Raw genomic sequence first — 72,089 nt, 5'->3', positions numbered from 1 at the left:
TTGCTTTTGTTGGTAGCAGTGGATTTCCAGCCCCTTGGTGTAAATTGTTGTTGTGTTCTTGTTTTGTTGTTGGTGTTCACTGGTAGTAACCCGTGCTTAAGTGATCAGGGAGCCCGTCGACTCCCTAAATCCATCTTAGACGGTTGCTAAGCCCTTTGGCCTATTCCTGAAGGTAACTCGCTCGAGACGGTTGTAGAGCCTGGTGGCTTGTTCCCGAAGGTAAGCTGCTCGAGACGGATGTAGAGCTTGGTAGCTCGTTCCCAAACGTAAACCACTCGAGACAGTTGTAGAGCCTGGTGGCTTATTCCTGAAGGTAACCCGCTCCAGGCAATTGTAGAGCTTGGTGGCTCATTCCTAAAGGTAACCCACTCAAGGCGGTTGTAGAGCATGGTGGCTCGTTCTCGAAGGTAACCCACTTGAGACGGTTGTAGAGCTTGGTGTCTCATTCCTAAAGGTAACCTGCTCGAGGCGGTTGTAGAGCTTAGTGGCTCGTTCCCGAAGGTAACCCGCTCCAGGCGGTTGTAGAGCATGGTGGCTCGTTCCTAAAGGTAACCCGCTCGATGCGGTTGTAGAGCCTGGTGGCTCGTTCCAGAAGGTAACCCGCTCGAGGCAGTTGTAGAACTTGGTGGTTCGTTCTCGAAGGTAACCTGCTCAAGGCGGTTGTAGAGTTTGGTGGCTCGTTCCCAAAGGTGGGTCCCACTTGAGGCAGTTGTAGAGCATGGTGGCTTCTTGCCGAAGGTAACTTGCTCGTTGGAGAGGGTCGTGTGGTCTTCTGACCTCCACGCTCGTTCGATGGTGAACTCTGGAGGGGGTCGTGTGGTTTTCTAACCTCCATGCTCGTTCGATTGCACTGCAAGTGTGTGACTCGACTTTTAGTTGCACCACGTCCTAAGAAGTTCTCACAAAAAACAAAATAGTAAGTGTAGTATAAATTACAACTTTGAGATTTGTGAACCTGAGCCACTCTGCTAAAGCATGGTGATACATGGGTGATGCCCGCAGGTAGCCATGCCTTGGCAAAACCACATATGCTTTCCATGGAGACCTTGGTCCTGGTTGGATGGTGGAGATGTCGGTTTTGTTGCTTGCCGAGAGGCGTTGGTCGTGTTGCTTGCCGAGGGGCGTGGGTCTTCTTCTGGTTACTGAGTGGGTTGTAGGGTTCTTTGACCTCCACGCCCTTCTTGATTGCTGAGTGGGTCGTGGGATCCTTTGACCTCCACGCCCTTCTTGGTTGCTGAGTGGGTCGTCGGGTTCTTTGACCTCCACGCCTTTCTTGATTGCACCCGCACCCTGAGGGAGTTTCACTAACACAAAATAGGTAAGCATAATACAAATTACAAGTTTGGAATTTGCAAACCTAAGCCATCCCGCTAATGTGTGGTGAAGGCTGGGTGATACATGGGTGATGCCCATGGGTAGCCATGCCTTAGCATGGGTAATGGCAAAACCGTAAATGCTTTCCACGGAGACCTTGGTCTGGTTGCATGGTGGCAGTGTCGATTTTGTTGCTTGCCAAGAGGCATTGGTCTGTTTACTCTCCCAAAGCGTTGGTCTTGTCTGCTCGCCAAGAGGCACGGGTCTTGTTACCTGTCGAGGGGCACTACCCGTCTCTAGCAACCGGGAGATATTATTTACACTTGTGCGACTCTAGCGAAGTGTTGCTCACCATGAGGGTGGCGAGATGCACTACAGTTGTGTTGGTTGCGGTGTTACAGTGGAGTTATGGTTTCGATCTATTAGGTACAATGGATCTTTCGAAAGTCAGTGGGTACACGGCTCCGGTATGCAATAGTTGCCACCATTGTGCGTCCCATGCACATTGCAGGTTTTACGCGGGACATGCATGTACCTAAACTTTCGTTGATGATCTAGTGAGTCGGAGAATATTTTTCTCCCCATTCTGGTGTATCGATCTGTTGTGTGAGGTTTCCATGCATATTTGTGGTGAGGAGCACTGACAAACTCCATGGCGAATAAACTCAGTAGGCGGCTACTTTGTTCTAAGTAGTTGAGTGAGTTGCCTCTAGTGCACACGACGACGACATAAATATCCGGTGAAGCAGGTGGTGGTTGAGCTGGTTCCCTTAGGTTGCTCGCTGTCATGCTCTTGGTGTTCGTGCGGTGCACAGCCTTCATGGTGTGTTGCAGCGACAACGACAAGTTGAAAGGAAAGTCCTTGACATGCACTGTGCATGCCATGCACAACATGGGTAACAGGTGCAAGACGACGAGGTGCATGGTGAGTGACAGTTGGCACCGAGTGGTCTCCTTTGGTGCGCACGGATGAGAATGGCGAGGCAAGGAGCAGTTGGCGCCGAGTGGTCTCCTTTGATGCACACGAGAGAGAACAGCGAGGTGCATGGTGAGGAGCAGTTGGTGCCGAGTGGTCTCCCTTGGTCTCACGGGCGAGAATGACGAGGTGCAAGGTGAGGAGCAGTTGGTGCCAGTGGTCTCCCTTGGTGTACATGGGTGAGTACAAAGAGGTGTATGGTGAGGAGCAGTTGGCGCCAAGTGGTCTCCCTTCGTGCGCATGAGTGAGAACAGTGAGGTGCATGGCGAAGAGCTCCAAGGGTCGGGAACCACTGCGCCGATGGTAGACAATGCCGGCGAGCAAGGTGGTGGTCAGTGATGGGCTGGTTGGCTCATGAACACTTGGTTTGGTGGTCCTTTGAAGGCGTGCATCCTCTGCCCGTGCTATGCCAGATGCAACTATTTACCAGTGTTGGGAAACCACCCCACCAGCTACAAAAACTGCCGGCGGTGCAGCTAATGGGTGGTGGTCGTCCTGCAAGCTCACAGACGCCGGTGTGTGGGCCTCTAGTAGCTTGTTGCCCTCTGCCCACACTGTGCAAGGCATGAACAACACTTCGATCCGGTGAGTTTCAGGAGAAAGCCTCTGTTGTCTTTGTATCACCAGTGGGTCACCAGTGGCTGCGGCTTCCGCATGGTAGAGGAAGTGGGTGCACGACGTGTACCCCTTCCTACGTATGCAGTGCATGGTGCATGTGTGTAGTGCATCCGTTTCTTGTGTTCTTTCTCCACGTATAATATATATATATATATATATATTATTCGCTGCAACGTTAGTTTGTAAACAAAAAGAAAAGTAACAAGGTTAAGGAGATCTTATCTGATTTTTTGGAGACATTCTCGTGAGTCGTGGAATTCCCCTACTATCTCCTTTCCGGTATTAAGAAATTGCAGTTTGTGTACGATTGCATGGTGGCTGGTGTGTGAAAATCACGTTGAAGTCTGTACAGATCCCACAGACAGTGCCACTATTAAGGACGTGTTTCACACCACCAATCGCACGGATGACACTTGTTGCAATGAAGGGACGACACTGGTCGTCCTGTGTAAACTCCAATGTTTAAGTCAGTAACAAAATGAGAGTAAGTATATAAAAGATGAAGATAAATCAAGTTTAGTATTTGTTGCCTCTTGTAGGCTATTTATAGAGGTTATTTTCTTGGAGTGATAGACTCCAATTTGCCTTGTGAAACCTTTTCCTTTTAGGAGTCTAAGTCTATCTCCTATTAAGAGTCTGAATCATCTCTCTCTTAGGAGTCTGAGTCCTTTCTTGACTTTATCTCTTAGCTAAAATTATGGGGGCTCAAATATCCCTTCCACCACTGAAACCCTAATACTTCAATCCCCTTCCTTTCTTCTTCACACTTCAACTTTCATCTGTTCTGTCGCCCCTTTCATAACTCCAAGTTCCTTCCTTTAGCCTTCATTGATCCCCACTTGTAAGCCTCCTAACAACCTCCCCTTCTTACAAAACCTTGTCCACAACGTGTGGATACAAAGCCTTCAACTTCCAATGGTTCTCCCAGCTATTTTCCTCCTCGGGGGCCCCCACCCATCGGACTAGAACCTCAGTCACTGCCCAAGTACCTTGCTACTTCATGCAACAGTCGATCACGGCCTTAGGCTCTGGTAGAATTGCGTCGTCGTCACTGGTTGGTGGGAGAGAGGGTAGTGCCTAGATTTGGGCCCCAAGTTTCTTCTTTAAGTAAGAAACATGGAACACGGGGTGGATCCAGGATGAGGAAGGTAGCTCGAGGTGGCATGCCACTGTACCCAGCTATTGGGCCACCTTGAAGGGCCCATAGAAGTGCGGAGCTAGATTCATGTTGTGCCATGTAACAACTATTTTTTGGAGGTACGGTTGGAGCCGTAGGTACACCCAGTCCCCTTCTTTAAACTCTCTCTCAGTTTTTCCTTTATCTGCACGGATTTTCATATTGTTTTTGGCTGCTGTGAGATTGTTCTTAAGTAGATTTAGGATCTATGATTTGTTTCTGAGTTGTTGATCTACTTCCATGTTGTTGGAAGTTCCCGGTATGTGGTCAACTAGTCTCGGTGGAGGGTACCCATAGAAGGCCTCAAAAGGGGTAAACTTTGTGGCACTGTGGTAGGTACTGTTGTACCACCACTCGGACAAGGGTAGCCACTGACTCCAACACTTGGGTTTCTGACCCACATAGCACCTTAGGTACCCCTCCATCACCTTGTTCACTACTTCTATTTGCCCATCACATTGGGGAAGGTAAGCAAAGCTGAAATTGAGAGAGGTCCTCTGGAGAACAAAAAACTCCTTCCAAAATGAGGTAAAAAACAGGGAATCCCTGTCTTAGACTATGGATTTAGGAAATTCATGTAATTTGAACACAGATCCTACAAAGGCCTGAGCCACTTCTTGAGTTGTGTAAGGGTGAGCTAAGGGCATAAAATGCCCATATTTAGTGAAACGATCCACCACAACAAAAATTACCGAGTAACCCTTGGACCTTGGTAGCCCTTTAATGAAGTCCATGGATATATCTGTCCATGCCTGTTGGGGTGTCGGGAGTGGCTGTAGTAGACCTGCAGGGGTAGGGTTTCATACTTGGTAGTTTGGCAAGTGTCGCATTCCCTCACCTATTTTTTTTATATTTTTTCATACCAGCCCAATAAAATTCCCTCTTAGCCCTTTGATAGGTCTTGCGATACCCCGAGTGACCTGCCATTCGATTTGTGTGAATATAATGAAAGACCTTGAACTAAAATGGAGAATCTAGCACTACCACAATCCTCCCCTTCTAAAGGGTCAAGCCTTGTTGTAGTGACACCCCTTTCGGGGCGGGGTCTCTTAGTTGTTCTGAAACTTCTCCAACAACTCCTTAAATTCTTGGGACTGCTGGTAGCTTAGTTTTAGTTCTACTACCCAATCTAGTGAAGGACAAGTAATTTGAGCCAACAACCTTCTATCCTTACCCTCTTCTTCCCCTTTTCTTGATAGTGCATCAACCACCTTATTCTACTTGCCTCTTTTCTATTCAATTTTGAACTTGTAACCCATTAGTTTACTGAACCATTTGTGTTGTGTCTCGGTCCCGACCCTCTATTCCAGCAAATACTTCAACGCTTGCTGATCTGTCCTTATAATAAAGGACTGCCCTAATTGATATGGGCGCCACTTCTGAACAACAGTGACGACAACCAAGAGTTATCTTTCTTAAGTCAATAGGAGTAGTGTCCAACCCTTCAACATGTTACTTAGGTAAGCTATAGGTTGGCCAAATTGCATGAGGACAACCCTAATCCCTCTGCCACATGCATCACACTCCAGGATGAAGGATAGTGTAAAATCAAGAATTTTAAGAACTGATGGTGTTGTAATAGCCTGTTTTAACTTAATAAAGGCATGATCTGCTTCTACCCATGCAAAAGCATTTTTCTTGAGGAGTCCCATGAGTGGGGCTACTAACAGCCCATAACTACGGATAAATTTCTTATAGTAACTCGTTAGGCCTGAAAATCTCCTAAAGCTTTAGGGTTTTTGGGAGTAAGCCACTCCAACATAGCTCTGATTTTAGAAGGATCCATCTTAACCCCTTGTTCTGAAATGATGACGTGCCCCAAATACTCCACTTCCTTCACCCCAAATCTGCACTTGGACAACTTTGCAAATAGTTGGTGACCTTGCCATAGCCTTAGGACCTGTGTAAGGTGTTCCAAATGTTCTTCCTAGCTCTTGCTGTACACTAGGATATTGTAAAAAAAAAAAACACCAATACAAATCTGCATAACAAGGGCCTGAGCACATCGTTCATCAGTTCTTGAAATGTTGAAGGGGCATTTGTGAGGCTAAAAGGCATCACCAAGAACTCATAATGGCCTTCATGAGTTTGAAAGGCTGTTTTAGCAATGTCCTCGGGCACCACCCTGATTTGGTGATACCCCAAGCTGAGATCCAATTTTGAAAACACTGTGGCCCCTCCCAACTCATCTAGCAGTTAATCTATTATGGGAATGGAAAATTTATCTTTCATCATCTCTTGGTTTAGTGCCATATAGTCAACACAAAGTCTCCAACCCCCATTCGCCTTACATGCCAACAATATTGGAGATGAAAATGGGTTGGAGCCGGGTCTCACTACCCCATTTTTTAGTAGTTCAACTACTATTTTCTCTATCTCAAATTTCTGATAGTAAGGGTACCTATAGGGTCTTATAGAAATGGGTAGTGTACCCATACCCTCCTTCAGGATTACTAGTGGTCACATGCTCTTTGGGGTGGTAGCCCTTGAGGCTCCTCAAACCATTGAAAGCCGTCAATAGCTTTGCAATGTTGGGGTTTATTTCCTCTTCCTGCTGGCTCTTACTACTAGGCTCTATTTGCAATAGCAGCCCTTTATTTTTTGATAAGAAAGCTAACATGGTTTTATTGCTACCCTCTAAGCTTAGAGGTTGACATTGAAGCCTTGAAAGACTTATCTCCCTTCCTTTTTTAATAAACCTCATAGATAGTTTGGCAAAGTCCCAAACTATAAGGCCTAAGGTGGACAACCAATTTACCCCAAGAACCAAGTCACACCCACCCAATTTCAGAATGTAAAGAGAAGGGGTAAACTTATTACCTTGAATCTTGACATCCACTGCCTAACAATACCATTCACTTTGCGCTATTTCTCTATTAGCCACTCTTACAGTGCACTGAGTGGAGGGATCCAATTTTAGTCTTGTTTTCCTTGCCACTATCGGATCTAGAAACCTGTGAGTGCTGCTAGAGTCAACTAAAATCACCACATTCTCCCTTGAAACTTGTACCACAAGCCGCATGATGGTTAAGCTGGGAGTTCTAGCCAACGCATTCAAGGAAATTTATGGATCTACTGCACTAGGCTCCAGTGTCTTACTCTCCACTTTTGGGCTAATTTCCTCACTGTTGTCCATCAGTTCCCCCTTCACAGGCTTGTAATAAGTATAGTTTAGGTGTATTGCAACTATGGGTTGGACTCCACTTTTCATCACAATGGTAGCAAAGACCCTTCCTCCTCTTCTCATCCATTTGAGTTGACTAGACCTTCCTGGCAGGAACCATGGGCTTAATCCATCGACTATGCCCTTCATGTGCTCCCTGAACCCCACTGGCCAAGGTAGGTGAGGTACCTTTCTCACCAATAGGTTTGCTGGATTTCTTAGTGCTTATTAAATATTCTTCTTGTATTTATGCTAATGCAAATACAGCATTTAAACTCACTGAGTTGAACATTCGTATTGGCAGGCATATCTCATCTTTAAGCCCACTGATGAAGTAGCTGAGCTTGTGTTCTCGGGCAACCCTTTTAATCTATTGGAGAGACTCTAGAACTGGGCTTTGTATGCCGCTAGTGTGGAAGTCTGTTTCAAGCATGTCAAAGCCTCCATCGGATTGTTGTAAGCTGTAGGGCCAAATCGAAGTTGGAGGGCATAGGTGAATGTCTCCCATGTGTCGAAATGGCTGTTGTCCCATGCATCTTGGTACTAGATAAGTGCTTCACCTAACATATGATATGAGGCCATGAGTAAACGATGTCTTGGTTGGGTTTGATGATAGCTGAAACATTGATTAACTTTGAATACCCACCTAGCTAGTTTATCTCCATCAAAATGTGGAAATTCTAATCTTACTTCTAGGGTCCAGGATCTCCCCCTCCTTTTCAACTTGTTGCTCCCTGTTGTCTACTTGCTGGTGATGCTCAAAGAATGTGTAGACCAGATCTATGATTGGAGCCATCTGGCCCTTCTGATCCTGGATCTCCTCTTGCAATTCTGGTTGGCATTGATTTTCTTCTTGTTTTGATCTGGTGCCTTCAACCATGGTGTTTAGGAATGTGTTTGGGTATTGTGGTTAGGTATAGTGTTTGGGTATTGTGATTGGATCGGTAGCTTTGGGATACCACTTGTTAAGGTTCTGATATGGTTGGATTGTAAGCTTGTGAGGATCTGCAAGTGAAGAATTAATGAAGAAGATGAATCTAAGTGCAGGATGACAATAGGCTAACATTCATACGTATGGGTGTATTTGAGGTCACCCAATTCCTCCATTGAAAGATAACAAACAAGTTAGAAAAATGTTCCAGAATGATCCTCTCACCATTCAGGTGTGGGTTATATAGGAATTTACTAGAATACCCTGTGCTATAATAGATTGAATGTAAGAACTTGTAACAACCCAATCCTAAGTTTAGGCCATAATATAAATTTTATGTTTTTTTTTTCATATAGCTATAAATATATTGTTGTTGTTGTTCTTTTATTATTATTATTATTATTATTATTATTATTAGATTTTAAATTATTCATTTTGATAAGATTATTATCATTTTAGTATTGGTATTTTTATTATGACCCGATTTTTTAGAATAACCACTAGAGTTTTGCTTTGAAACCTTTGTATTAAATATAACACAAAACATGAACAGGCCTTCCCCATGCAAGTCTCAGCCCTAACTTTGCCATAAACCACAGTGGAGACACCATCAAACACAAGCAAACAAATTGAAACCATGGAGACCACCGTAAACAGTCAACACAAATCCCCTGTTTCCTCTTCGACAAAACAGAGCACCGTTGCGTTCAAGAGAAATCAACGAGTCTCTACCACGCCGAAGCAGCCACGGACAGCCCAGAAATTGCCGCTGGTCATCGTCGAAATACACCCACCAACCATCTCGCTAGAAACCACCCAGACAGCCACGGAAACCACCGCCCGAGCACACTCCTTAGGCCTAGATCCGCCGCACGCTGCTCTCTGCTGCTGCACTCACCACCATCAGCCATGGCAACAACCATGTCTCATTTCTCTTCTCTCGACGCCACCACACGCACAGAGGAAGCCGACTAGCAACCACCGTGATTCTCAGCCCAGCCACCGTTCCGTCGGTCTCTATTTCTCTTGCTTGGTAATCCTCCATTTCACTACTCTTTTCCTCTCAAGGGAGTGTCGGCTGAAAAGAAGAAAAATGATGCTTTGAGTTATTCCTCGTGTACTGCTAGGGTAGAATTTTAAGTGACATTGCAATTTTATCCTATCAACTTTTTACTTTTTACTAGTTAGCCTTTTCAAAAAGCATGCGTAGATTGTTTCAGTTTTTGGAAATATATGCCCTTTTTAATCCCTTCTCGTCTGGTATTCTGTGAAGTATGAAGGATTGTTTCAAGTATAATTACATTGATAACCTTACGCTTAAGTATGTATTAAGTTTGTCTCATTTATATGGATTGGACTTAATGTTTTACATTGGGCTTGACTTTATTTTAATTATGGAGACTATTACGTCATTTTTAAGTTGGGTTGTGCTTAACATTTGAAGTTGAGTTTAATTTTATTAAATAAATATATTAGTCACAAGCTCATTTTTATTAGAAAATGTTTAAAGAATTTGAAATGTATTTTAAAGTGTACTATTGAGCCTATTATTTTAGTTAATATTCTCCTTTGTCTATTTAGCCAGATTTTAATAAAATTATTAAGTTATATTTTAAATAGAAATAAAGAAATATGTATAGAATATTTAAATGATATTATTATTTATTTGATTTATTGTTTAATTATGTTAATTATAAGAAAGGAAACCTAGTTTAAGAATTGAGGTTTTTATTACTTATTTTAATAGAATTGATTATATCTCAAAGTATTATACTAAGTTATATTTTGAAAGTAAGAATATGCTATTAGTATTGTAAATAATTTAAGATATCAGTATTCATTGATTTTTGTGATAAACAGAATATTTATTTGATTATGTTCTACGATATGAATTTAATTAAGTAGGATATTAGTACATGTTATTCCTAGATAGATTTAGTGATAGTTAATATTGCGTATAGGTGTCGAGTTACGAAGTGATATTCAAGAAGAAGCGCAGCGAGATAAGTAATTTTGATAAGAAATTAGGATCATCATAGTTCAGCTTATATATAAGTATTATTCAAGCTAGTTCATTGATAGCCATTATTTATGCACCACTCATGTCATATGCAAACATGTTATCCAGCATAGCATACAATCATGTTATTCCGCATCATGTTCAAATAGACCTTTTTTCTACAAAAATAAATTTCTAATTACATTTATGAAATATGAGATCTCTTGCCTGGTTTATTTTATGAAAAATACGTGACACTCCTAGCCTACGGGAATGGGGTGTTACAGAACTACATCGTTTTAATGTTTTAAAAACACTACATTACTATTTATTAAAACTGTATCATTTAGTGGAAATAAGTTGATAAGTATTATTTTTATGTGATTTTTATTACTCTTTTATTTGTGAAAAATGTCATTTTTCCTTCAATATTATTGATTTTATTTTATTTATACATATTTTTATTTGTTTTCTTGTATTTGAAGGAATGAGAAGATTTAGTGCAAAATGAGATAATTTTGGTACAAAAGAAGAGACTACAGATCTAGACCACCGAGAGGCACCGAGATTTGCATAGAGCCGATGAGATTTGGGTGAGGAGCCTTGTCCCGTGGACAGTAAAGAGATTTCTCTTCTTCAAAGGTGAGAAGACTTACCTCTCGGTAGGCGAGGAAACTCGTGACCAAAAGGCGCGACTAGAAGGCATGAAGATTTGGTCACAAGGCTCTAGGTGGTTAGATTGGATAACTAGTCTAAATGACCAACTTAAAAGACCAACCTAAATACCATCTTGGGCAAGAACTAGAAAATGAGAGAGGAGTCTTTTATCCCGGTTGGGAGTCTTTCCACTCGGTAGGCGAGGAGAGGGTCGTGTGATCCTTTTGACCTCCACGCGCGTTCTTTTGTGACCTCCACTCCAGTTATATTCATTGCACACGGCATCTACTCGGTGGGATAATACCTCCCGAATGGGATCAATCGGTTGCTTACCACCACATTCTCCTGAACTTCGCAATTCAAGCCACATATCATTGAATCTTCGATTTTAGATAATCCCGTTATTCTTGGGATAATTTCTTTTATGTTAACATTTATCTTTCAAAACTATTTTCCAGCTATTTAGGTTAGATTGTAGCCGCAATTATCTTGTTTCCAGATTTAAATTTCCAAATCTAATTACTCTCGACTTGTGGGATGAATAGAGGAAGTTATGAATTAGAGTCGAGAGTTTTTATGTTTTAGAGTCTGAGTCTGGGTTTAGAGTTCCAAAATTTATTCTTGAAGTGTTCTTTCGAGAAGGCGGAACTAGAGCGCAGAGGCGGAAAGCCACATGCCTCATCAACCGATTTCAACAAATAACACTAGTTTTATTCTTTATCTTTTTAATTTCATTATAAACTAATTCTATTTTCTAGAGCTTTGATGTAGCTTAGCATTGAACACATAATTTATATTCCAAGTTATTTTTATTTTCAATATTTTCATGATTGAGTGTTTATTCATTATTCTTAATGCTTACAATTTTCTAGCTAACTATTGTTCGATCTTTTGGATTACAATGAGACCAAGAGGTGATTTTTTATTAAAGTTGTAGGATTAAACACCATTAGTTGAGCCAAAGCAAAGATGCTTTACCGGGACTAGTGTGATTTTCAAGAAAAATCCAAAAAGTTTAATGTATCTCCAATTAGTTAAATTCACATAGAGATATGGAGTTATTAGTTGGAGATATTTTTTTATATTGTTTGAAAGAATATATTGAATAGTTAAGGGATTTTTATCATCAATTTGGGATAATTGGTATTCTATAACAAGGAAGAATAAACTGTATGAGATTTGCTAGGTGAAGTCAAACGCTCTAGATCTATTCTTATTATTTTTAAAATCTTAATTTTAATGTTCTTTTCTTTAGTTTAATAAACTATTCTTCAAATTTTGGTTTTCAAATAGTAATTAATTTAGTCAATTTCAATACTCAATAGCATAATTATTGTCTATGAGCTGGATATCCATTTTCTTTAAAATACTTTATTACTTGTTACGATTTTGTGCACTTGCAGATATATTTTTATGCAAACATAAGCCAAACGCATCATTTGCCTCTTAAAGTCCATGACACCGTTTCCCTGCTGTTGGCTACCCATTGAAGCTCTAATAATTCGATCCCTTTCCTTTCTTCTTCACACTTCCACTTTCATTTGTTCTGTCACCCTTTCATAGCTCCAAGTTCCTTCATTTAGCCTTCATTGATCCCCACTTGTAAGGCTCCTAACACCGTTGATCCCCACTTGTAACAGTATCATTTGGGTGTTGAACGAGTCCTGGGCCACTAGGAGACGTGGGTTAGTGTTAAGGTCCATGTTTGGGTCCACTTACTTTGTGTTGCTTTATTTTGGGCAATTTGTTATTATTTCCACTATTTATAGAACCAGATGTTAATGAAATGGACATCTTTCATCCAGAAAATTATTGAGTAATTTGGAGGTCAGTGGTGCTCGAATTTTCCATTGTTTAGTTACTATTGTTATTGTGTTCCTTATAGGTGGTCTCAGAGCCGCGTTCTTGCCACACGACAGAAGGAACTCGTAATGCTCAAGTATCAGAGGTGGTAGCCAACCTAAGAGGGGAAACTTCCTCTCTAAGGGAAGAACAAAGTAGACAACAAGCATTAATGGAGAATGTGTTAGAACAAGTTAGAAATCTAGCAGCTAGTTATGATAGCTTGGTACATCTTTTAGCTAAGTTTGATTCGGGGGGAAGGATCATTAGGAGCAAATCACTTGAAGATGAATCCTAACCCCCTCTTTGAATGACAAGGTGGAACTCAAGCAAGAACACTTCACTTGGATTTCTTGTATTTTGATGGGGGCAATCCCAACGAGTGGATCTTGAAAGCAAACCTGTTCTTCACATATCGTCAAACACCAGATCATCACAAGCTACAAATTGCCTTGTTTCACATGGAGGGGAAGGCACTATCCTGGTATAGTTGGTTGATGGAGTCCAGTCCATTGACAAGCAGGGAGGATTTTGTAGTAGCCATGCGAACTCAGTTTAGACCTTTGACATATGAAGATCCGGTGGGAGCATTCACTAAGCTACGACAACCAGGTAGTATGGAAGAGTATCATACTAATTTTGAGATCTTGTCCAACAAAATTTCAGGTGTTAGTGAAGAAGAATTTTGAATTAGCACTTTTCTGAGTGGACTAAGAGATGAGCTATGAATTATAGTTACCATGATCAAGCCCATGACACTTTTAGCAGCTTTTGGATTGGCAAGACTGCAAGAGTAAGAAGTGTGGAGAAGGAATCATGGTTACCGCCCCACTAATTCACAACTCACTCCTTACATTGCAGCTCCCAAAACACTAGCACCTTGACTCCCTGCCCCTAACCCCAAACTAAGATTACCAGCCCCACCTCAGCCACCCAAACCTAAGAATCAACTACCTAGAAAACTAGCATACCCCTATCAAACGTATTACAGCCAACCAGAGGCAAGAAATGAGAGAGAGGATTATGTTATTATTGTGATGAGAAGTACCAACCTGGGCATAGATGTTGTGACGACCAAGACTTTCTAGGCTTTTGTGTAATTTATATATATATATAAGCCCATGAGAGTTTCTGCCCTTGTAGGAAATTAGGGTTTTGAAGCCCAATGGAATTAGGGCTCACGCCCAACTTAAGGTTTATGTTTGCTATTTGTCATCCAATGAAGTTATGTATAGGACTTGTTGAATCTAGATGGAAATAAGGGAAGAGATGTGAGAAGGAGCTAGGGTTTGGCTTACACGCCTACAATAGGAAGATCTATCACTTTTTGCCATGTATCACGCATGCGTTCTTTGCTTGTGGAAGAAAGCTTTTTGACACATGTCACTATGAGAAAGAGATTCTAGAAAGAAATGATTAGGTTGTGGAAAAGTAGAACCTAGGGAAGGCCAAGAGGCCATGGACGACAACAAGGAGAAAGGAAGGTTGCTTTTTGCCATGTGTCATACATGCATAGAGGTAGGTAAAAAGTTGTCTTGGAAAGGGCAAGATCAAGGTGGAAGAAAGGCCTTACATGCCTAGGGTTCTAGAAGGAGAATCATGTGTAAGACAACTTGACGTGGACGGCTAGGGCATGGTTCTTTGTGTGAAAAGGGACCAATCACATGCTTGTCCAAAAGTATGGTGAAAAGAAGATCTCCTAGGGAAGAGAAGGGTTCAGCAGCCCATGCACTTACACACACACTCCTCACATGCGACTTGGCACTCATGCACAAATGTAACAGATTGAGGAGGATTTGAGTTGATAAAAGACCTTATAGCCACTAGATACATTGAACCAAGACATGAAATGGAGGACAAAAAGGGGAAGTGAGTTCGGTTTTGGAAGAGGGAGGTGCTACATGTAGGAAAGGATGTTTTTGGTTCCCAACACAATCAAATGATGAGCTATGGGAAGAGGTCATAGGGCTACACGCCACTTGGCATCCATGCATGAGCTTGTTTCATGCAAAAAGCTTTGTGAATGTCTATAAAAGGGAAGGAACCGAAAACCCTAGGACCTTTTGCCATTTTATGCATTCTCTTGAGGGTTTCGGTCACCACACATTTCCTCCCAAGTTTCCATCATTTTCTCACCAGCCAAACACTCACCTCAATATTCTCTTCTCACCCAAACATTCTTTTGAGGATAGGCAAAGTGAGGATACTTTCAAGAAGAGAAACTAAGGAGGTAAGAAGCTAACTTTTCTTTTGTTCTACACACACACACACGCACGGCTTCAAGAAAGAAGAGAAGTTCAGTTTGAGACAAGTCCATCTAGAACTTATGCTAACTTATGCACTTTTGAGCTAGAGGAGATAGCTTGTATCTTTGGAAGATTTTCACATGAATCCACAACCCCACATACACGGCTAGGTTAGGGTTTTTTTCAAAGAAAGATAAATGTAACCTTACTTGTTTTAAGCCTTTAAGTATGGCGTTTTGAGGTAAGAACGGCACTAGTGATTTGTAGCTATGGGTTTTGTTGAAGATACGTTTTGGATTCAAGGGGAAGGGTTTGAAAACTTGGAGCTTTTTCTTGGAAAGAAAAAGATGTAAGGAGCACCACACTTGAACACATGGGTTAGGATTTTTCTTGAGCAATGATCCTAACTAGTATTACATGTGATTTTTCAGATTGCTTGCTATAGATACATATTTCGGATTTTTATAAGTACACCTCTAACTTGTACTTGAATATTTTATGCATATGGCTTGTGAACTTGTTGGTTGTTTCGATTTTGTATGGTCATTCATGATATTATTGTTCTTCCATGTGCCATGAACATCTCTTGATATGATTATTTTTAAGCATGATTAAAATGGTTTGTGGAAGATGTGTATGATGTGGAAAGAAATGGAGTAAGAAGTCATGCTAGGGTTTCGGGTTGTTCTATGTTGTTTGAACATGAATGTTGTGATTTCACCATTTTGGTATGGGACTAAGTTCATGAAAATATCACCCATAATCATAAGAAAATGTTTCGGCACTCATGAGGTTTCGGCCAACCTTATAGGTGAAGTGAGATTATTGGTGCTTTAAGATTTATGTGATAAGAATGATTTTTGGTTATATTAGGGTTTGTATGTTTCGGCTCTTACATGATTATTATTAGAATGTATGCCTTTGATTGATATGAATGCCTTCGAATAATTATAAAGGAACATGTTCGCATGTTCTAATATTTTCAAGCCGTAATATGATATGTATTGCATGCATGAATGTTTTACGGTTATGATGATGAAGCATTTCGGCATTTCATGGTTATGATGAAGCATTTCGGCATTTCATATGTCTCATGAAAATTCTAAGATTTATTGTCATGTCACATGCATTGGGATTGTGAAAACCCTTTCTGAAAGAAAAATAGTCTTTTTAAAAATAAAGTTTTTATCACGAGCCCAAATGCTGGGACAGGGGAATGTCCTAGTGGAACCCCTTTGTCCTCTCAGGAGTGTTTAAAATGGACAGATACCCCTGGGTTGACAAAATACTGTCGACGGATCCAGAATGGTTCCTAAGAGAAAAGGACATTGGAGCAGGATCACACCTAAAGCTAGTGGGTGCACCTACGGTGAAGGGAAAATGCGAGCTGCCGTGTATGAATGTCAAGACATAGTCACCTTGGTCAAAGTGGCCAATGGTTGATGCGGTAATTAGAGGGGAACACATGGTGCATAAGGGAGTCGTGAGGTATCCAATGTTATGTTTTAAGTCAAGAAATGTCATGTTTTTACACGATGTCTTTGAAAAGTCAAGTGCATAAATATAAGTTCATGTCAATGCATTCATTGTTAAGTTGCTTCATATGCTTATAATATCTGTTGCACGTTATTTCTTTGCTTACTGAGATTTCTCAAAATCTCACTATTGTATTTAGCCACTATCATTCCTCATCTGGGATGATAGAAGCTATGACAGGTTTAGTCAACACAAATGACGAAGGGCAAGAGGATAGTACCTCCTCCAGAGAGGCTAGGTTAGCCGAAAGATGGTTATCGATTCAAAGGGTTTGGCTTGAAAGGCTCAAACGTTAATCTTAAATTGACCTTCCTTATATCCCAAGTATACCACAAACCATACAACGATATTCTCAAAAGAAGTACCCAATTCAAAAAAAAATCAAAGAACGCTTATCACAATTTCCAGCATTTGTTAGCTCCCAATTCTTTCCAAAACTCACAAATAAAGACTTAAGCTAAAGAGTTCTCTAGATACATGTGTCAAACCACCATCTTATCACAAAACTTGGATAGGTGCATTAGGAGTTTTGTGAATGCTTCAGCAAAAAATGATTATGGTAGGTTTGGTGAATTCATGAAGATGGCTATGAATGAGAATGAGTACACAAGTGAAAAGGATGCACGTGTGATGCAAACTAAAAAAATTTGACATGTGAAAATATGCCACAGAGTTCCAACAAGCATTTTAAATACTGAATTTGGACCACCACCCCCAACTTAAATGAAACATTGTCCTCAATGTTTAAGAATCAAATTCAAATGGAGAGTAACTAAAAAGGGTAGAATACACCTGATGAGTGACATGGGTAGCTCGCTAAGCATCCAAGATGGCAACCTGAAATGATAAAATGAAACTAACCTGCAAACAAAAACAAAGAAAACAACAACAAACAAAAAGTAAAAGAAAGAAAATAAAACAAAACAAAAGTAAAACAAAACAAATAAAGAAAAACATACCTGCATGGTGTGGTCAAGGGTAGAATACACAAGTGGAATGTCTTCCACTTCTGAAACTTGCCTATTAGTTAATACTTTAAGGCGTTGACCATTTACTTTAAGAATCCAACCATTCCTAGGATTCTCTATTTTTACTGCCCTATTAACAAAAACATTCTTCACTACAAAAGGGTCGGTCCACCTAAATCGAAATTTTCTTGGGTGCTTATGGAGTCTAGAATCATATAAGAACACTCGATCATTAGTCTTAAACGTTTTTCTCAAAATATTTTTATCATGAAACGCTTTCATTTTATCCTTATAGATTCTAGAGTTCTCATAAGCATAATTTCTCAACTCCTCTAACTCAGTCAACTGAAATTTTCTAAACTTACCTGCTTCACCCATGTCAAAATTGAAATGTTTGATGGCCTAATAAGCTCAATGCTCGAGCTCCACAGGTAAGTGGCAAGGCTTTCCAAAAACAAGACTATAAGGTGACATGTCTAAGGGAGTTTTGAAAGTTATACAGTACACCCAAAACGCATTTACTAGTCTCAAAGTCCAATCTTTGCGATCCAGGTTGACCCTTTTTTCTATAATTTCCTTAATTTTCCTATTTGCAAGTTCTACCTGTCCACCTGTCTGGGGTAGTAGGCAATAGAGATCTTATGTATCACCCCATATTTTTTTTTATCAAAGCTTCAAAAGAACTATTGCAAAAATGTGTACCCCGATCACTAATGATAGCACGTGGTGTACCAAACCGAGATGACACATTCTCTTTGAGAAATTTAATCACCATCATATTATCATTGCTCCTGCAAGCTATTGCCTCTACCCATTTTGACACATAATCTACTGCCACAATAATATATTGATATCCAAAAGAATGAGAAAATGGACCCATAAAATCAATGCCCCAACAATAAAAAATTTCAATCACTAAAATTGGATTTAAGGGCATCATATTACGATGGGACATAACCCCCAACTTTTGACACCTTTCACATGAGCGACAATAGATGTTTGTATCCTTAAACAAGGTGGGCCAATAAAATCCACATTGCAGAATTTTTGTATCAGTTTTCTTCATTGAAAAGTGGCCCCCACAAGCTTGGGAGTGACAAAATTTCAAGACGCTAGCAATCTCTTCATCAAGGATGCAACGCCTTCAAATTTGGTCAGGGCAGTATTTGAAAAGAAAAAGGGTCATCCTAATAGAAATTACATACCTCAGTCATGAACTTCCTCTTGTCCTGAGCGCTCCAATACACCGGTATCTCTCCTGCAGCCAAATAATTCACAATATAGGCAAACTATGGTAGAGAAGTAATAGAAAGTAAATGCTCATCAGGAAAATCATCCCTGATTGGCAGGTGGTCAGAGGTGTTCTCAAATATGAGCCTCGAGAGATGGTCAGCCACTACGTCATTTCTTGTCTTTGATGGTGATGTCAAATTCCTGCAAAAATAAAATCCACCTTATTAGTTGCACTTTAGCATCCTTTTTTGTAAGAAGGTACTTAAGGGCTGTATGATTTGTGAAAATAATAATAGGAGAACCAATCAAGTAAGCATGAAACTTATCCAAAGTAAACACTACAGCTAGCAACTCTTTTTCAGTAGTGGAGTAATTCATCTGAGCACTATTTAGAGTTATACTAGCATAGTAAATGACAAAAGGCTTCCCCTCCATTCGCTGTCCAAGAACAATACTAACAGCAAAATCACTAGCATCACACATGATCTCAAAAGGTAAAGTGCAATCAGGTGGTTGCATTATGGGTGTTGAGGTAAGCTTGCCAATTAGCGTTTTAAAGGTCTCTTGACAAGCTTGTGTCCACTCAAATGGGACATCTTTAGCTAGGAGGTCACATAGTGGTCTAGATATGGTGGAAAGATTCTATATGAACCTCCTATAAAAGCCCACATGACCAAGAAAGGATCTCACATGCTTTACTATCCTAGGTGTAGGCAACTTAGAGATTAATTCAATCTTAGATTGATCAACCTCTATCCCTCTAGAAGAAATAATATGCCCTAAGACAATATCTGAAGGTACCATAAAGTGGCATTTCTCACAATTCAAAACCAATTCATTCTCCTCACAACGAGTCAACACTCTTTCCCAATTCAATAAGCATGCATAAAAAGAAGATCCAAAAACAGTCAAGTCATTCATAAAAACTTCCTTGCAATTTTCAACCATGTTACTAAAAATGCTCATCATGCAACGTTGAAATGTAGCAGGTGCATTACACAATCCAAATGGCATTCTACGAAAAGCATAAGTACCAAAAGGACAAGTGAAAGTGGTTTTATCCTGGTCTTCTAATGCAATTTCAATTTGATAATAACCAGAATAACCATCTATAAAATAATAGAAAGGATGACCAACCACATGCTCAAGAATTTGATCAATAAAAGGGATGTGAAAATGGTCTTTCCAAGTGGCAACATTCAATTTTTTGTAATCAATGTACATCCTCTACCCAGTCACAAGTTTTGTATGGACTACCTCTCCCAGGTCACTCTTCACCACAGTAACACCTGACTTTTTAGGAACAGCCTGTGTAGGACTTACCCATTTACTATCAGCAATAGGATATATGATTCTAGCATCTAATAGTTTCAACACTTCATTCTTCACCACTTCTTTCATAGTAGGATTAAACCTACGCTGGGGGTCTCTACGAGGGCTAGTTCCATCCTCCAAATTAATTTTATGAGAACAAACCAAGGGACTAACACCTTTTATATCAGCAATGCTCCAATCTAAGGCTGACTTATGCTCACTTAGGGTCCGAATTAATTTTTCACCTTGAGACTCAGACAATTCAGAATAGATAATAACAGGAAAAGTATCACCTGGACCAAGGAAAACATGCTTTAAACCCTGCTTCAATTCAACTTTGGGTGCTTCCACACGTGAAGGAATTTGTTTTTCACTTCTCTCATGCAACTCCTCAAACTTCGGATGCCATGCCCGAGTGCCATAATCCTGAGTTCTATAAAAAATAGTACAAATATCAACTACATCAGATGGATCACTGATAGAATCAAACTCAGTATTAGCAAGAAAATACTCAAGGGGATCAAAATCATGAGCTGTAGAAACTCTCATATCCATGAGTGAGTCAATCATGTATGTTGTCTAGTGGCTCTCGTCATCATCTTCTGGCTGTTTTGCAATATGTAAGATATTCACCACGAGAGTCATGTTTCCAAAAGACAGTTTCATGAGCCCATTCCTACAATTAATAAAAGCATTAGCAGTGTCAAGAAAAGGCCTACCTAAAATCAAAGGAATTTTAGAATTAGTATCAACAACAAAGCTAATGTCAAGGATTAGGAAATCAACAGGATAATAAAATTTGTCAATTTGAATTAGAACATCCTCTACCACACCCTGAGGTACATTGACTGAACGGTTAGCCAATTACAATACCGCAGTGGTTGGTTTGATTTCTCGCAACCCCAACTGCAAATAATTAGAATATGGCATTAGATTCATGCTAGCTCCTAAATCTATCAAAACTTGCCCAAACTCATGATTTTCAATGCTACATGCAATGGTTGGACAACCAGGATCATTCTACTTGGGAGGAATCCGTTGCTCAATTAGAGCACTAACTTGCTTTGTCAGGAACATTGTCTTCTTCACATGGTACTTCCTCTTAACTGTACCCAAATCCTTGTGAACTTTTGTATAAGTAGGAATTTGTTTAATCACATGCAAAAGAGGAAGATTGATTTTTATCTACCTTAGATTCTCTAGGATTTCATTGTTAGGATCCAGAGTTCACTTACTTGATTTTAAAGCTTGAGGGAATGGTACCTTAACAGGACTCTTTGTCACCTCAGGTTCCTTGGGCAGCTCGGCATCACTACTATATTGATCCTTTTCCACATCCTCTGATTTGTTCGTTGTTTGGATGTGTAATGACTTACCACTTTGTGTCACAATGACATTCACATCCCTCAAATTCTCTTGCACCATGTGTTGACCATGGGGTGCGGACTGAGCTTGAGAAGGGAATTTACCTCGCTCATTCACACTCAAGGAGCTCATCAATTTGGACACTTGGCTCTTTATCTCATTGTTTTCTTCAACAACCTACGTAATCAAAGATTCAAACTTTTGGTTAGTCTTACCATGTACCTCAATAAAAGCATGCAAAGTGTCTTCTTAAAGACTCCTAAAAGATGAAGGTGCATGATATGATGCAGGATATGATCTAGGGGGTTGTGCAGGTGGCTGATTTTCAGACTTCTAGCTAAAATTCAGGTGATTGCACCACCCCGGATTATAGGTATTAGAGAAACGTGTAGACGGCTTCTTGTACATACCTAAGGCATTAGATTGTTCCTCATACATCTCTCTCATCTTAGCAAATGTGAGAGACACTCTTGGGTGAGGTGATCTACCCCGCCACACACAAAACATGGTCTAAAAGACTCTGCATGATTAGCCACGTGTGTTGGCTTTAAGTCCTTAGTCTTTAACACATTTAGCTCCCTAGTGAGCATCTCAACCTTAGTCTTTAGGTTATCCTCTCCCTGAGATGGTAAATTCCACCACCATTTGAGTTTCTTGCAGGTCGTGACCTATTTGTGCTCTCAGTAGCCCTAGATCCAATCCAAGTGTGAGCTTTTTTAGCAAGCCCATTGAGGTATGCTATGGCCTCAACAGGATCTTTCTGTAAGAACTCACTATTACACATCATCTCCATAAATCGGCACTCTTTAGGTATAAGTTGCTCATAAAAATAGCTTACTAATCGTCAATTCTCATACCCATGTTGAGGACACACCAATTCTCATACCCATGGGTGAGGACACATACTCAACAACTCCTTAAATCTCTCCCAAGACTGATACAAAGTCTCACTGTCCTTTTGTGCAAAGGTGGAGATTTACCTTTTTAAAGCGTTGGTCTTATGTTGACGAAAATATTTATTGAAGAAGACCTAAGTCATCTCATTCCATGACGCAATAAATCGTGGTCTCAGTGAGTATAGCCAACTCTTAGCTCTATCCTTCAAAGAGAAAGGAAAGAACTTAAGTCTCGTAACATCATCAGTTGCATTTTGACTATGAAAAGTCGCAATTACTTCCTCAAACTCCCTAATGTGCACATATAGATTTTCATTTTCCAAGCCACGAAAAGTAGGGAGTAACTGTATCATCCCTATTTTAAAATCCAGTTGGCGAGTATTAGCTGGAAACATGATGCATGATGGTGTGGTTGTGCGTGTAGGGTGGAGGTAATCCTGAAGAGTTCTCGTGAGTTGATTTTCGTGTTCACTTATTTCTTCGAGACTAGATGGATTGTCAAATAAAAGATTTAAAAATTTTGATTCTAAATCTTGCACAGGCCTACAAGCAAATTTAACCAAGGCGTCTCTGTATTTGTGTATGCAAGGTAAAAAAGAACGCAACACTAAAAAAAAACTACAAAAAGAAAAAGAAAATAAAATAAAGATGTAGCAAGCTAAATGTGATGCACCCAATCCCCGCTTGGGATGGAACGGAGACTTAAAGCATCAGGACATGCAACACAAGGTTACGTACCCCCGTTCATGACAGTTAATATGCAATGTATGCTAGTATGTAAGTAGCAATATGCAATAATCGCAGCGAAAATAAAAGGTTAAGGTGAAAAATATGCCATAATAACTAAAACATCCTAACTTCATTAGATAATTATCATGATCAAAATACTAAAGTAGCATAGACTTATATACAAAGTCATATCATCTCTTCATGCAATCTAAGGCATAAAGGACTTAGGCTATGAACATCAAAATTAAGTCCAGCTTCCTCTCCAGATCTAGCTCCTCCTCAATCATGCACATCTAGTGTTCCATCAATCTCTTCCTGGTCGATCCCTGACACAACTTCTATCATTCCAAGTGGAATGATAGTGATCCCATAAAAGTGTGAGATTTACTCGAAATATCAGTAACTTAAACAACTAATTGACACAAAGATAAATCAATCATAAAAAATGATAAACATGTAATGCATGAGATGCAAAAAATCAGTATGTATGTCTCCAATCCAGATTCCTCAACATCATTTAAAATATGGAGACACGGGTTTTTACTCAGTAAGTAATTTCGTCATCATTTTTTAAAAGACATAACGTCTTTATAATAATTTCATCATAAACTTCTATCATCATAGAATTACATCATTATCATAATTAATAACATAACGTGTGGTAATGTCACAATTCCCCATATGCACTGTGTGTACCTGTCGATGACCGTAGTATAACTTACGTTGAAATTACATTGTCTATAGACTCATTCTCAATGCATTCGTAAATATAACATAACATCATAAAATTCATAACGTGTACACCCACCAGCATTAGGTGTCATAACATGTTGACTTCGCTTCGGTGTTCTTTAAAAAGAACCCAAACGAAGCCTCTTGACTGTTCTTCGTCAACCTAGGGGTTACCACTCCATTTTTTAACACTCCAGAGTGGATAGAGGAGTTCATCCAGGATAATTCTCCATCCTGGCCTTTGGGGTCATGACGAAATGATTTTCATGCTATGCTTTGAAAAATATTTTTCGTGACATGTGCATATGTAACAAGTTTCAAGAAAAATGACATTTATATGCAATATATTAAAAATGATGAAAATATCACATGTCCTGTAAGTATGCACTCAATGTATCAAACATGATATTTTATGCTCAAAATGATAATTGAAATATGAATGAACATTTATCAATAATTCATAAATAATTTATCAAGGTGTAAGCTAAAGGCCAACTTGCAAACTTCCTGGGAAATTTGAAATTAGCATTGTAGCTGCGTAAATCATGTGTATACTAAGTTAGAGTTAATACTCTTATGGATAGGTTCAAAATCAAAGGCTTCAAAAATTAAGTATTTACAAAAATATCTCTAGACTTTCAAAATTTGTCATTTAGGCCCTAAATTTTCACTAATTGTAAACGGACTTCAAATTTAACCAAATTTCTGGACTTCACAATTGTTGGCTTTCTAAAGCCATCTATGCCCTTGTATTTTTAAAATTCAAAGTGGAACTTTTCCAATTAGTCTCAACCAGTGGCATGCATCTTAGTTGATGCCTATGTGTATTTTCAACTATTGATCCCTATGAATGCATGTATATGAGATTTTCTTTAACAACTAATGATCACTAACATCTTTAGGGATATTATGAAGTCTAATTCTTGAGTAATCAAGTTGATCCCAACACTTAATCAAAGCTAAGAAATCCTTAATCACCAATATGCTTAAAACGGATTCATGCTTGATAATCAAAACAAGATAGATTTAAGACATATCATGGCATTCTTCTAACCACAAATTTAACCTTTCATAATCATGTTAGGATAATGATAAATCATATCAAATCATGCTTAGAACATGCCATAGTTAAATTTCTAATTAAAAACATTCAATCATTCAAACCTTCCTTTAATTGATCCGGTTTTGCATTAAGCATCATAACCTTCCCAAAACTCAGCCAAATTTCGTACCACTTGGAAAGAAAGCTTGATATGCTAGCTAAGATCAAAAGAAATAAAACTTACAAATTTTGTGGCCTTCCAAGCACACTAGACTGCCTTACACAAGAACACTCAAGAACTCACCAAAACTCATTTGGTTTGCACTATTTTGATATCTAAGAGGGGGAAATGCTCTCAAGGCTCAAGAGGATGCTTGGAGCTATGGTGTGGGTGAAATGAGAAGGTAAGGGAAGTATTTATAGGTGGCCAAGGGGTGAGGGGCGTTGGCTTGGGTGCTTGGTGATTGGGTGAAGTGGGAGGTGCTCAAATCTGGAAAATTTCCAGATTTGCTTGCATGAGCTTAGGTCACTTGTGCAGAATGAAATGGTACCCTAAACCACCATCATTTACTCTCCACATTAGCTACAAGGGTCCTATAGATGACTCCAGGTCGTGGGGCATCATTTGGGTGGCAAAAGATCCCTCAATTCACCCTTGAAAACCGGTGGATGGAGGGGGTTTTGTGGTGGCAAAAAATCAGTTCTGTTTTTTATGTTTTTTGGGCAGCAAAAATGAGTCAAAATCCTTCATGATGGTCATGTGACTTCTTGGTAATTGGGTGGAGAAGAAGGTGGTGTGGGGTGGTGGTGCAAACCATGGCAAGAGGCTGGTTCAAATTCAATCCAAACAGTTCCTACACAAACTAGACCAAGGTGCACCTGGTTTGGTTCTTTGAGTTGGTTGATGCAACCAATTTCGTCCAAGGCTCAAACTGAGTTTGGGAGGGTCTCATGAGGTGTTTGAGGACCATATTACCCTTGAGGGAAAACACAAAAATGTTGGATCCAAGGGCAAAACAGTCAAAGCATTACAAAGGGCAATGCACAAAACCGATTGAAGTATGGTTTGGGCTTGTTATGTTATTTTTCTTAATGACATGTGGGATGGTTTAGCTAGGGTATTACAATTTTCTACTCATGGTTTAAGGGAGTGTTAATTCAAGAAAATTTGAATTAAAAATTTTAAGAAAAGATTAAGTATGATTAAGCTTCGAAGCATGGCTTAAAGTGCACTAACCTCAAGCATGATGGTTAATGGCCTTAGCCAATTTTCAAAAATTAATTTGGGTACTTTGAGTATGATTCAGGCATAAAGAAACCAATGATATGATGTATTGGGCCTTTGGTCTTTCAATGGTGAAATGAGTCCAAACATGGCTTTGGGCCATACGGGCTTGAAAATGACCAAGGGTCCAATCTACACCAAAGGCCTTATGCCTTCCTATACTTAGGCTAAAACTAACCTTGATTTCTTAAAGGCTTGGTTCAAAGTTTTTCTTGGGCTAGGCCCACAAATGCACATGGGTCCTAAAAGGCCTCACGAAAATTACTAATGGGTTTGTCTCTCTAATCCTTAGCTCATTAGCACTAAGTACCAACATTAATGCTAATCCCACTATCAACCTTAATGAAAGTGATTAACCCATAATTAAAAGCCTAATCTAGAGTACTTAAGGGTTAATTAAGCGGGGTGTTACACTAAAAGAGGGAACAAAGTTACTGCCTTTACAAACTGCTGAAAAGATAAACTATCTAGCAATTCTTTTATCGTCTCCCTGGTAACGGTGCCAAAATTTGATTACGCCCAAAGAATAACTCGGTAGTTGTAGCACAGCTTTGGGGCGTCGATTCCATAAAGAGACAAATTAAAAGAATAGTAAAAGGAACAAAGAAACTAAAGAAAAATATTAAATGATTAATGGATGACAAAGATTAATTTTAAGTGCAAATTAAGGTGAAGCAAAGTGACTAACGGAAAAAGTACTCAAATTTGACGAACAGTAATGTGAAATCCCTTGCACAAATGCGGTATTTTAATTATTCTTAATTCATTGAATAACTCATTGGGAACTGAATTCCCAAAACTCCCAATCGGAATATATAGATTTATAAACCAAAATTAAACCAAATGTAACCCTTTGAAAAATCATTCACCACTTTTAAAATACGTAAATTATTATCACTATTGAGAAAATTCAACGACGGTAATATACTCAGGGTGCAATATTGCAGCAAAGAATTAAATCAATATTGATAAATAATTGATCTAAACATAATCAAAGAACTAATCCATTCAATAGAAAAAGCATGACTGAATCCATAAACAGAATAAATTCTATGATTATTCGGAGAAGAAAACATCAACAATGAATTGAGAATGATAAAACAAAAGAGTTTTAGTAATTGAAAACCAAATACATAAATTAAAAATACCATCTAATGTGCAAGTTCATCACTAGCCCTACTTGAGAATTTAGCTACCCATAAATATAATAGACAACAAAAATCTTAAGAGAAAAATAAAGCAAACGGTGGCCATAGAGGAAATTCTCTTCGTTCTTCAGTCCATCACCCCAACCACGACGCTCCTGGTTCTTCATTTTTGAATATATATGAGGTGCCGTGCGTCTTGAGTCTCCCCCCAACGTCCAAAACTCCCAAATGGACCATTTTTGTGTTGCGTCTTCAAATCAAAGAATTAATTTCCTGTAGGTCCTGCACCTCAATTGAAAACCAAGCCTTCTTCATGTCTCGTCCAAAAAAAAAAACCAAAACAAAAGAAATGGGCCCGTATGCGTAAAACTCTCTTGGCCAAAATGTGTGTTGCATCCATTACTTTCCAAACCAAAAGTTGGGTCTCACGTGTAGATGTGATTTTTTTTTTTCCTTTTTTTTTATGCTTTTCATTTCTTGACCCTAAAATCCAACAGAAAATAACATGGGTTAGAGCATAAATTGAAAACTTCCAAAAATGTTAAGTGTAAAGTTCAATTGCAAATTATCTCTCACCAACCAATAATGCAATATTTTAGATTTAAATTATTATAAAATCATGCTCAAATATATCTTAGTGTGAATAGATATTAAATTCAATAATATAAATTATATCTGATTATTTCTATTCACATTTTAGTATTTTAATCCAATAATAAGGTATTTAGAGTGCACTTTCATGCATTCATCAGGCATACATACCATAAGGCCATGGAAGTACCATAGGAAGCCCGCGAGCGAAAACCTCAAACCTCATAACTTTGTCACTTTGCACTCAATTGGTTTTCTATTAAGAAAACGTAGAAAGGTAAAATGTGACGTGCTCCAATTTGCCCGGGCATGGGGCATCCAGACCATAAGGTCATGGAAGTACCATGTGAAGCTTGCGAGCAAAAAACTCCAACCTCATAACTTTGCCACTTTGGACTCAATTGGTTCTCTTTTAAGCAAGGACAAAGTGGTAAAAATATGACGTGCTCCGATTTGCCGGGGGATGGGGCATACATAGCATAAGATCATGGAAGTACCATGAGAAGCCTGCAATCGAAAAAGTCCAACCCCATAACTTTTTCACTTTTCTCTCAATTTATTTTCTACAAAGCAAGGGCAATGTGGTAAAACTGTGACGTGCTTTGATTGGCTTGAGGATGCAGCATACATATCATATGGTCATGGTAGTACCATAGGTAGCCCGCGAGCGAAAAACTCTAACCTCATAACTTTGCCACTTTACACTCAATTGGTTTTCTACTAAGCAATGAAAAAGTGGTAAAAATAATATGTGCTCCAATTGGCCCGTTGATGTGGCATACACTCCAGATGGTCATGCTAGCACCATTGGAGATCTGTGAGCAAAAAACTCTGAACTCATAACTTTGCCACTTTACCTAAATTTGTTTCCTACTAAGCAAGGCAAAGTGGTAAAAATAAGGCATGCCTCGATTGGCTTAGGGATGGCGCATACATGGCTCAAAGTGGTAAAACTGTGACGTGCTCCAATTGGGCCCGTGATGTGGCATATGTACCATATGGTATTGGTTGTACCATAGGTAATCCATGGGCGAATAACTCCAACCTCATAACTTTGTCACTTTACACTCAATTGGTTTTCTTCTAAGTAATGGCAAACTGGTAAAAATAAGTCATGCTCCGATTGGCCTGTGGATGGCGCATACATGCCATAAGGTTATGGTGGTACCATTCAAAGCCTGCGAGCGAAAAGCTCCAACCTCATAACTTTTCCACTTTACACTCAATTGATTTTCTATTAAGCAAGGGCAAAGAGGTAAAAATAAGACATGCTCCAATTCGCCTGGGGATGGGGCATACATATCATAAGGTCATGGAAGTACCATGGAAAGAACGCGAGCGAAAAACTCTAACCTCATAACTTTTCTACTTTTCCCTCAATTGGTTTTCTACGAAGTAAGGGCAAAGTGGTCAAACTGTGACGTGCTCCGATTGGCCTGATGATGCGTCATACGTACCATATGGTCATGGTAGTACCATAGGTACCCTACGAGCGAAAAACTCCAACCTCATAACTTTGCCTCTTTACACTAAATTGGTTTTCTACTAAGCAACAACAAAGTAGTAAAAATAAGATGTGCTCCTCCAATTGGCCCGGTGGTGAGGCATACACTCCATAAGGTCATGCTAGTACCATTGGAGGCCCGCGAGAGAAGAACTCCAACCTCATAACTTTGCCACTTTGCCTAAATTTATTTCCAACTAAGCATGGCAAAGTAGTAAAAATAAGACATGCCCCAATTGGCCCAGTGACGGTGCATACATGGGCAGAGTGGTAAAATTGTGACGTGCTCCAATTGGCCTTGTGATGCGGCATATGTACTGTGACACCCCCAAACCTCCGCTTGGGATGTAACAGAGACTTGGAGCGTCTTGATATAATAGAGACTTTGAGCGTCAGGATATGCAACACAAGATTACATACCCCCGTTCATGACAATTAATATGCAATACATCCTTGTAGTATGCAATAATCGCAGCGGAATAAGGGTGATTAGTTATAACTCATGCCAGAATAAACTAAAACATCCCAATAGCATTAATAACCATCATAAGTTCAAACTTAAGGATATAATTTCCTTAATACAAAATACTTAATCCAAGTTCCATGGTTAGATCAACTATTTCATACTCTCTGAAGTATGAAGAGACAATGCTTATGAGCATCAAAATTATATCTAGTCTTTGCTCATGGTCCGGCTCCTCTTCAACCATCTGTATCCAACGGTCCTTCCTATTCTTCCTTTACTGGTCCTGACACAACTTATATCATTTCGGGGGGAATGATAGTGGTTCCATAAGGGTGAGATTTACTTGAAATCTCAGTAAGTTAAACAACCAACTTGCACAGAGATAAGATATGCATGATTAATGATAAGCATGAGATGCATGCAATGATATGCAGAAAAAACTATATTTGTCTCCCATCTAGGTTCCTCAACATTTTCAGAAAAACTTTGATACCCTTTCTCTTTTAGAGAACATTTTTCACTTTCTCATTTAAAAAACATGACATTTCAAAAGTGAACATTTCATACTACATTGCTTTCAGAAATCATAACATTTCATTGTTATTAAAACCATCATTAACATACGTATGGTAGCAACACGGTTCCCCATATGCATCGTGAGCACCTGCCAGTGACCATAGCACAACTCATGTTAACACTACGTCTTTGTCTGCAAACATCGTTCTCAATGCATTGGTAATATAACATAACATCATCATAATATCATAACATATACACTCACCAGCATTAGGTGTCATAACATTTGACTTCACTCTGGCGTTCTTTAAAAAGAACCCATTCAAAGTCTATTAACTGTTCTTCGTCAATCCAGGAGTTACAACTCCATTTTTACTCACTCCAGAGTGGACAGAGGAGTTCCACTAGGATATTCCCCTTTGGGGTAGTGACAAAAATTATTTTCATGCAATGCTTTGAAAAATATATTTCATGACATGTGCATAGTAAGCTTTATGAAAAATGATATTTATATATGCAATATGCTAAAATGGTGAGAATTTCACATGTCATGTAAACAAGTAATCAAATACTCAATGATGTTTCATATGATGTTTCATGCACAAAATGACACTTAATATAAATGTGGCATTTATACAAGAATCATAAATAAATTATCTAAGAGTAAGCTAGAAACTAACTTACAAACTTCCTGAGTTTGGAAATATCATAGTGGCTGAAATCAAATTCGTACTAAGCTATGATTTGTATTACTACGAAAGACATTCATAATGAAAAGGTTGCAAAAATGAGTATTTACAAAATCCCCTAAACTCTTAAAAATTGCCACTAAGGCCTTAATTTTTCCCTATTTGCAAACAAATCTCAAATTTAACTAAAATTCATGGACCTCATATTTTTCATATTCTAAAACCATCTATCCTTAGAATTGTAAAATTCAAAGTAAAACTAGCTCAAACATACCCAACCCGTGACATACACTCTAGTTGACGCCTAAGTGTACTTTCAACTATCGATCCCTATGAGTGCATGCATATACAATTTTCTTAAATCACAAATAATCACTATAGTCCTTAATGACATGATAAAGGCTAAATCTTAGATGAGCAAGTTCATCCCAACACTTAATCATGGCTAAAAACCTTAATCTTCATTAATTATCGATTAATCAAGCATGAGGCTCTTAGCCTAAATCACCAAGGCATGCTTTCAAAATTCACCCAAAAGATGTATTTTCTTTCTTATCCCAATCACAAGATCTTCTAAATGCTCATTGATCAAGGCTAGGTGAACTAAATCAAAACTTCATAAAATAAGCATGATTTAATCAAAATCGTGCATGCTTGATGATCAACACAAGGTAGAATTAAAACCTACATGGCATGCTTCTAATCTCAAAATCAAACCTTCAATGATCATTCAAAGACATTAAAAAATCATATCAAATATGCTAAGACATGCCCTAGCTAAAATTTTCACTTAAAACAATTTAAACACTTAATGCATCCTTAATGAACCCAGTTTTGAATTAAGCATGGTAACCTTTTCTAAACTCAACCAAAATTCACTCCAACACTTGAAAACAAGACTTGAAATGTAAACTAAGATCTATGACAAGAAAACTTACAATTTTCGTGGCCCTTAAAGCTCCCAAAACAACTTCACTCAAGAGCTCTCAAGAACTTCACTTGGTTTCACTCTATTGCTCACTAAAGGCGAGAAATGCTCCCAAGACTCAAGAGAAGGCTTGGAGGAGAGGTGTGGAGAAATGAGAAAGTGAGTGAGGTATTTATAGGCTTCAAGAGGGGAGGGAGACGTTGTCCTTAGATGAAGATGAAGCTTTGGATTAGTGGAGGTGGGACGTGGTGTAAGGTGCTGAAATTTCAGATTGCTTTCATCAGCTTGTGTCATCTTGTGCAGGGGGAATAGTGGCCTAAAATCACCATGACCTCATCAATTCAGGTGCTACATTGAGTCTAAAGAATCTAGTCTGGTCGTGGTGCTGAAAAAAAAAAAGAAAGAAAAACAAACAAACATCATACATGGGCAGATGGGTTCAATGGGTGGTTTTCCTTGGGCAGATTTCAGTTTGTGTTTTCTTTGGCTGGGAAAAATGAGTCAAAATCTCATGATGGTCATGAGGACCTCTTGTGGATTGGGTTGTGATGGAGGTGGCGTCGAGTGGTGGCTTAGCCAATGGCAAATGGGAGGTTGAAACTCAACCAACTTGGTTTCCATCCAACTAGCACCCAAGGTGCAATCGGTTTGGTGTTTTGGTTTGGTTCTTGAAACCAAAATTGTCCAAGGCTTGGTCTAGGTTTAAAGAGATCTCATGAGGTGTTTAAGGACCATAGTGACCTCGAGAAAAAGGTACAAAATGATTGGGTTTAAGGGCAAAACAGTCCATGCACACAAAGGGCACACGTGTGTTGATTGGTGTAGTTTGGGGTTTGATATGTCATTTCCTCTAATGACATGTGTGGAGGTTTATCTAGGGTCTTAACATGATCTAAGAGTGATGTAATTGAGTAATAAAATAAGAAAATTTCAGATAAAAAATGCTAAAAAGATTAAGAAAGAAAATTAAACTCTAAAACATAGTTTAAAGATCACTAATCATGGGTAAGTTGATTAATGGTCTTAACCCAATTTCAAAACTTAATTTGAGTACTTAGGGTATGACATGGGCTTGAGAAAACCCATGGTATGGTGTATTGAGTTTTCAAATTGAAGAGTGAAATAGAACAAAACAAGGCTTTGGACCTTGTGGGCTTAAAAGGGCCACGAGTATGGGTTAATGGTTCAAGGGCTTTTGGGTTTGAGTAGATGGGGACCTAGTTTCCAGATTTTGAGAGATTAAAAGAAATCTCAAAATTCACAAAGATAGGGCTTGAAAGGCTTACCTCGACATAATTGGGTCATGGGTTAAATCTATACCAAGCTTGACCTAAAGGCCTTATGCCTTCCTCAGACTTGGGCCAAGGCTATCCTACCAAGTCTTGCACTCCTATGAGGCTTGGAGGTGGACTTGGTTGTGGGTTATTGAATGGACGTTATGTCCAGATTTGAGGGCTCATCTAAGGCTTCAAAGGCCTACCAAGTTTTGGTCCAAAAGATAAGTCTTTCTAAGGTTGGGCCAAAGGCCTTCACTCTCTCCAAGTTAGACCCAGAGGCTTCAAGCCTTCTATACACTAGGCTTAACTTCTAAGGTTCTACAAGAAATACCTATATTTTTATAACTCCCAAATTGGTCTAGGGCTTATGGTACCTATTCTTAACCCATCACATCCTTAGTGAATTAGAGGCCTAAAGTCTTATGTCCATTAAGTAGGGCCTAAAGTCTTATGTCCATCAAGTTGGGCCTAAGGCCTTAGTGTCTCTCATAAGCCTTTATACCCAAAAAGCTTGGGCCCTTAATAAACCAATCTTTGGGCCTTCTCCAATTCCATCAAATATTTAACTCAAATTACTTAGCTCATTATTGTGACAACCATCCAATATGCCATGTGTCATTCCCTTATGGACCTCTCGACTTCTTATCCTCTAAATTAATAAAGCATTAAAAATTCTCCAAAATAATATTACTAACCAATCAAGCTCCAAAAATTTTCTTTTTCCTCAAAATTAAATATTGCACTAGAATCTTCTAATAATTCTACAAAGTATGTGGCCTTTTTACCAACTCAAGTATCCAAAATTGATCTTATTCTCAAATTGCCCAACCCCTAATTAACTAGGATTAGGGCTACTAAGGTCAAGGCCTAAGCAACTTTTTAGGCAGGGTGTTACATGTACCATATGGTATTGGTAGTACCATAGGTAGCCCGTGAGCAAATAACTCCAACCTCATAACTTTGTCACTTTACACTCAATTGGTTTTCTACTAAGCAATGACAAAGTGGTAAAAATAAGACATGCCCTGATTGGCCTGTGGATGGCGCCATACATGCCATAAGGTTATGGCGGTACCACTCGAAAAACTCCAACCTCAGAACTCTCCCACTCTGCCCTCAATTAGTTTTCTACGAAACAAGGGCAAAGTGGTAAAAGTGTGACGTGCTCCGATTGGCCCGGTGATGCTACATACGTACCATATGGTCGTGATAGTACCATAGGTAGCCCGTGAGCAAAAAACTCCAACCTCATAACTTTGCTACTTTACATTCAATTGGTTTTCTACTAAGCAATGACAAAGTGGTAAAAATAAGACGTGCTCCAATTGGCCCAGTGATGTGGGGCATGTATATCATAAGGTCATGGTACTACCCTGGGATGCCCGCAATTGAAAAACTCCAACCTCATAACTTTACCACTTTGCACTCAATTGGTTCTCAACTAAGCAAGGGTAAAGTGGTAAAAACAAGAGGTGCTCCTATTTTTCCAGGGATGGGGCATACATACCATAAGGTCATGGAAGTACCATGTGAAGCCCGCAAGCAAAAAATTCCGACCTCATAACTTTGCCACTTTGCACCCAATTGGTTTTCTATTAAGCAAACGCAAAGAGGTAAAATGTGATGTGCTCCGATTTGCCCGAGGATGGGGCATACATACCATAAGGTCATGGAAATACCATGGGAAGCCCGCGAGCAAAAAACTCCAACCTTATAACTTTGCCAATTTGCCCTAAATTGGTTTTCTGTGAAGCAATGGTAAGTTGTAAAACTGTGACGTGCTTCGATTCGCCCAGTGATGCGGCATACGTACCATATGATCATTGTAGTACCATAGGTAGCCTGTGAGCAAAAAACTCCAACCTCATAACTTCGCTACTTTACACTCAATTGGTTTTCTACTAAGCAATAACAAAGTGGTAAAAATAAGACGTTCTCTGATTGGCCCGGTGATGAGGCATACATTTCTGGAAGGGAAATACTCTAACCACAAAAAGAGTATACAAAAATAATCCTACAAACTGATGTGGTTTGATGTGGATCGTCATATTGTAAAGCTACTTTTATTGTAAAATAAATCTAACAAATCAGATGAAATCATGTCAGTTTGTAGGATTATTTTGTGTAATTATTTTGTTGATGTAGTAGTACTCTTTTTGGAAATATGCATAGCCTTCAGAAGCTCTTTGCATAGGCACCAAGTGGCATCCCTTTCTTGCTATGACTGAAATTCTCTTGTTTATCCCATTATCATTGCTTCTCTTGGGAATCTAAGGATCTCTTTTGCATGGAAGACATGTGGCACATCCCTTTTGGAGTGACCGAAATTCCAAGCCTTCTACCATCCATTTTGTGTCTAGATGCAATGAATCTAAGGAAAAACAATGCATGGTTGCCAAATGGCATGAAGTAGGCGTGTTTCCCTTGCCATTCCCGAAATCTTCCTTGTCTTCTTTCATCAAAGATTCTTCTAGAAGCTATCATAATTGGCATGTAGCTTTTCCAAACCGATCCCTTTCTTCATCTTCCTCATCATTACTTCTTCTAGAAACCTTAAAACCTTATGCATGTGTGACATGTGGCCATGTGAAAGTTGGCTTCTAATGGGCTGGGTCTGCACTCTAGTAAACCTAACCCTAAGTCTTTCCTTCTTTCCTTTTTGGTCTAGGTGCAATGAATCTATAGGATGAAGCTGCATGATTGCCTAGTGGCATCGTTGGTGTGAGCCCTAGATGAGCTGAAATCCCATGGCTTTCCTCCTTCTATGCATGAGGGACAAGTGGCGGGTCTCTCTTAGAAAGACAAAACTCCCTTTCCCTAGGAGCCAAAGGGGCGCCTTCCACTCCTTCCCAAACCTTAGTTTGGGCTTGCAAAAACCTAAATTCCTGTAGGGCTGAAAATTGGCCAAGTGTTGGGCTTATCCTTAGGCTTGGGCGCCTATTGCACCAACACAAAACATAGTTTATGTCAATCTCATACTCTATTCTTATCAAACCATTGGGCTCAAGTCCATTTAGATCAAAATAGAAAAATGAAAAGTAACAAGTAAGAACTTACATTAGACCAGGTTATCACAATGGGACCCACTACTTCTTTAATCTTCATAAAAACTTATAACCATATCAATGTACTTATACATCCGAACATATACAATTGGACCAACAATCTTTTGCAAAACTCACTCAAACATATTCACTCCAAGTTTCCAAACATGCGCTTAATCTGTCAAGGTCTATGTTAGATATCACTTTATCACAATAATTGCTTGAATTACTAATCGTAAACATGTGTGATGTGCAGTAACATTTAAGAGAAACACTACTTTGCCCACCCATTGTGACCGCTTGGCAAATTTTTTTTTTTTTTTACTTAGTGATTAAGGAAGTGATTTTAAGTGTATTGATATTTTTTTTATTTTTTAAAAATATTTAAATGTATTAAAAAAATGTGTAAAGAAAAAAGGAAAAAAAAAATTTACACTGGGCGGTACGCCCAACAGTCAACATGGGGCGGCATAGTAGCTGCACCCAACATTTAAATATATTAAATGAGAAATTTTGTAATTAAGTTTGCATGCCTTGAAGCATTATGCAACAGGTAGAAACCTTCAAATACACACAATAACATATTCTCTCTCCTCCAAAAAATCTCTCTCCCAAAACCCCACCCATCTCCTAAAGATCCTCTCTTCTCCGTCTAGAGGAGGGGTGGGGCTTCGGCTCATCCTTCCCTCCTACTCTCCAGAGCTGTCCAACAATTTTTTTTCAACTTTTTTATTATTATTGTTTTCCTACTATAGCACAAAGATGGGTCAATTTACTACTTTTCGGCCACCTACGATTGTCACGTGCTATGCCACAAGACTCCTCAGCTGTCGATTCTTCAGCTTCTAGAAGAATATCATCATAGGAGTAGCACGTGAGTTTCATGTGTGGCCTAAGGCATGCATGAAATCCACGCGCCACCATGCCACAGTGTGCTTTTTGCTGCCACAATCCAACTTCCTTTCTCCAACAATGACGCACTATTCTCATGCTCCTTCACAGCTACTGATGGTTGTTTGCCAATATTTCGAATTTTCGGTTGCTATTTTCCTATGTTTTCGCTTCACCTAACCAAAGATCATGAGAAATAGGGAGTGAGAGTTTCCTTCAACCAATCTGGACTAGCAAAGTGCAACACAACAATCTACTGCGACTTTTGGTCATAGTATCGTAATCCAATTTTCAAACTGCAACAAAACCGCTTGAGGTGAGGTGGCTTCCCATTGGATAGTAGCCAAGTCATTAGCTCCAAATTCCTTTTTTTTTTTTTCTGTCCTCGTGTTGTATTAACTAATCTAGGATGATTATTAGTCTTGCACCCTTTTGACTCTTGTATTTTATGCCTGTTTAATATATATTATGCTTGCTTTGGAATAAATAAAAAAGATACCTTCAAATGAGTGCAATGTTATACTCCTGATCTCCAACATTTTTGGTTGGGCTGTTTGATCTTGTATTTCTTGCTCTCTTTAGTTTCTCTGTTTAATGATGCACAAAATAAGGGAAGAGGAATTTCGAAAATCTGACCATTGGATATATTAAATAAATTACAAAAACTTATTTAAAAAATATTATTTTAATGTTCTAACCAAATATTAGAGCATTAAATGAACTCCTTTGTACGAAAATCAAAGCCCAGATGTCTAGATATTTGACTCATCCCAAACTTGCAAATGCAAATAATTTACTTCAATCCTGAGCATTATTCAAGCAAACAATTTATACCTAAAATGCAAATAATTTTCTGGAATAAGTGTTCTACGATCACATTTCATTGGACCTCTTATACGAGTATCCTTCTCTGCACGTTAGCACTTATCATTTCTATGTCCTTTTACATTTCCCATCAACGAAGAACCAAACACAATTGGGTTGTTTGGGGGCGGTGGCAATCCAGATGCTGAAAACGGTCTGTAAAAAACAAACATCACATAACATAACATAAAACGATAATAAAACTTCCTTCCCGAGCCACAGAACTCCATCCACGCAACCACCAAGTATACCCAGAGTCAGTAAGAAAGCAAGCTATAGAAGGCTCAAGAAAAATCTTTCTGCTAAATTTGCAACAGCAGCCCTCGAATTATTATAAATAAACTACTTGGGGCCAATGTCCTTCAGAGCACAAATCTGCTCCTCTCCCATTGCGGACATAACACTGACAACCAGGTCCTTGCCATCGGCAAACCCATCTTTGATCTGCACATACAAATTACATTTGAGAAATGCTGTCAATCATCAATAGGAATAAACAGAATGTGAGGTATAATATATAGATGACACTACAAAACAAAACAAATCTTCAGCTTCCAGGGGCATGCACCCATTAGAAAGCAATTAGGGAGGAAACAATATGACAAAATGTAACAAATGGCAGTAAATTTGCACGTTCACGTTTGCCATGCCGTGAAAAATAAGATGCAACAGTACAAGATTAATATTAGGAATTGAAATGTAACTCGGACAAACCTGGGTCAACAAATTGTCATCGGTTGGCAGTTTCAGATCATCCTTTGTGTTCCCATTTTCAGTCAGCAAACTCACCTAAACAGCATTTAAATAATCAAATGACCAAACTTCAAAGAAAAATGAGTTAAGAAAAGTAATAATCAAAGAAAAAAAAAACCGTACAAATCCATCCTCGGAGATATCAATCAGCTGGTAGTCAGTACGATTAACATGGGGAACCTGTGTACAAATAGAAAAACATTTTACCATACAGAACATATTCTATAACAATTTTAAAGGGATTTCATCAAATTTGGAGAAAATAAGAATATAAATAAAATTTTTGCATACATCACAGTTATGGGAAGATGGAACAATATCTTCAAGTTTCTTGCCAGTGAAAATATCAATCCCGACGAAGTGGCACTTAGCATGACCATGCTTGCCAGTCTTGGAGGTGGAAACTTCAACCACCTGTCACAAGAAACATTCATTATTCATCAGCTCAGAAAGCCACCATGAGAATTCATCATGCCTCAATGTAACATGACTCCCAAGTTTTCATCCATATTAAGTACTAAACCGGTGCATGGGGCCATATTGTAGTATAGCTCCCTTCCAAGTTTATTGACCAAGATACCATCCAATCATCATTGATATAAAATAACATTAAAACTTTTGAATACAACCAGATCAATAAGCTAAAAAAAATCCTATGGTAAAAGACAAAGAAATGCTTATATCTCTCTATCCAATATCACAGATGGGTTCATCTTTGGTTCGGACGTGGTGTAGAGCAAGGCTTTACACCATCCAATGGGAGGCTGGTGTCCAAATGACTGGTGCCACATGGTAATACTTCCAAATGAAGGCCAAATGTGCTAAACCCACAAATGGCTTCAGACCAAACAGAATGAGACTGCTGCTCCACCACTCTTGGCATGCCGAACGCCTGCTCTGCGACTCCAGTGCCTGAATCTGGTCACAATATTTCTCTTATCGTGTCTCCCTCTTTCTTCTTTAAGGCAAAAATAGGTTGAAAACTATAGGTTTCAGAATATGTATAATTATGACATTTCCTTCAATGAATCAGCAACCAAATAGGAAACATAGCAAAATAAAGAACTGACAGTATTTTTTTTAGATCATTGTAAATGCATGAACGGAAAATTATCAAAAGCTTTTTTTTTTTTCAACACTTAGGGTACTTTTGGGTAATGATATGAGATGAGAAATTCTCAAAACTTCTAAAACTTCTCACAATTTCCTTCCTAAACATCACTCAAACACAAAACACTTTTCAATTTCAAACTTTCAACTTCTTCATCTAATCAAATTCCAATCATTACAAGTTTTACAAACTTAAAAAAAAAAGAATACAAAACTTAATACAACTTTTTGAAGCTTCAAAATAAAAATAATATTAAAAAAAATATATTCAAACAATTATTTTAATTTATAACATTTTTATTCAATTTTTTCTCTCCTTTTCCAAAACCCAATAAAACATCTTAACTCAAACTATTTCACTACTATTCAAAAAATTATGATGTACTTCAAGTGTCTAAATGAGCCCCTAATCTTCCTGTTAATAGAAAAACCACAAGCAATGATGAAGATAATGGAGGGAAAAAATTGTTTTGATGAGGCAAGAAAGGAAAAAAAAGAAGTAGAGATATGAATAGCAACCAGGCCACAAGTCAGAGACAAAAAAAGCATCAGAGAAAGCAGACAAGTTGACCCATTGAATTCGATATCCGTGCACATTACCATTTGCCTTCATTCTTTTGTAATCCAAAGCATTGGCTTATTGAATTCGGGTCTATCAATACTCCATAACATAGCATACAAAGGTTTCATATTCAAAAGACCTTGTTTCGAAAAAGGCAAATAATAAATAGACAAGAAACTGAAAACCCTGCATAGAACAAACAGCAACCTCAGAACCAAGATTCAGACTAAGGATGGATGTAGCCAGAAGTAGTTCTTGCACATTGTTAGCTTCTATAATCTTAAAATCGGTAATTATAGAAACAAGGAGAGTCCTCTTTAGGGTTTCTCTCTTTCTCTCTCCTAGAAGCATTCAATGAAGAAAAGGTAGCTTGCGTTTCTCCGAAGAGCAACAGTGGCACGGGAAGACAGGTGACATGTAAGTTTCTAACGTGTCGTCACCTTATTGGTGGGTGTAAAATGGGAAGAGCACCACATCCGACTGAAGGTTTTCTCATCACAGATTTTAGAGGTTTATGATGACCCATTACTTAGCTCTTAATACACGATAAAGATGACCTGCGGATTTTGAATTGTAAACATATAATCCGACCAATAATTTTAACTAAACTGATTGTTTTACTTCCGAATATGTGGAACACATGTCACCAGCTCTAGCACAAAAGATCGTTTGGACAAAAAAGAAATTCAGCACCCACATCAACTCCAATGGTAAACCAAAATACTCGACAGAAACTCTAATCTAATCTGAACTTCAAGAAGAAAAAAGCAGCTAGTAGTAACAGGAAAATAACCAGATAAAAATTATGTTAAATGAACATTTTTAACATTTGGGGGCACCCAAACGAATCAGATCCAAATTAACCGCGAGAAAAAGACATTGTAACTATTCGATCTGAGGCCGTGAAATCAAATTCGGAATGAAATCTTCAAAAAAAAAAAAAAAAGAAAAAAGGAGATTTTCTCGGGTTCTCATATCACAACTCTGACCTAGATCTGCTCAAAGTCTAGACTACAAAGCAACCATCGAGATCTCAAAGAAACATACATGTGCATACATCCAGTCCAGAAATCAAACCTAAATCATAGAATTCGGTTAAAAACATTTTTTTTTCCATGATTTGATTTTTCAACATGAATAAGACGGCTTATCTTATCAAATTGAATCTCAAGACCTAGAATTTTTACAAGATATGCTTTCCTGTAAAATTAGGTTGCTAGGAAACAAAAAAACAAACGATATAAAAAAAGGGGCAAAACCTTGCAAGGGCGGGCCTTGATGACGATGTAGCCGTTCTTACGAATGGTACCGGCCTGCTGGGGATAGGTCTTGGAGGCTCCGGCATCGGCCTTGGACTCGAAATGGTGCTCCTCACTGTCCGACATGGTTTTTTTCTTTTTGCCTCCGACTCGCTCTCTCGCAATACACCAGCTCAATTCGATTCAGAGACTCGGATTTTCAGCAGAAGAGCCACGGAGTGAGGCGGAGAGGACGATGAAGATTATATATATGGATGAATGCGTGTAAATATTGGTCTCTCGCTCATTATCGCACATGCTCTTTCTAGGGTTTCATGGTGGTCCCCAATTGGCTACGGACCGTTGGATTCTGCGGTGTGGCGGTCGGGTTTTCTTTTGGATAATAATGCGAGATCAGCATTTAATGGACGCTATGAATCTATGATTTATAACAGTAGAAAGGATTGTATCCCGAATGAGGTTTTTTTTTTAATTTTTTTTTAATGATTAAGAAAGTATTTTTTTAATGATGTTATATATATTTTTTTAAAATATTTTATGATGATTAAAAAAATACATAAAAAGTAAAGAGAAAAATAAAAAATTAAAATGCATATTCTATTCGGGATACAATTTCGGTGACTGTAACACCACTTTTATAATAGAGTTTTCCCTCTCATCATATTCACATATCACATATCTTAATTGATATGTAATTTATCATTTTTATTTTTCTATTTAAATATATATTTAAGACAAATAAAAAAATAACAAATTAAATATTGAGTATGTAGAGGTACGTAAGGTAAGACTACTATTTAAAATTTTACCGTCCATAAGACTTGGGTTGTGGGCTATGCTGTGATCATTTAGGATTTTTTTCCTTTTTGAATTATTTTTTATAAGGTAGAAAATTTCTATTCTAAAGTTGGTATATAAAACACGTATAATAAAATATTTATATGACATAATTTGAATAATGTACTCTACACACTGATTTAAGATATAATAACTCTTACAAATTATATGTAGTTAATGAAAAACTCCACTTGCAAGCATATGGGTATAACACACTGCTCACATATAATATAGTAAAATTTGATTTGTTAATGAGTTTAAAATCAATTTTTTTGCAAATCATGACGTTCAGCCATATTAGTAATTAGAGGTTGTGTTGGTTGTATTGGCTTGTATGTAGAATTACTCTTAACTAAAAAATAAAAAATACTATTTACATGTTGGCTTCAAGAGTACTCCTTTTGTAATAAGAGAAATTTAAAAACATGAGTTTTGCAAATGCAAATTAAAGATTGCAACATCATCAGTAGATCATTTCCATCAGTTTTCAAGTAGAAAGACTCTTAAAATTTTTTTAGCTATATTTGTAAAAGAAAAATTCTATTTTCAACTGATGTATGAAGCAAAGCTAATAAAATGTTTACATAATATAATTTGATTTATAAGATAAATTTTAAAATTTAAATCTTACAAATCAAATATTACCATTTAAGTGATATGAATGATGTGTTCTACACAGTTAGATTCGGAATAAAATAACTCCTTGTAAAAAATATCAAACAAAGATATCTATTCATTTATTTATAAAAATAAATAAATACAATACAATACATTTACTTGCATTTTGGTGTGAAGGACATGTCCTCCACTCTGCCTACTTGGCAACAATTGATTTGTAAGAAAATTCTAAATTTAAATTATTTTGCAAGCGATTGTGGAGGACACACATTTATACTGTTAATAAGATATAATTAAATTCTTAAAAATCAAATCCAACTATGTCAGCGGTGTGGAGAGTGTTGTAACACATCATCCCTCTAAAACTTGTGAAGTTGGAGGAACCAAATTCTACTAAACCTAAAACATGCATTCTTTGCGCCAGTCATAATAAAACTTTCACTGAATACTTTATTATTAGAAATCTCTCAAAATAAACATTTATTCTATGGCACTTATATATATATAAAAAAAAATGTCTATCTTGTACTATGCATTTCGGAAACATAAATAATTTATATGTAAAGATAAAGTCAAAGTCTTCTCTCAAAGTCTCTAGCCTTATTGCCAATGTCGTCTTCCTGGATAGCATCCTCAAAACATTCCTCACCTGGGATGCTAAGATTTAAAAAAAAAAAAAAAACTAAAATTTGTTGAATACTCAATAAGAACCACATCATGCAGTATACATAGGATCTTTCATTTGATATTATCGTTATTTGAAAGACTTACCTTTAAGCATATATAAAACATTTACCTCAAAGTATAAAGAAAATAAAATAGTTCTTTATGCAACCTTAACCATTAACTTTCCTTTATTACCTTAACCTCATCCTTAGTGATAGTTTATACACTGTTAACCCCCTTATGTTAAGGTTAGCGACCCTTGCGATCAATTACCCGTAGGTAGCGGAATAAAATCGAACCTCAGGAATATGTCATCACTAAGTGTACAGCTACGGATGCATTCTAACATTGCCATCAGTCCCAACCTCAAGGCACCATCCTCATACTTAAATGGCAAGTTCATTAACCTCATTAAACACATGCAATTATACCATTTATTTCCTTTTTTTTTTTTTAATCTTGCTTTACCTTTCATTCTTTTAAAAAAATAAAATAGATAGCCATACTATATAGTATTCTGTCACACATAATAAGTCTTGCAATTCTAAAAATCATATAACATTGTTAATCATAAATAGGGATCGTAAAAAGGGCTATCAATGAAGGGATAATACATATATATATATATATATAATATATACACACACACATACATACACACACACACATATATATATATATATATATACTTCTTCTAAAACAGTTACTACATATATACTTTTGAAAAAAATACTTTACAGTTTACTATAAAGTGATGTGTAGAAGAACGTGATCCTAATTACTTACCTTGGACCTTGTGAAGTTGAAGCTAATCGTGCATGTCTCCAAATCTTTAATCTGAACCTATAATAGTTTAAGCAATAGTGTAAACTTTCTTAATTGTTAAAAATTATGCGTGATATACTTCACTGTGACTTCTCCGGATTTCTAAGTCCCTTGGTTGTTACTGTTCATCGCCTATCACTACATTTACTTGGTACATTTCTTATCAATCATTGGCTAGCTAGGTGCAATGTTCATCGAGCAATACTTGCTCGGTTTAGTGCTTACCAAGCAATACTTGCTTGGTTTTAGGGTTGTGTTGCTTTAACCCTAGTCTCATGTGAACTATCTATGCTTTTTGGTTTAAAATAATATGACATGATATGCTTATGGTTTTAATGCATCTAGTGCAGGAAGGAGTATTTACCTAAGGCAAACCGAAAACATACAAGGAAAATATGAGGCCAAGAGGGTTAGGGTTTGTAACCCTAGTTCCATGTGGCTTGAAGGTGGTTTAGGAGATACTCCAACAAGCCTCAATGGCTGAGACATACAGTGGAAGTGGTTAATGGACATGGTGCCATGATGGTGGTGTTGGGGGTAATCGGTGGTAGTGGATCGACCATTAGAATTTTTCTCATTGTAATTATCATTGATTGAGGTCCCCTACACAGTCTCAATCACTCCTAGTCCTATCTTATTTCTTTTTAAACTTCAAACTCTCTTATTCTGTTGATCATTAACTAAATTTCCTTTGAAATACACTACAATTTTTCATATGGAACTCTTCCAATTATTAGAAACTTAGCCACTAACCGAGTTTAATTCTATGAAATCAGTGATCGACTTCGAGTTGAATGCATCATTGGACACCTCCTCCCAATTTCTCTCTCTATATATATCTCTTCCCTCTTCAAGCCACTACAACCTTCCTATTTTCCTCTCAATATTAATTCATTGTCATCACATCATCAATGCAAACCTCCCCTGGCAGCTCCATCCAAGTCATAGTTGTAGCCACTTTCGGTACCTCCATGGATAACCAATTGCACGTTCATCCTCCATTGCACAACGTAAGCTCCCTCAGTAAGGCTCTCTCTCTCTCTCTCTCTCTCTCTCTCTCTCTCGGAAATCCTCCCTATCTCTCGGCCTCTCCCTCTAGTTCACGTAACTCTCTCTCTGCACATTATTTTTCTCTCATCTCAGTGTTGTAACTTATCCTTTCTCTCTCTGTTCCCTCTTTAGATAACCAAGTTACAAATAATACCCATGCCTAGTTAGCATTAACCATATGATGTATTATTTAGGTTGATTCCGTAAATTAAAATAGAGAAAATAGACATTTAGATATGAAAATATTTGTAAGGTTTAATTGCATGATTATTGGAGAAATTATGCGAAAATCAAAGTATTTGGAGAGTGACGAGATTTTAGGGTTTCGAGGATTTTAGTATTTTTAGGATATATAGGTTATTTTAGTATTTTAGATTTTAATTTCAAACTATGTATTTGATTAGAAATTTATGCAAATTATGTGCCTATTTTATAGGTGATCGATTTCATGCTGAAAAATATTGGAAAGCGTTACGAGGTAAGTAGCTTGATCATAAATTATGATTAGTATATATTAACTAGTTATATATATTATTATTAACGTAAGTTCTTTGGAAGCCAATGTTTATGTACAACGCATGTCATGATATCTGCAAGCTCATCATTTATATGATTCATGATCATGTTTCATTCCGCATATTATGGTTATGTATGTATTATGCATCTCATATTGCATAATACATGTAAATTTTTATAAGATCAAGTGTAAAACCTCATAATAGCTGATAAGATGGTCATTCGGATGTATGGTACCAATGCAAATTTATGAGTGGATGTGCAAGTCACAAACCCAAGCGATGTACACCATAGTATGCTAGAATACTATTAGCGTTTCAAATTGTAGCCATAAGATGTGGGACCGGTGCACAACATTGCACATAGGGTCAAGTGTGTGAGCCAATAAGAAAAGTTAAATAAGATAAATAAGTCATACATTTCATAAGAATAGTCATGATTTTAAGTTCTAAACAATGAAATATTTTATGAAAAACCTTATATTAACTAAGTTTACATTATGGGTTTCTTACTAAGTCTTTGACTCATTTTAGTTTTGTTATGTTTTTAAACCAGCCCAGATGAGAATATTTATGAAGAAATAGATGCAGGACAGGACTTGGCCCAGGGAGGGGTTCCGAGGCCTAGATCATGTACATAGATTTTAAGTTATGATTTTTATAGTACAATATTCGAGAAATTTTTATAAATACTACTGTGCACTTTATGATTTCAATATTTTAATACAGATGACTATTTATTATAAGGAATCTTTGTATTTGGTGCTTCTTTAAGAAATTAAAATTTAAGCAAGTTCAATAGTAGCACATTGTTTCCCCTAAGATTTCTAAAAATGATATCGTTCTTAACCATTGGGGGGGGGGGGGGGGGAGTTATAGGTGTGGTCTAGTATCACGTGGAAGACCCTTATTCAGGGAGGGACTAAGGAGTGGGCACAAGCCTCAGGAACGTGTGTGCCTTGTCCCATCAGTCAGTCTCTTATATCCTACATATGGATGGTTGAGACTGAATGGATCCTATTCAAGCATGTTTGGAGTCCGAATGATACCTAACCATCCCAATCTAAAAACGGGATCGGACAAGGGACAGAATTTCACTTTTGAAATCGTAAGCATTGGAGTTTCTTTAAAGTTTGAGTCTTTGAAGAAAGTAAGTGGTTTCAAAGAGAGTAAGGGAGGTAGCAGCGTCAGAGTTGCCATAGTATTTTCAATATTGTTGTGTGAGGAGTTTCTTTAAAGTTTGAGTCTTTGAGAAAAGCAAGTGGTTTCAAAGAGAGTAAGGGAGGTAGCAGCGTCAGCGTCGCCATAGTATTTTTAATATTGTTGTGTGAGGATCGCGCAAGCACAAGGGTAGACCACTTTTCAATGACAAGTGGCAGGTAAAGAAGAGAGTCTTTCCTTGATAAGATGGAAGACGAGAGGTAACAGTGGCTTGTAAAGTGTAGCTAGTCCAATAGGGCGAGCAACACAATGTGGAAGGGCGAGTTGGTACAACTCGGAACAAGGTGAAACAAAGGATTTGTCACCCAGGACCAGACAAGCAAGAAAAGGAAGCAACTGTGTGAAGGCGAGAAAGGCTAGTGTAGAAGGCAAGAAAGATGAGCTAAAGAGGCTCGTAGCTCAGTTGAATGGTGAGGTTCGAGCCTAAGGTGAGCAACGATCAAGGACAAGACCTATGTAGATGTACGAGCTTTCAAAGAGAACACATAAATACTCAGAAGGCAGCAGTTTCATACTTAGAGGACCATATTCCACCTGAAAGGTTACATTTGGAGTAAGTTTGTTGAAGGAAAATTACGACTTTGCAGGCCATATGATCTTAACCTAGAGGTATGGTCCACGTGAGAGACCCATATTTGAGGAAGGACTGCAGATTAGACTAAAGAAAAGCCATAGGATCGCGTGTGCCTTGTTCTGTCAATTTGTCTTTGTCATCCTATAGATGGATGGCTGAAACTAAGAGGCGCTGCTATTCAAGCACATCAATAGTTGGAAGGACACCTGATGATCTCGCCCTATAAAATGGCTTAAGGGAAAAGTCAAAATCTCACTTTTGAGATAGTAAGTGTTTGAGCTTCTTAGGACTAGAAGTCTTCAAAGAAAGCAAATGACTTCAAAGAGAGCAATCAGAGGAGCAACATCAGCGCCATTATAATATTTTAAATACTGTGAGGTAGGTTAACTTCTAAGACAATGCTTGGAGATGTATGATAAATGTTGTAACACCCTGCCAGTAGCTATGTAGATCAAGATTGTACTATTGCCAAATATTGACAACTTGACAATGAAAACCCATGACCTTGGTCAAGTGGAAGTTATGATCCTTAAGAAAAGAGAGCTTTTGGGTTATAATTTGGCAAATAACTTCCACCATTGCTTTAATCAAGATTTTTAGAAATTTCTAAAGCAATGAATTTTTTTGTGAAAATGGGTTGCCAAGATGTAATAGAAGGATGACAAGTGGCTTGAAAAAGACTTGCCACCTTAATGGGCTTGGTAATTGATTCATAGAAAATCATGGAGGATAGTTGGATATGAAGAAGGACAAAAGTTGGTTAAAGTGAGAGTCCAAGCTTGAGAAGATAAAGGGCCAAAGAAAGGTTCAAGATAAGGCACAATGTGAGGCCTAAAGTTAATGCCCAACTTAGTAAGCTATTTAGACCCACAGAGGTGCCCAACAAAAATTGAACATAAGGCCTAAGGGGAGGCCCATTTCGAAGCCCACATTAAGGTCGAGCTGAATAAAAATTTTAGGGTCCAATGAGGTTGCACCATTTGGAGTATAGGCCTAGCATTCTCTTCACTATACAAAAAGTAAATATTACCACCTAGCAAATAGTTTTTCTTTCTTTGGCAAACCTCCCACATGCCCCTAGGGTTTATTTTTCAACCATGGTCAGCCCTCCATCATGACTTCAAATTTTCAAAGTTACCATGAAATAGTCACTGCATAGTAACTTTGACAATCCATCAAACACCATTCATGTCAATTTCTCTTAGCTCTCTCCATCATTTTTCTGCAAATTTCATCTTTTCTCCTTGATTTGAATCAATCTTCTATAGCCCTAGAATATGGAATCAAGTGCTGCTCATGATTTGAAGTGTGAAGGCATGTCAATACCAAGAAATACCCCAATCAAATGCACTCCAAGAATCAAACTATTTCACCTTGAAAATGGAACATGTTTCAGCCGAATTGTACCAATGTTTTTCTAACTTTTTTCTGCAGCAAATTCAGCCCTCTTCACACACCTATAGCACCATATCTAGGACTAAAGAAATGTCATCAAATCACACTCATGTTACCCTAAGAACTAACCCTAGCAAAAATCGAAACCGATGGACACATTGGTAGGAAACTATGTGCCAATTCTTGGCTAAGCTCTCCATTCAACCCCCTTTCTTTTGCTACACAACAAACACCAAGTGTCCAACATTCATGCCTCAATACTCCTCTGGAAAAGCTACTCAAACAGTGTGTAATAGTGACCAAGAACTTGCCATAAGGACAGGACAAGAGCTGAACAAAAATTGGACAAGTTTGCAGACCCAAAATTGCCGGCATGCACTCGATTTCTCTTGGGAAATCAATTGGTTTTTGTCCCAACTTTGGTTATTTTTGATGAGTCAATAGGGTGATGTGTTTAACTATGTATATTTGGAAACACAAGCATGCACTCCACCAAAAGGCAACACCAATCACCTTCACTCCACTTTAGCCAAACTGTGCACCAATTCACCCACTTGCACCTCTTACTTCCTCAATTGAACTCTATAAATAGAATTCCCTTCCCCCACTTCCTCCCACACCATTCTCAAGTGTTTCCTTAGCTTTCTTGTTAGAAAAACACCAATAACTTTAAGAAGATTGAAACCGAGAGGTGTGAGAGTGCAGTTTTTGGAGAGAGTTTGTTCTTTTTTTTTTTTTAGAGAGGGTAGTCACATGTTCAATAGTGACCCCCGCCTATGTTTATTAGTAAGCTCTCACTTGTGGTGGGGAAATACCATGGTAACAATCAAGGTACTTGGGATTTACAATAATATAAAAAGACTAATAACCCCCAAGTATCAAAACACTAAATCAAATAAGTCAAAACTATAAGCAGAAAACAGCTAAACAGGATTATAAATAAATAAATCAATCGAAACAATCCTATAAAGGATATAAACAAACAAAATGAACACATATTTGAGTAAACGAAATGAAGCAACTTTTGAGAATTCAATGTCGCACATCTTGATTTCTAGAACCCACTCCAGAAACATCAACACTTCTTGAGGTATGCCAATCCTCATGAATCTGTTCTACGTATACCTTTTAATAGATGATGAACTTCCATCTGCGCTGGCCATTCATGAGAGATCCCATTCCTACCCAGACGGGCCAATCTGCAGCCTCATTTCCTTCCCGATAGATATGCTTAATAGAAAAATTCATCTCTGCCAACATATTAACAATGTCTTCCCAAAAGTCCTCTAAGTACCAATGACTACAACTTCCTTTTTGAATCCAGTTAACAACCAAAAGAGAGTCTATTTCAATAATAATATTGTTGAACCCCAATCTTTTACAATGTTGAAGACCTATCCGAAGGGCCATAACTTCCACAAGGTTACTACTTCCGTTACCAATAGATTCGACGAAAGCAAAAACCACTTTCCTGAACTCATTTCTGACTACTCCTCCTACACCCAAAATTTCAGGATTATTTATACTACTTCTGTCCACATTCAATTTAAGCCAATCTCGCTTTGGTTTCTCCCATCTCACTGCCATTAGTGTCTCCTTCTTTCTTGAATTAATAGAAAGATTCAAAGACCTCAAAATCTAGACATCATTCTCCACTAGCCGAGAAGCCTTGTGAATCTTAATTCCAACCCAATGAATCCAATACTTTATCGATCTCTATAAAGCGTGAACCTTCTCTTTTCTTCCTTCCGTCCAAGCTTTATATTGCCAATTCCATAAATTCTAGGTAATGATCACAGGTATGAGTCTGTGATCACAGGTATGAGTCCGATAAGATTACCAAGTTGAGATGACTTCGATGCTCTCCAAAACCAAGCCTCAACAGTTGCTCTCCAAGATTGGTTTGGGACAAATAGAATTTCCAAAATATTTGAGCTAAATTTTCATATGGCCATAGCAATATTACCACTATATAACACATGATTAAATCCCCAAAGGCACATTCCCGAAAACATTCACATTTCGAGGCTAAAGGCACACTAGGTTTCCTTGTACGATCATCCACACTAAGGCTTGAATTTAAAGCCTTCCACATAAGCACATAAAAGTTCTTTAGTAAAGCCGCATTCTAGATCCAATCCGACCATTGACATTTAGGATTACTAATCTAAACAAAAGACCAGGCACTTTTGGATGTGAAAGACCCATCCGAGTTTCCATAAGCCACAAATTGGTGAGTAACACTACTATATATTTTATTGGAAGTTATAATAACATGTTAGGCCTTGCTTTATGGTATGAGAATGAGATTTGTATTGAGTTATATGAGTTTAATCCTTGGGAAGCATTTTTTTCGGTTCAGATTTGAAGTTCTTCATGAATAAATTGTTTTGATGTGAAACTTTAGCTGTGACATGTCTTGATACGATGTTATAAGCTTAGATAATGTCTTTTTTAATTGATTGGAGGTTTATATTTGAGGAAAACAACATATCATAATAGGTCTATAAATCAATATCTTGGGTTGATCATTTAGCATGTTTCGGGTTTTTACTTGATTGGAGGTTATCTTGTGAGATATCATGATTAAGTTTTCCAAAGCATGTGCTATAAGAACCTAGAAGCCCATTGCCATCATGTTAAGATTTAGAATGCATGATTCTTTAGAGTTGTAAGAGTTCATATGTTAAAGAGAATCTAGATATATCATGCTAGGTAATCGGTTTTGGTGATTTGCATCATGCCTTGATATTGTTCACCACATGGATGTTGATATGATTCCATTTGGCTTGAATCTAAGTTATGAGCATGTTTATAAGTTCATATTCAATGCTTAATTTTTTGTTAACTTTCAGTTATAAAGATTTCATAGAGATTGTAGGCTTAAAATCACATGTAGTGAAAATTAAGGCATAAGCACGCCATGGGTTGAATGAATTTCTCATAGTGGATGTCTAATTCATGAATTCTAAGGTCATGTGTAAAAAGAATATGAAATATATGAAGCTTGTGTAATTTGGTGAAATTTGTGGCCAAAATGCAAATAGTGAATTTTTTGAGCTAAAATAGCAATTTCGTGAAAGCTAGGGTGCAGTTTTGTAAATACTACTTTTAGTTTATTAAATTCTGGAAATTTCATGATTCTTAACTTTAGTACGCATTTTATCCAGTCACAATGATTTTTAGAACTTAGGAAATTTGTAAGTTAGCTTCTAACTTTCTCTTGGATAATTTATCAATGATTCTTGTATAAACACCACATTCATGTTATAAATGTTATTTTGATCATGAAATGTTATATGATACATCATTGAGCATTTTGGATACTTGCATACATGACATGTTTATGTTACTTTTGCATAAAGCATGAAGTGATGTTTTAGTATGATCCCTAAAAATATTTCTTTTTTTAAGCATGAAGTGTTACGAAATAAACACATGTCATGAAATATTTTTTTCATGAAGCATAATATGAAAATGTTTTATCACAACCCAATGTTAGGATCGGGGAGTATCCTAGTGGAACTCTTCTGTCCATTTTGGTGTTGTTTTGTGATGGTTTACTTCATGAAAAAGTAAGATCTAGTGATTTGATCAAAGACCAAATCAAGTAGTACTCGACTTTGGAGTAAATGTGCAAACCGATTATGTTGGTTGATGTTTTGTGATTTTTGAGTTGTTTTTTCAAGAATATTATTTCTTAGTATTAATTCATGATCATGTAAAGAATATGTTTTTGAACTTTTAGAGTCCTAGGAATTGATTTGAAGAAAGATAGACTAAGAACAACAAGGATTGTTCTTTGTGGTCAAAAGACTTGATATTTTGGCATGAAAGAAATTATGATTTTTATATATGTGTTTGTTAATGTCCTAGCATGATAGGATATGATTTTTTTTTATGTTGCATGATTTTGTTTTAGCGTGAAAGTTAAAGTTTGAAAGAATTGTCACAAAAATCAATGATTTTAGCCTTAGTGTGATTCGACCTATGCTTGGTTCTTGTAGCTATGTTGTGTTTTAAATTTTTCTAATTAGATAGTTAGATTTAGGACAAAATTTATGTTAGGAATGTAAATTTTGGAGTTAGAATGTGAAATCCTAGTACATATTTATCTGTTGCACGTTATGCCACGTTATGCCAGTTTATCTTTTACGCATCATGTTATGTCATATTATTAGTCTCATGTGCAGGTAACGTCATGTCAAGTTATGTCACTTGTCGTTTCATTTCACGCCACGTCATGTCACAAGTTTGGAGTTCGTCACAAAAAACAATATTTTCAAGTCAGTTGAGTCTTTTACGTTTATCATGACCCCATTTGCTAAGATCGGATAATATCGAAGTGGAACTCCATCATTCACACTGGAGTGTTTAAATTGGTGTGAAATTTCTTGGGTTGACAAAATATTGTCAACAAACTTTGGATGTGGCTTAAGTAACTAGTTGTTGGAACAAAGTCAAGCACCAACGCTGATGGTGCCAAACCATTATTCAATTTCATGTTATACGCACTCGTGTAGGTGTAGATACCTATCACATGATGCGTACATTACATACTCGAAGGGAGTGCAGATACCCTTGGTGCGATGCGTATGTTAACGTTCTCACAGTTGCTATAGATACCTGTGATGTGATGTGGCATTGGCAAGGGCACATCGCTCAAGGGGGCCTGTGTAGCATCCATAGTTCATGTTTAATTAAGCAGTTATTATGGGATCAAGATACCAAGTTCATGTTCATTTCACGTTTAGTTTAGTTTTGTTCATGTTCATTTCGAAAAAAAAAAGTTTATGTTCATTTCGTGTTCAGTTCAGTTCATATTAGTTCAGGTCATGTCAACTCATGTTATGTTAATTTCCAAGTCATGTCACGTCCATGCATGTTCACGTTAGCATTCATGTTTTTACTGTCATGCTTGCATCTGTACACTACTAATTAAAGTTATTTGTTAACTTGCTAAGATTTTTAATCAAATCTCACTTGGTAGTTTCAACTACCATTCCAGAGGGAATGGTAGATAATGTGATACCATAAGGAGACTCAACAGAGGGTCGATTGGAGGGGGTCAATTAGGCGGCAACACAATGATGCAGAGCTCATTGCTTCGATGCTCTGTTTTATTGATAGTATTTTGGCTTCCTTGATTGAGTTGCTCGAGCTACTCGATGAACTAGCCTAGTAGTTATATCAGTCTTTGCATGCACTAAAGAAGCGCTATCTCCAGTACTCTTTATGTTATAGACCTGTTGGACAAGTACTATAACCTTTTGGATATCAGTTATCATGTGAATTTATGAACTTTGCTTATGTTTTTGGGATATGTTATATCTAGTGCATAATATTGCTCAAGAAAAAATTATCCTCTGCAAATATTGCATATTGCTAGATGCATTCTTAGTGCATTGCATCTTTATCTATCATGAACAAAGACAGGTAACCTTGTGTTGCATGTCCTGACTTTTTAGAATCTACCAAATCCCAAGCGGAATCTAGGGACGTCACATGGTGGTATCAGAGTAATATGTCTCTAGGTTAAACTCACATGTAGTCTTTCTTAAGGCTTGAACTTCCTAAGTATAAGAGTTAGCACGAGGAGCGGATACGCGTACCCGTGTGTTTCAGGAATTAACACATGACACATGTTAGAGTACCCTAGAATCCCGTGAAGGTAACAACCAGGAAGATTGGAACCTTCTAATGGGCGATGGACAAGGGATAGCCGAAGCCTTTCTCCTATTGACATACGTGCTCAAACAACAGCAACAACATCAAGTGCATGTCCCTAGACCTGAAGTTAAGGGTTGTTAATACGAAAAGTTTCTGATTCACTGTTACTTGAACTTTTCATATAATGAAGAGTTCTTGAGGGAAGAAAAGTGGATAATCAATCTTGAAATGACATACAAGATCTACGGATGGACTGAGGACCAGAAGGTGTCGTATGCTAGATACCTTTTTCAAGGAGAAGCTAGCATTTGGTGGGATACGCAGAGACAACTTCTAGTGAGGGAGTTGGGAACCTTAGCCGCTTTGACCTGGGGAAGATTTAAAGAAGAGTTTGACAATAGATTCAATCCAAATTTGGTTAAACAACAGAATGTGCAAAAGTTTGCATCTCTATCTCAAGGTAGTGTGACTGTGGAGTAGTATATTGCCAAGTTTATGACATTAGGGAGGTTCGCTATGACGCCCCCAACCTATGCTTGGGATATGACGGAGACATGGAGCATCGGGACATGCAATACATGGTTACATACCCCTATTCATGACGGTTAATATGTAATGCATCATAGTATGCAATTAATAGTATGCAAAAATCGCAACGGAATAAGGGTGACTAAAATAAAACACATACCAGAATGAACTAAACATCTCAGTTGCATTAATAACCATGATAAGTTCAAACCTAAAAATAGCATATCCTTAATACAAATACTTAAACCAAGTCTTAATAGTTAGATCAAGTCTCTCATGCGCTCTATTATATGTAGAGTTAGTGCAATAAACATCAAAATAAGATCTAATCTTCGATCAAGGTCTGGCTCCTTTTCAACCAATCATATCCATCGTTCCATCTTGTCCATTTTGATCCTGACAATACTTCTATCATTCTAGGGGAAATAATAGTGAATCCACAAGGGGTGAAATTTACTTGAATTATCAGTAAGTTAACAACCAATATAGACAAAGATAAATTATGCATGATAAATGATAAACATAAGATGCATATTATGGAGAAAATTAGTATTTGTCTCCCATCCAGATTCCTTAACATTTTTATAAAACCTTTGAGGCACATTTTCTTATAGAGAACATATTTCAATTCATCTTTTCAAAAACATAACTTTTTCATCATCGTTATAGTGATCATTAACCATACGAGGCATTGTACGAAAGAAAATGTAGGTCCTCATTGTATTAGAACGAATTTGGAGAGAAGAAGATACTAAGGACCGAATATTTGCAAGATGTTTGGAAGCATGTAGTGTTGATCAGAGAAAGGATGCAAGTGGCCCAGAATGGACAAAAACGTTACGCCGACAATCTATGAAGAAACTTGGAATTTGCCATAGGAGATTGGGTATATGTTAACGTATCATCAATGAAGGGAGTGGTCTGATTTAGCAAGAGAGGGAAGTTGAGTCTCCGGTACGAAGGACCATACGAAGTCATGGAATGAATTGGATCAGTGGCATACTGATTGGATTTGCCAACCGAAATGCAAGGAATACACGATGTGTTTCACGTATCTTTTCTAAAGAAGTGCTTCAGACAAAGATGACAAGTCTTGATGGAACCCGGCGGTATTTAGCTCTGACCCAACCTATCATATGAGGAATGGCTTGTGCAAATTGTGGATCGTAAAGAATAAGAACTAAGAAACCGAAGGATATCCCTAGTTAAAGTACTTTGGAATAATCCAGACTTCCAAGAAGCAACTTGGGAAAGAGAAGATTTGATGACGACTAAATACCCTAATTTGTTTGTATCTTAGATTTAATCATTTGATAGGAATTTAGTTTCTGACTGATTGTACTTTGGCATGCTTGAATATAAGATCTTGTTTGATTTTCTGATTCTTTCATTGTTAGTAACACTGTATGCGCATACCATACCGTTGAAACAGGCCATGGCATGACCTAGGAAAACCGCACGTATGCCTGCATCGTCAGTAGGCCAAATTAGAGAAAGGCTTGAGCGTAATCGTAGAAACCGATGCAAAAAAAGAGATCAAATGATGGTTGCTCATTGGCAACAATTGGAGAAATTCAAGCATCATCACACTCATGTGATGGATGTAGATTCTCAAGGAAATATTATTCTACGACAAGCGTTACCGCATGAAAAGTGGCAACCCCCACATGATTCATTAGTATGGAAGGATGCTGAGAGAATGCGTTCGCTCGGACTCAATCAAGGGATAGAGACTAGCTGCGCTGCAGAGGCACGTGCTAGTAGATATACGTCATTTGAGACCTTGGATACCTCTACAAATCGTATTTGTCTCCATGAAGAAGGTTAGCCCATAGAAGACACCGAACTTTCCATAGAACATAGGTTGAATGAGACGCTAGTGAATATGAACTATACTTATGATTTGGACGCGATATTCTACATGTCACAAGATTTGGTAACCAAAGAAGAGAATCAAATGCCATCCTTGTCTGAGGATTCGACGACAGCTTGTAATAGACGTAAAATTTGAGGATATTCTTGTAGCGAGTTGTTCTCAGTTGATGATTGCAGTGCAGATTTTAAGGACGAAATCTTTTCTTAAGGGGGGAGGATGTGACAACCTGGGCTTAGCCAAATCTCACCTGTCTTTTGTCGCCAGGTTGTATTTAATTTTTAGGCCATGCAAGAGTTGTAGAGTACTTAGGATTTATTTAGTTATTTAATTGTTCTGATGCATTAGGCATAAAAGCCCATAGGGGAGGCCTAAAAAGACCATCCAAATTCAGTCAACCCATTAGACTAGAGTCCAAAACCCTAGTGAGACATGGGGCACACACCCATCATATAAAGGTTTGGGCACATGTCACATACAAGGCACAATGAACCTAGACTTGATTGAGGGAAGAAAGGGTAAGAGACTCTAGGGTTTTGGTAACCCAAAAGCCCTAGCACGCCAACGATGACAAAGGCCACCTACTTTCGACACTTTCACACATGAAGAGGGATGGGAACATTTCTAGAAGGAAACAATCATGAGGCACCTAGGGAAAGACAAGGGCCATCTCCCTAGACTCTCACCCAACACACCCATTCAGCAACCACCCACATTTCATGCCACTTGTAAAAAATATGAGAGATCCTAGATGGATTGCATAGGGAAGTGGCACATGGGGGATCTCAAGGGACTTAGGCATACATCTTCAATAAGCCTTAGGGTTTCAGCCAATGGGTTCACGCCTATCTAAGAAAGACTAACCCACTTTTTGCCAAGTGTCACACATGCATTTGGGATGGGGTTTTTCTAGAAGATGCAATGATTGGAATGGGATGGGATGCCTAGGATGGAGCAAACCCTAGTTCCTAGGATTTTTGGCCACTACACCCACACTCTCTCTCATGCCACTTGTCACTCATTAAGGGTGATAAGTGTACGAAAGTGCACTATTTATAAATACCCTATTATTGAATTAAAATATTAAAATATGAATAGTAATCATAAGAATTAATTTGTATTCTTGAATTGAGTTTCTATTTACTTTAAGATGCTCCTAAACAGATTTTTATGTTTAATTCAGGGTCTATAAAAGAGCAAGCCAAAATCCAGTCAAATTCAAAGGACTTTCAAGTGGGCATGACGTTGGAACATCCTAAGAACTTTCAACAACTGTAGGACTCTTCAAATAAAGATAATGATGGGGTTTGAAAGTAATTTAGATAAAAAAAAAGAAACAAATCACAAAAGGAAACTGCAAGAAGTTAGAGTCCAAAACGCGCTAGGAGACAACCTGGACATACCTTAGTGTTTTGATCATAACTTTCCACTCACACATCCGATTGATACGATTTTTGATGCATTGGAAATCTATCTTAAAGGGTTATAAATTTTTCTCTAATAAGAATTTCTGAATTCGAACTCCTGAAGCATGTACGTGGCTGCCAAGATGAGTCCTAAAATTTAGGTGATATTTTATGCTGGAATCATGAAGACATTAGAGTTTCTTTCCTACCCTATATAAGCATATCTGATGAGTGTACGAAAATGCACTCTAAAAATCCTATTATTGGACTAAAATACTAAAATATAAATAGAAATTATAGGAATTAATGCGTATTCTTGAATTGGGCATCATTTACTTTGGGATACTCCTAAGCAGATTTTTATGTTTAATTCAGGGTCTATAAAAGAGCAATATAAGAGCTTTCAATGAGTGTAGGACTCTTCAAATAAGGATAATGATGGAGTTTGAGAGTAATTCAGATTAAGAGAAAAAGTCAGAGTCCAAAACGCGCTAGGAGACGGCCTGTAGATACTTTAGCATTCTAATCGTAACCTTTCACTCACATATTGGATTGATATGATTCATGATACATTGGAAAGTTATCTTAAAGGGATAAAAATTTGTCTCTAATAGAGATTTCAAAATTCGAACTCCTAAAGTACGTACGTGGCTGCCAAGATGAGTCCTAAAATTTAGGTGATTTTTTATGCGGGAATCATGAAGACATTAGTGTTTCTTTCCTACCTTATATAAACATATCATTAGTACGAATTTGGAGAGTTGTTGAAGGGAGATGGCTTAATTCTGAAGAGAGGAGAAAAATACTATTTTTATTTATTTTTAATTTTTTCATGAAGAACTAAATCTTGGGTAAAGCTTAGGGCGGAAATTGATCGGTGAAAATACTTTGACTTTAGTTCAATTCTTAATTAAGTTTTATTGTTTAAGATTCTAGAATTCAATTCTCTATTTATTTTGGATATTATAAGTTTGAGATAATTATATTAAATATTGCTATGGTTTGATTTTGATGAGGTATATGATTATTAATATATGATTGTGACTTGAACATGTTTTTTATGCCATTGATGTGATCTTTTGCTACATTATTGTTTGAGAATAGTGTCGTTTTTAGATCTGATATTCATTTTTATATATGGAAACTGTGGTTTTTAAAGAGAGAATAGATTCTAGAATTAAATTTGAGAAAATAAATGAATATAATGTCATATCTTCTAATTAGAAATTTGGTGCTATAATTCTTAATTGTGTATATAGTTTGGATTGAAAAAGTCAGAGTATTAGATCTGGTTGATGAAGCCCAAAGCTTTACTTGCCTTCTTATTCGTGCCCTAATCTAATTTTAATTACGTGTGGGTAGAATTTTCAGATTCTTGTCATATTGTAAATTGATCTTTCCTTTGAAGCTTGCGTCTTGTTATGTTTTTTCCGACTCCCTGAGGATTGATACCCTAGATTATACTATAACACCGCGTACTAGTTTGGGCGGTAGGTAGTAGAGATCTTATATACCACCCCATATTTTTTCATCAAAGTTTCAAAAGAACGGTTGCAAAAATATGTACCCCGATCACTAATGATAGCACGTGGTGTACCAAATCGAGATAACACATTCTCTTTGAGAAATTTAATTACTGTCCTCTTATCATTGCTCCTGCAAGCTGCAGTCTTTACCCATTTTGACACATAATCTATTGACACAATAATATATTGATATCTGAAAGGAGGAAATGGTCCCATAAATTAAATGCCCCAACAATAAAAAATTTTAATCACTAAAATTGGGTTTAAGGGCATCATATTATGACAGGACATAACTCCTAACTTTTGACACTTTTTACATGAGCAACAATAGATGTTTGCATCCTTAAACAAGGTGGGCCAATAAAATCTACACTACATGATTTTTGCAGTTGTTTTCTTCATTGAAAAGTGGCCCCCCAAGCTTGGGAGTGACACAATTCCAAGACGCTAGCAATCTCTTCATTAGGGATGCAACGTCTTAAAATTTGGTCAGGGCAGTATTTGAAAAGAAAAGGGTCATCCCAATAGAAATTACGTATCTCAGTCATAAACTTCCTCCTGTATTGAGCGCTCCAAACCACCACTATCTCACCTGCAGCCAAATAATTCACAATATGAGCAAACCATGGTAGAGAAGTAATAGAAAGTAAATGCTCATCGAAACAATCATCCATGATTGGCAGGTAGTCAGAGGTGTCCTCAAATGTGAGCCTCGAGAGATGGTCAACCACTATGTTCTCCACTCCTTTCTTGTCTTTGATGGTGATGTCAAATTCCTGCAAAAGTAAAATCTATCGTATTAGTCACGCCTTAACATTCTTTTTCGTAAGAAGGTACTTAAGGGCTGCATGATCTGTGAAAATAGTAATAGGAGAACCAATCAAGTAAGCACAAAACTTATCCAAAGCAAACACTACAGCTAGCAACTCTTTTTCAGTAGTGGAGTAATTCATCTGAGTACTATTTAGAGTTCTACTAGCACAGTAAATGACAAAATGCTTCCCCTCCCTTCACTGTCCAAGAATAGCACCTACAACAAAATCACTAGCATCACACATGATCTCAAAATGTAAAGTCCAATCAGGTGGCTGTATTATGGGTGCTGTGGTAAGCTTGCCAATTAGCATTTTAAAGGCCTCTTGCCAAGCTTGTGTCCACTCAAATGGGGCATCTTTAGCTAGGAGGTCACATTGTGGTCTAAATATGGTGGAAAAATTTTGTATGAACCTCCTATAAAAGCCCGCATGACCAAGAAATGATCTCACATCCTTTACTGTCTTAGGTGTAAGCAGCTTAGAGATTAATTCAATCTTAGATTGATCAATCTTAATCCCCCTAGAAGAAATGATATGCCCTAAGACAATACCTGAAGGTACCATAAAGTGGCATTTTTCTAATTCAAAACCAATTCCTCCCTTAACAACGAGTCAACACTCTCTAAATTCAAAAAGCATGCATCAAAAGAAGATCCAAAAATAGTCAAGTCATCCATAAAAAAGTTGAATTTTCAACCATGTTACTAAAAATGCTCTTCATATAATGTTGAAAAGCAGTAGGTGCATTACACAATCCAAATGGCATTCTACGAAAAGTATAAGTACCAAAAGGACAAGTGAAAGTGGTTTTATCTTGGTCTTCTAATGCAATTTCAATTTGATAATAACCAAAATAACCATCCAAGAAACAATAGAAAGGATGACCAGCCACATGCTCAAGAATTTGATCAATAAAAGGGAGAGGAAAATGGTTTTTACTGGTGGCAACATTCAATTTTCTATACCTGACTTCTTAAGAACAACCTGACTTCAATTTTCTTTCTGCCACCCAGTCACAAGTTTTGTAGGGACTAACTGTCCCAGTTCATTCTTCACCACAGTAACACCTAACTTCTTAGGAACAACCTGTGTAAGACTTACCCATTTACTATCAGCAATAGGATATATGATTCCTGCATCTAATAGATTCAACACTTCATTCTTCACCACTTCTTTCATAGTAGGATTAAGCTTACGCTGGGGGTCTCTACGAGGGCTAGTTTCTTCCTCCAAATTAGTTTTATGAGAACATACCAGGGGACACACCTTTTATATTAGCAATGCTCCAACCTAAGGCTGACTTATGCTCACTTAGGGTCTGAATTAATTTCTCACCTTGAGACTCATACAATTCATATGAGATAATAACAGTAAAAGTATCACCTGGACCAAGAAAAACATGCTTTAAACCCTTAGGCAGAGGTTTCAATTCAACTTTGGGTGCTTTCACACTTGAAGGAATTTTTTTTTTTAGTTTTCTCAGGCAACTCCTCAAACTACAGTTGCCATGCCCGAATGCCATAATCCCGAGTTCTATAAAAAATAGAACAAATATTAACTACATCAAATGGATCACTGATAGAATCAAATTCAGAATTAACAAGAAAATACTCAAAGGGATCAAAATCATAAGCTGTAGAAACTCCCTTATCCATGAGTGAGTCAATCATGTATGTCTGGTGGCTCTCATCATCATGTTCCAGCTATTTTGCAATATAGAAGATATTCACCTCAAGAGTCATATTTTCAAAAGACAGATTCATGAGCCCATTCTTGCAATTAATAAGAGCATTAGAAGTGGCAAGGAAAGGCCTACCTAAAATCAAAGGAATTTCAGAAGTAGTATCAACAACAGAGCTAGTGTCAAGAATTAGAAAATCAACAGGATAATAAAATTTGTCAATTTGAATTAGAATATCCTCTACCACACCCCGGTGAACTTTGACTAAACGGTCAGCATATTACAATATCACAGTGGTTGGTTTGATTTCTCCCAACCCCAACTGCAAATAAATAGAATATGGTATTAGATACACGCTAGCTCCTAAATCTAGCAAAGCTTGCCCAAACTCATGACTTCCAATGCTGCATGCAAGGGTTGGACAACCAGGATCCTTGTACTTGGAAGGAATCCGCTGCTTAATTGGAGCACTAACTTGTTTTGTTAGGAACGCTATCTTATTCACATGCTGCTTTCTCTTAACTGTATACAAATCGTTGGGAATTTTTACATAAGTAGGAACTTGCTTAATCACATGCAAAAGAGGAAGATTGATTTTTACCTGCCTTAGATTCTTTAAGATTTCATTGTTAGGATCCAAAGTTTGCTTGCTTGATTTTAAAGCTTGAGGGAATGGTACCTTAATAGGACTCTTTGTCACCTCAGATTCCTTGGGCAGCTCGGCATCATTACTATCTTGATTCTTTTCCAATTCTCTGATTTGTTCGCTGTTGGGATGTGTAATGACTTACCACTTTGTGTCACAATGACATTCACATCCTTCAAATTATCTTGCGCCATGTGTTGACCATGGGGTACAGATTGAGCTTAAGAAGGGAACTTACCTCACTCATTCACACTCAATGAGCTTATCAATTTGGACACTGGCTCTTTATCTCTTTGTTTTCTTCAACAACCTGCGTAATCAAATATTCAAACTTTGATTAGTCTTACCCTATGCCTTGATAAAAGCGTGCAAAGTGTCTTCAAGACTCCTAGAAGACGAAGGTGCATGATATGGTGCATGATATGATCTAGAGGCTTATGTAGGTAGCTGGTTTTTAGACTTCCAGCTAAAATTGGGGTGATTGTGCTACCCCGGATTATAGGTATCAGAGAAAGGTGAAAAAGGATTCTTGTACATATCTAAGGCATTACATTATTCGTCATACATCCCTCTCATCTCAATAAATGTGGGACACTCCTGGGTGAGGTGATCTACCCCGCCACACACAAAACATAGTCCAAAAGACTCTGCATGGTTAGCCACGTGTGTCGGCTTTAAGTCCTTAGTCTTTAACACATCTAACTCCCTAGTGAGCATTTCAACCTTAGCCTTTAAGTTATCCTCTTCCCTGAGATGGTAAATTCCACCACCATTTGGGTTTCCTGTAGGTCGTGACCTATTTATGCTCTTAGTAGCACTAGGTCCAATCCAAGTGTGAGCTTTTTCTGCAAGCTCATTGAGGTATTCTATGGCCTCATCAGGATCTTTCTATAAGAGCTCACCATTACACATCATCTCCACAAATTGGCGCTATCTAGGTGTAAGTCCCTTATAAAAGTAGCTCACTAAGCGTCACTTCTCATACCCTCAGTTAGGACACATACTCAACAACTCCTTAAATCTCTCCCAAGATTGATACAAAGTTTCACTGTCCTTTTATGTAAATGTAGAGATTTGCCTTTTTAAAGCGTTGGTTTTATGTTGGGGAAAGTATTTATTAAAGAAGACATGAGTCATCTCATTCCATGACCCAATAGATCGTGGTCTCAATGAGTATAGCCAACTCTTAGCTCTATCCTCCAAAGAGAAAGGAAAGAACTTAAGTCTCACAACGTCGTCAGTTGCATTTTGACTATGAAAAATTGCAACTACTTCCTCAAGTTGCCTAATATGCACATATAGATTTTCATTTTCCAAATCATGAAAGGTGAGAAGTAATTGTATCATCCCTGTTTTAAAATCAAGTTGACGAGTGTTGACTAGAAACATGGTGCATGATGGTGTGGCTGTGCGTGTAGGGTGGAGGTAATCTTGAACAATTCTTGTGGGTTGATCTTTGTGTTCACTCATTTCTTCGGAACTAAATGGATTGTCAAATAAAAGATTTAAAAAGTTTGATTCTAACTCTTGCACAGGCTTACAAGCAAATCTACGCAAGGCGTTTCTATATCTGTGCATGCAAGGTAACAAAATACTAAAAAAATAAAAATACTATAAAAAGAAGGAAGAAAAAAAAAATCCAGCAGGCTAAAAGAATGAATGAGGTTACCGCCTTTACAAACTACTGAAAAGAAAAACCATCTAGCAATTCTTCTACCATCTCTCTAGCAACGGTGTCAAAATTTGATTATGCTCAAACTCGTACGCAGTGTTATAGTATAGTTCAGGATGTCTATCTACAGGGAGTTGCAAGAAACACAACAAGATGACAAGAAGGCACGTAATTAAATTAGATTAGGGCACAAATAAGAAGGCAAGTAAAGCTTCTGACTCCCATAAATCGGATCCAATACACTGACGTTTTCAATCCAAACTATATACACAATTAAGAATTATAGCACCAAATTCCTAATTGGAAGATATGACATTATATTCATTTACTTTCTCAAATTTAATTTTAGAATCTATTTTCTCTTTACAAACCACAATTTTTATCTATAAAAATGAATATCAGATCTGAAGACGACACTATGTTCTCAAATAATAATGCAACAAACGATCACGTCAATGGCATGAAAAGCCTGTTTAAGTCATAATCATATATTCATAATCCTATAACTCAACAAAATCAAATCATTGCAAGATTTAATATAATTGTCTCAAACTTATAGTATCCAAAACAAATAGAGAATTGAATCCTAGAATCTTAAACAATAAAGTTTAATCCATGAATTGAAATAAATTCAAAGTATTTTCACCAATCAATTTCCGTCCTGAGCTTTACCCAAGATTTGTTCTCCATAGAAGAACTAAAAATAACAATGGTATTTTTTTCTTCTCTAGATATGTGTCTCCTCCCCTTAAAAAACTCTCCAATATCTTGCTAATGATATTCTTATATAGGGTAGGAAAGAAACCCTAATGTCTTCATGATTCCCGCATAAAAGATCATCTAAATTTTAAAACTCATCTTGACAGCCACGTACATGCTTCAGGAGTTCGAATTTAGAAATCCTTATTAGAGAAAAATTTGTATTCCTTTAAGATATATTTCCAATGCATCAAGAATCACATCAATCCGATATCTTTCCAACGTATCAAGAATCACATCAATCCTAAAGTATGTCAAGGTTGTCTCCTAGCGCGTTTTGGACTCTAATCCGAATTACTCTCAAACCCCATCATTATCTTTATTTGAAAAGTCCTACACTTTTTAAAAATTCTTAGGTTTTTCTAACATCTTGCCCACTTGAAAGTCCTATTTGAATTTGATTGGACTTTAACTTGCTATTTTGTAAAATTTGAAATTAAACATAAAAATCTGCTTAGGAGTTTTCCAAAGTAAACAAAAACTCAATCCAAGAAAACACACTAATTCTTATGATTTATATTAACATTTTAGTATTTTAGTTCAATAATAGGGTGTTTAGAGTGCACTTCCATGCACTCATCACACCCACCAACTTATTCATTGCTAGTCCGTAGCAATTTTCATACCAAAACAACGAAAGAGACCAATGAAAATCACACACAAAGGCCACCAAGTCACACTTTCCAGATTCACATATCAAAGCAATCTTAGAAATTCAATAACCCTATCACAAGCAATCCACAGTGTGTGTGCTTTCCAAACTATATCCATCTAACCATAAGCCCTAACACATGCAACATCAAGAACATCTGAAGCGAAAGGTTCAAATTCATAACTCATGGATATAAAAGTGTTTCGTGTGAGGATTCTCTCTATGGAGTTGACAATGGCGGTACACACACTCTCATGGGGAATTAGGCAATTATGTACAAGCAACAAGCAAACATTGATCTTATGATAGGAACACTAACAAATGAGACTTTCACCTACCTTTTCAAAAGTTTGCTTATTATCAGAATGGTCAACACAAAAGGTTGTAACATGGTTTAGGTTTGGGGCTATATGAAAAAAAAAAAGATGAAAATGATTCAAAAACTTTCAAGTACATACAAAGGGAATCTTATTAAATATCTCAGTAGACCATACTTCTCACTTGATGTACTCTCTAACTTTTTAGATCATTGAATAATAATGATTTTTCTTCTTCTTCCTCTTCTCTCTCTCTCTCTCTCTCTTGAGAAAACAAACACAAAAGAAAGAAAATGAAAATTTCACACCTTGTATACACTTAGAAGTAAAAAGGGTAGAAAAATCAGTGCATAGGGTATACTCCAATGTGGAGGTGCATGGATGATGTGGGCATATGAAAAGAAAAAGCTACATGTATTTATTGGCTCAAAGTTAGCTACTAGGGGTATATGATGGAAATGATTAGCTTGAAAGGCTCAAACGTTGATCTTAAGTTGACCTTCGTCATATCCCAAGTATATCCACCATCTTACCACAAACCATGTAATGATATTCTCAAAAGAAGTGCCCAATTCAACATAGTAATGAATGCTTATCACAATTTACTGCATTTGTAGGCTTTCAATCCTCTCCAAAACTCACATGAATACTTGAGCAAAAGAGTTACCTTGATACATGTGTCAAACCAGCATCTTACCATAAAGCTTGGATGAGTGCATTAGGGGTTCTGTGAATGCTTCAGCAAAAAATGATTATGGTGGGTTTGGTGAATTCACGAAGATGGCTATGAATGAGAATGAGCACACATGTGAAAATGATGTACGTGTGATGCAAACTAAAAAATTTTGACACATGAAAAGTCTTCTAATGGTTGAAAAGTCTTCTCAGTTGAAAACCCTGCTTGGTTGAAAAGTGTTGCCCAATACAATTGGGAATTATCCCTGCAATATTTGAGAATGAAAATATTATAAAATCATGCACAAATATATCTCAGTGTAAATAGATATTAAATTCAATAATATAAATTATATCTCATTATTTCTATTCACATTTTAGCAGTTTAATCCTATAATAAGGTATTTAGATTACACTTTTGCATACTCATCACACCCCCCAACTTACTCATTGCTAGTCCTTAGCAATTTTCATGCCAAAACAACGAAAGAGACCAAAGAAAATCGCACACAAAAGCAACCAAGTCACACTTTCTAGATTCACATATCAAAGCAATCTTAGGAATTCAATAACCCTATCACAAGCAATCCACCTATAGCAATCCACAGAGTGTGTGTGTGTTAGTTCCAAACTATATCCATCTAACTAGAAGCCCTGACACATGCAACATCAATAACATCTCAAGCGATAGGTTTAACTCCATAACTTACGGGTATGAAAGTATTTCGTATGAGGATTCTCTCCATGGAGTTGAAACTGGGTGTACACACACTCTCATGGGGAATTAGGCAATTATGTACAAGCAACAAGCAATCATTGATCTTATGATAGAAATACTAACAAATGCGACTTCTACCACTCTTTCCAAAAGCTTACTTAGAACCAAAACGGTCAACACAAAAGGTTGTAACGTGGCTTGGGTTCGGAGCTAAATGAAAAAAAAAATAAAAAATGATTCAAAAACTTCCAAGTACATACAAATGGAATCTTATTAAATATCTCAGTAGACCACACTTCTCACTTGATGTACTCTCTAACTTTTCAGATCATCGAATAATAATGTTTTTCCTTCTTCTTCCTCTTTTTTTTTTTTTTTTTTTTTTTTTTTTTCCAACAATTTCATGAGCAAACACACGCCACTTTGGTATTCTTGCCATTCTACCCAACCTTGATTTTTTTTTTTTTGAATCCAACACAAAGGAAAGAAAATGCAAATTCTACACCTAGTATACACTTGGAAGTAAAAATGGTAGAAAAATTAGTGTATAAGCTATACTCCAATGTGGAGAGGCATGGATGATGTGAGCATACGAAAAGAAAAAGGTACATGTGTTTATTGGCTCAAAATTGGCTATTAGGGGTCTATGATGGAAAGGGTTAGCTTGAAAGGCTCAACCGTTGATCTTTAGTTGACCTTCATCATATCCCAAGTATATCCACCATTAATGGTATTCTCAAAAGAAGTGCCCATTTCAATAGATCAATGAACGCTTATCACAATTTACTGTATTTGTAGGCTCTCAATCCTCTCCAAAACTCACATGAATACTTAAGTAAAAGAGTTCTCTAGCTACATATGTCAAACCATCATCTTACCACAAAACTTGGATGAGTGCATTAGGGGTTCTATGAATACTTCAGCAAAAAAATGATTATGGTGGGTTTGGTAAATTCACAAAGATGGCTATGAATGAGAATGAGTACACATGTGTAAAGCATGCACGTGTGATGCAAATTAAAAAAATTTGACACATGAAAATATGCCACAGAGTTCCAACAAGCTTTTTAAATATTGAATTTGCACCACCACCCCTAACTTAAATGAAACATTGTCCTTAATGTTTAAGAATTAAATTTGGATGGAGAGTAACTAAAAATGGTAGGATACACCTGATGAGTGACGTGGGTAATGCGCTAGGCACCAAAAATGATAACCTGAAATGACAAAATGAAACTAACCTGCAAACAAAAATAAAGAAAACAACAACAAACAAAAAGGAAAAGAAAGAAAATAAGAGAAAACAAAAATAAAACAAAACAAATAAAGAAAAACATACATGCATGGTATGGTTAAGGTCGATAGACCAGATCCACAAGTGGAATGTCTTCCACTTCCGGAACTTACTTGTCAATTAATACTTTAAGGCGTTGACTATTTACTTTAAAGATCCAACCATCCTTAGGATCCTCTATTTCTACCATCCCATTTACAAAAATATTCTTCACTACAAAAGGGTCGTTCCACCTAGACCAAAGTTTTCTTGGGTGCTTATGGAGTCTAGAATCATATAAGAACACTCGATCATTAGGCTTAAACGTTTTTCTCAAAATAGTTTTATTATAAAATGCTTTCATTTTAACCTTATAGATTCTAGAGTTCTCATAAGCATCATTTCTCAACTCCTCTAACTCGGTCAACTGAAATTTTCTAAACTTAACTGCTTATTCCATGTGAAAATTAAAATGATTGATTGCCCAATAAACTCGATGCTTGATCTCCACAAGTAAGTGGCAAGGCTTTCCAAAAACAAGCCTATAAAGTGACATGCCTAAGAGAGTTTTGAAAGCTGTACGGTAGGCCCAAAGCGCATCAACTAGTCTCAAAGACCAATTTTTGCAATCCGGATTGACCCCCTTTTCTAAAATTTGCTTAATTTTCCTATTTGCAGGTTCTACTTGTCCACTTGTCTAGGGGTGGTAGGAAGTAGAGATCTTATGTACCACCCCATATTTTTTCATCAAAGCTTCAAAAGAACGTTGTAAAAATACATACCCTGGTCACTAATGATAGCTCGTGGTCTACCAAATCGAGATAACACATTCTCTTTGAGAAATTTAATTACCGTCCTATTATCATTGCTCCTGCAAACTGTTGCCTCTACCCATTTTGACACATAATCTACTGCCACAATAATATATTGATATCCAAAAGAAGACGGAAATGTGTAATAGCCCGCTAGAAATTCACTGGTAGAATTTCTATTGACTTTAGGAACCTCATAAAAACTCCATAAGTTTTTACAAATCGACCAATCGCACAGGTTTTAGTCTGTTAACATAGTCAGTATTATCACTCACTATGGTGCTAGAAATATAAGTTTAATTATTTGAGGTATTTAGAAGTGTTAGAATGTGTTTTGGTCTACGCTATTAGACTCAGGTGATTATTTAGGATTTTATAGCGCAATAAGTCAATAACCCATTTTCATAATTTTGGACGAAACTGTTGTTCGAAATTGTAAAATTATTTTTAGGGATACTTCAGGGTTGAATTTCGGTAAACAATTTTCACTATAGGTTAATATGAATATTTATAATTTTTCAGTACTAAGTTTATTACACATATTTTGGAGTGAATAATAGTCTCAATAAGCGCACCCAGTGCAGTATTTTCAAAGTCATAGTGTGGAATGTCCAAATTAGATTAGAGAAGTTTTGTTTGAACATTTGGCAAGATTTTAACCACACATAGTGAATAATATTAGACACTTGGCACAATGAGGAACCATTAGACAGATTTGTGAAGGAAATCAAGGTGTGAGATCATGTCACCTAAGCAAAACCTTCTTTCATCTGATCAACCAAATTGTTTCAGATCAAAAAGGGTTTTAACCCTAGTGAAACCCTATATGGTTGGGATCTAATTAAAATCCCAAAAGCTTGGTTGAAACTGAAACTCTATACGGTTTCCCAAACCCTAACGTTGGCCTCCAAACCCTTTCTAACCCGATTTCTAGTATTGTATTTAATCACTTGATTAAATCACTTTCACATGTTATAAATTAACCAAATCCTTGTTATGACATCATTATCCAACCTTTTAAGCCTTGAAAATTTGATTGGGTCAAGAAAAATTAGATTTGGGCTTGATAGTATCTCAAACCCTAACCAAACCTCCTTTAAACCCCAAATTGAGGCACACTTGGTTGGGGCCCACCAAGGCCCACGAATTTGGCCACCTTGGCAAAGTTTCTTGAAGAAGTTTTCTCCCCACATGGCAGACCATCCACTGCCATTGGCTGCACCCAATAGTGCCTTGATGTGAAGGAGAAGTCCACTCCATCAACCTCTATCTCTCACAGCTACTGCAGGCAGTGAATATCTTTTATGACTCCATCATAAAAGTTGTATGTCTTTGAGTCTAGTTTCTGTGAATATCTTATTATCTCATTTCATCAATCAAAAGTATTTTTAACCATGGAAAGGTCATTCTAGGCGTGAAACTGGAGAGCATGATATGTTTTGGAATTTTTAACTAAGCTAATGGACATATCTTGGTCCAAAAATTTTTTGGAGTGTTGTTAGCATGTGTTTATGAATGTTCATTGAGGTTTTGTTGCATGAATAAAACTTGTGATGATAGATTTCCTTCGATTTAGAAACTTGAAAACTAGAAGTGGAAAAATAGTTTTTATTTTGTGAAAGTTTAAATATTTTGTGGTTTAATCTTATTCCAAAGGTTTTGATATTTTTATATGATGATCCTAAGCCTCTTATATACATGTTAGGATGTTATTTTAAAAATATTTAGTATTAATTTTAA

The 72,089-nt window shown here is 37.4% G+C and overlaps 1 protein-coding gene, 1 non-coding gene and 1 pseudogene across 2 annotated transcripts; all 3 read right to left on the bottom strand.

Moving 5' to 3' along the window:
* Positions 1–37,926: 37,926 nt before the first annotated feature.
* LOC121237225 (eukaryotic translation initiation factor 5A-2) lies at positions 37,927–41,892 on the bottom strand. Its single transcript, XM_041133862.1, has 5 exons — positions 41,626–41,892; positions 38,986–39,108; positions 38,818–38,874; positions 38,656–38,730; positions 37,927–38,385 (listed from the first exon to the last, which is right to left on the bottom strand). The coding sequence occupies exons 1-5, from the start codon at positions 41,749–41,751 to the stop codon at positions 38,284–38,286; spliced, it is 483 nt and encodes a 160-aa protein (XP_040989796.1). The 5' UTR covers positions 41,752–41,892; the 3' UTR covers positions 37,927–38,283.
* LOC121238027 lies at positions 40,308–40,419 on the bottom strand. Its single transcript, XR_005935072.1, has one exon. It is a non-coding gene; the product is annotated as a small nucleolar RNA snoR100 (small nucleolar RNA).
* Positions 41,893–60,281: 18,389 nt separating the features above from the next.
* Positions 60,282–63,665, bottom strand: LOC121236560 (annotated as a pseudogene).
* Between the last annotated feature and the right edge of the window lie 8,424 nt (positions 63,666–72,089).

Source organism: Juglans microcarpa x Juglans regia, chromosome 6S (assembly GCF_004785595.1).
Source record: "Juglans microcarpa x Juglans regia isolate MS1-56 chromosome 6S, Jm3101_v1.0, whole genome shotgun sequence".
Taxonomy (NCBI): domain Eukaryota; kingdom Viridiplantae; phylum Streptophyta; class Magnoliopsida; order Fagales; family Juglandaceae; genus Juglans; species Juglans microcarpa x Juglans regia.
Note: the sequence above shows the minus strand (reverse complement) of the source record. Positions and strands in the feature narration are given on the sequence as shown.

Bases quoted from the DNA above. Each gene is read 5' to 3' on its own strand.
- LOC121237225 (XM_041133862.1), bottom strand. From the start codon at position 41,751: ATGTCGGACAGTGAGGAGCACCATTTCGAGTCCAAGGCCGATGCCGGA. The intron at 38,731-38,817 runs GTACGGTTTTTT...AATGCTGTTTAG, and splicing joins ATATCTCCGAGGATGGATTT to GTGAGTTTGCTGACTGAAAA. The intron at 38,386-38,655 runs GTTTGTCCGAGT...TTGTATGTGCAG, and splicing joins ATGACAATTTGTTGACCCAG to ATCAAAGATGGGTTTGCCGA.